Raw genomic sequence first — 69,085 nt, forward strand, 5'->3', positions numbered from 1 at the left:
TAAAGGTAAAGGCTAAAGCTAAGCCCTGGCTTCAAGAAGTGAAGGACATATGTGATGCTGTGTGCAGAGCGACTGCAATTGTGCTTGGTTTTGTCTCCTGGGATGGGGCAGACATGCCACTAAGGGGGGAAAGAAGACAATGGAAAACTATAAAACTTGTAACATCCTGAAGCCTAATGGTCATCACTGTACAGAATGATCCATTTCTGTGCTATTCATGTCACACCAGTGATGTTTGTGAAGATCAGGCAGAATGGTGTGGTTTGAGAATTCTAAATCAGACACTGATTGTTTTGCAGTGCTCATATTTGTATGTGTTTCATCCCGGTAGTGTTACAGCAGGTGGCAAGTATTATTTGGAATCAACAAATGACAGGAACCTTTTGGCTTACGAGTCTATACAAGAATATATGTGATTGTGAAATAACCATGTGTGAGGTGCTGGGCCTTGCAGAAGAAAAGCTTATGTTGAAAAGCTGGTTGACAAGACTGCAAATGAAGGACTGATGTTTGTGGACCTCCCTATGGGCTCTGGCTCGCATCATGTTTACAATTTTCTTATGATGAACTGGTAATATTCTAGTTAAGTGCAGAAATGATTTTCACACTCAATGGTATAGTTAATGTGAAAGTGGATAAAATTCTTTTATAGCATGGAGGCAAGAGATAACCTGTACTATCACTCCATGAGGTGAAGAGGGATTGACTGCAGTCAGGGGTAAACTGGGGCAGGACGGTTTGCTCCCGATGAGGCCTGGAATCTGTACAGAGAGTGCAAGCTTTCTGTGGGAGCGGTTGGTGAAATTAAGATGTTGTCTGGTGTTGCATCAAACTCCAGATATACATTGCCTGTGATGACTCCTAACAGGCCTATAAATGTGTGACTGGCAGTCAACCACTTCATACTATAAAAGATGAATCCAGACTATAAAATTCTGAAATGAGAAGTTCTGTTGTACTAGACTTTATATTTTGCAGAAATTCCTGAGCCCATATGATTGGACACACCTGTCCAAACTTGGAAACTAGGTCTGCCAACCAGGAAAAGATTATCTCAAGTACTGTTGACTCCAAGTATATGACCACTGTAATCCACTTAGATCTCCTCACTGGGGATGGACATGATTATATTATTGTCTGTATTTTCACTGTTACTCAGTTGTTATGCTGTTTACATTTTTAGAAATGACACTTCATCAATGTGCTGTTCGAGTCATTCACCAGTGTCATGGTCCAACCATGGACCACGCGGTGGGATGGAATCCAACAGCCCTCAAGAGCTAGTTTGTCCCCTGAGGGTGCAGAGCAGCAGGGCCTCTTTCAGACCCAACTGTACCTTCCAGAAAGATATCAGCTATACTTTGCTTCTTTGCTAACTTCTGTTTTAGATGTCAATGTGTGGACCACTTTGGCCAACGTGACGAAGACGGACGTGATATGTGTGTCCATGGCAACTCCCACGAGTCCTTTTTGCACCTGTCTGGTTGGAGTACCTATTGATAACTACCGGTGGGGAACTCTATATAATGAGACCGTGTTAGCAAACTGCACACATCCAGGAACTCAACAACCTCTTTGGTGGTGCCAGGCATCGTGGCGAGCTAAAAGTGGAAAGGACGCCACTTGGTATATTAAGTCTTTAGCATACATGCATAATTTTCCTGCTTTACCCATTCAACCACAAGAGTTGGACATTTTAGGGACATTAACTGCAACTCGATGCTTCTACCTAAACTATACGTCAGGTACCAAGGTTAATGAAGGAGGAGTTGACATCTTTCCTAGAGATATATACCAGAACGCATCAGCTTAGTGCAATGAGACTCTGCAAAAACGATTTATTCCTGGATCTGATGCGATAGGTCTCCCAAATGATCTGTTTCTCATTTGTGGACAAAGAGCATGGAAAAGTATTCCAAGAAAAGCTGTAGTAAGCCCTTGTACCTTTGGACAATTAACCTTTTTCCATCCTCGCAGTGTAACCTTGCCTAAACTAAGAAGATGCAGACGTGGCACACGGCGATTTACTCCGGACTGTAACTCTGATGTAGAGTTTTGGAATAAGGCTGAAAGAATAACTGCTAGTATAATATCTCAGATAGGGACTGCTCATGCTTTGGCTTCTTTAAATAAACTAGGATGCTGGTTGGCTAAAGAAGCTAATGCTACTTCTGCTGCTTTGAGTGCATTGCTCACAGATGTAGACTCTGTTAGACATGCAAGTTTACAAAATAGAGCTGCTATTGATTTTTTGTTGTTAGCCCAGGGACATGGCTGTCAAGATTTTGAGGGCATGTGCTGCATGAATTTAAGTGATCATTCTGAATCTGTTCATGCTAGCATTCAGAAATTAAAAGCCCTTACTCAACAATTACATGTTCATGATGAATGGAATCTCTTTGGTGATTGGAAATGGGGATGGCCCTGGTTACGAAAAACGTTAATAGGTTTGTCAATAGTTGGATGTATAATAGCATGCATATTGTGTATGATTCCCTGTATATTAACATGTGTACGTCGAATGATAGACACCAAGCTAAATGCATTGCAATCTCGAGTAGTTCGTTATCACCCTCTTGCTACCATTGATCACGCGGTGGTATGTAAGGGGGGTACTTCTGAATTAGATGATCAATGGAGCATAGAGGCGTGAGAACGAAATCATATTAGGATGTGAAACCAGCTAGAGTATGGTACAATGTAACTTATGGCAGAAGCTAATTGTAAGGTCCATTGTGCTTTTTAGCAAGTCAGCTTGATATCCCCTATTATCAGAGCTGAGTTCTTCCTTGGTTTTGCTACATATTGCAAGATAGATACATCTACCCTTGAAACACAATGGTAGAGGTCATACATAGGGGTGAGAAAGATGATGATGGGAGGAAGATTATGTGGGCAGGGGTCGCTCGCCCCTTGCCCTACAAGTAGGGCATGCGCAGACTGTTGCCATGAGGTCATGATTAGGCGGTGTTTGGCTGCCATTCAGGCATCACCTTATGCTACGTACTGGCCCTACGTAGTGTAATGTGGAACTGATAAAAATGGGGTGTCGGGACTGCTGAGTCGAGCGATACTCATCCTACCACTGAGACTGTGTTGCTCCGCGGGGACGCCCGCTAAGCATGGGTACCGACCAGCTGCTGCAGATCCTGACAGCCCTGGCCTGTCTGTGTGGGTAAGCACAGGTTATTGATAGGAAGCAACTGAGAGAACAAACTTAAGCACAGGTTATTGATAGGAAGCAACTGAGAGAACAAACTTTTTAATATCCTTTTAGTGTTCCTTTAATTCCCCTTTTATGTTTATAGTATTTTTCCTTTAGTCTCCCTTTTTACTAACCAATATCGTGTTATCCATAATATTGTGTTAAGATCCTTTTTTGGTATCCCTTTTTCACTAGTTAATATTGTATGAAATGCTGTTCGTAGTATTTGTTTTAATGCCACCCGATAACATAGTTAGTTTGTATCCTTTTTAGTTTTTAATTCCTCTTGCTAAGTTTATTGCTATTATTATTATTCTCACTGTAATAAAAGATATTTTGTGTGCTTGAGTATTTTTTGGCACTTGTCTTTATTCCGGACATGTATCCGAACGTACTGCTACATCCTGTCATGGGGACTTCTGCACCGGCCGGATGGATTTGGGGTCTGACGTTGCAGGCGGGAGCGGTTTCGCCTGCGGAATGTCCTTGAGTGTCTCTGCCTGGGCCTGCGCCTCCCAGGACTTGGTGCTGGCACATGGCTCCTGTCCTGGGGGCTTCCGGACCGAAGGTGTGGAATTTGGGCCCGACGTTGCCGGCGGGAGTGGTTTTGCTGTCGGTCAGGCCCCCGACTGCTGGAGCAGCTGCTGTCCTCAGTTTCTGGGAAGCTGCTGTGGGACGACCCCGATGTTACCTGACTGTCAGGGCTGGAGCTGCTCGTCTCCTGTGAGGGGGATTCCAGAGTCTCCTCTGATGTTGCCTGTTGGGTGCTATGGAGGTTGCTGGTCTGTGGTGCTGAAGATCCAGGAGATGGCAGCTGGGCGCTGGGGCTGGGGCTGACGGTCTCCAGTGCTGGAGAACCGGGAGACAGCCCTGATAGCGCCAGGCTGCCTGTGTTGGGGCTGATGGTCTCAGGTTCCCTGGAGCTGTCAGAAGGCTCCAGTCCTGACTGTCTGGCCACACTGACACCAGCAAGCCCTGAGTCATCTCGGGAGGGTGTGAGGGGAAACAGGAGGGACAAGATCGTTCCAGACCTGGGTCAAGATAGGCCAGAGCAGTGCGGCTCTGCCAAACCCACCCTGGGCACCCACTGCCAGGCCCAGGGTCACCAGAGCTTGTGGACACAGAGCCCATTTATCTGGAGTTTTTCCACACAAGATGTCCGGGTCAGCCTCTGATCGCTGACACAGCACGCATGCTGGAGGGAGAGAGACAGTGGCCCCGGGCATGGCACCTGTGCTGCCCACCCTGACAGCCCCTCTGCCAGGCTGCGGGAGGGGCACTTTGCTCTCACCTGGCTCCCTGTCTTCGGGGGCTTCCTGCCTGTCTTCGGGGGCTTGGTCCTCTCTCTGTTCAGGGGCTTCCTGTCTCTCTTCGGGGGCTTGCTCCCTTTCTTCGGGGGCTTGCTCGTGTCTGTCTGCCATGGTGATGTCAGCAGGGCGTCTGTCCTCGGAACACCGAGGTCGCTTCCAAGGTGCTCCTCCACTGGTTCCGAGGCAGGAAACACTGACACGACCCCGATGTTACCTGACTGTCAGGGCTGGAGCTGCTCCTCTCCTGTGAGGGGGATTCCAGAGTCTCCTCTGATGTTGCCTGTTGGGTGCTATGGAGGTTGCTGGTCTGTGGTGCTGAAGATCCAGGAGATGGCAGCTGGGCACTGGGGCTGGGGCTGACGGTCTCCAGTGCTGGAGAACCGGGAGACAGCCCTGATAGCGCCAGGCTGGCTGTGTTGGGGCTGATGGTCTCAAGTTCCCTGGAGCTGTCAGAAGGCTCCAGTCCTGACAGTCAGGCCATGCTGGGGCCAGCAAGCTCTGAGTCATCTCAGGAGGCTGTGAGGGGAAGCAGGAATGTCAAGGCCACCCCAGGCCCAGCCAGGATAGGCCAGAGCAGTGCGGCTCTGCCAAACCCACCCTGGGCACCCACTGCCAGGCCCAGGGGCACCAGGCCCAGGGTTACCAGGTGCTTTGCTTCTTACCTGGCTCCCTCCCTTTGGGGGCCTCCTCCTCTCTGTCTGATGTGGGACATGTCAGTGGTGGGTCCCTGTCTCAGGGACCACGTCTGAGCGGTGAGTGGGGCTCCCAGCACTGGGTGCTCTAACACGGCTTCTCTCATGGCGACTTCGGAATGTTCTGCATGAGTTCCGGGTCCGACGCTGCTGGCGGGAGTGGTGTTGCCTTTGGCAAGTCCTGGCTGCTGTTTCCCCTGGATTTCGCCTCCCAGCACTCGGCGCTGGCGTGCACTTCCTGTCATGGGGACTTCTGCACCGGCCGGATGGATTTGGGGTCTGACGTTGCAGGCGGGAGCGGTTTCGCCTGCGGAATGTCCTTGAGTGTCTCTGCCTGGGCCTGCGCCTCCCAGGACTTGGTGCTGGCACATGGCTCCTGTCCTGGGGGCTTCCGGACCGAAGGTGTGGAATTTGGGCCCGACGTTGCCGGCGGGAGTGGTTTTGCCGGCGGTCAGGCCCCTGACTGCTGGAGCAGCTGCTGTCCTCAGTTTCTGGGAAGCTGCTGTGGGACGACCCCGATGTTACCTGACTGTCAGGGCTGGAGCTGCTCGTCTCCTGTGAGGGGGATTCCAGAGTCTCCTCTGATGTTGCCTGTTGGGTGCTATGGAGGTTGCTGGTCTGTGGTGCTGAAGATCCAGGAGATGGCAGCTGGGCGCTGGGGCTGGGGCTGACGGTCTCCAGTGCTGGAGAACCGGGAGACAGCCCTGATAGCGCCAGGCTGCCTGTGTTGGGGCTGATGGTCTCAGGTTCCCTGGAGCTGTCAGAAGGCTCCAGTTCTGACTGTCTGGCCACACTGACACCAGCAAGCCCTGAGTCATCTCGGGAGGGTGTGAGGGGAAACAGGAGGGACAAGATCGTTCCAGACCTGGGTCAAGGTAGGCCAGAGCAGTGCGGCTCTGCCAAACCCACCCTGGGCACCCACTGCCAGGCCCAGGGGCACCAGGCCCAGGGTCACCAGGTTGTTTGCCTCTTACATGTGCCCAGACCAGCACAGCCATCACATTCCCAGCTAGTTACGCTGTTTCTCAGGCAGAGCAGGCTCTGTGGGTGCCCTCGGCAGCACAGGAGGAGCACAGGAGCAGTTCCCAGGGCCTGGGGAAGCAAATGGGTTCATGGAGGTGAGGACAAAGTGTCCAAAGCATGGGAGCTTTGAAGCTGAGCTCTTCTCCGGGGTCCTTCTGCTTCAAGCCCTGCAGAGGCTCGGGAGGCAGCTTTGGCAACTTACCCCCCCTCTTGTGCCTCCTGCCTGCCTCTTGGAAAAAGGCACTCATTGGCATCACAGTGCCTGTGTCTCTCTCCGAACTCGGCGAAAGCATTAATGTCCCCCGTGTCTGTCAGGTGCAGCTCTCCCTGACTCTGTCCCTAAGAGCACACGGCTGCTTGCTCTGCCCTGCTCTGCCAGGAAGGCCCAAGCCCCTCTCACCTCTAGTTGGATCATCTTATTTGTGATGCCAATCTTCTCAGCCTTGAAATTCAGCTTCACCTCAAAGTCTGTGCGAGGCCCAACGATGCCCCTGCCTTGCGATGCAGAGAAGTCATCTCCAAGGTCGTCCAGCCCACTGAGATGCCATGCCATGGGCAGTGGGCTGTCGTTTCTTAGGACCAGGGTCTGGGTGTCAGTCCTGCAGAGACAGGAAGACACTCAGCGTCAGTGCTGGGTGGTCACACCAGCCTGGCCACTGAATGCGGCTCAAAGCAGCTCCATCTGAGCCTCTGGAACCAGAGTCAAACCTCTTCTCTTTGTCACGAGCCTTGGAGTGCCCTCAGCCGTGGGATGACTGACCTGTGCAGAAGTATCTTGTTGAAATGCAGCTCCTGGGGGCTGACCCTCAGCTTCACTTGCACCCCTTCGCAGCACAGTTGGAAGACCACTGGCTCTGGGTTGTCCTTGATCCAGCAGACGAGACTGTCTTCCAGGAGGCCAGCAGAAGTCGGGTACGCCCAAACACTCAGCTTCTGAACCCGTCCCCACAAACAGAAATACAAAGAGCCCTCTGTGAGCAGGAGGAACGGCACTTCTGCGGTGCCTGCCCTACCTGCTCACCTCCTACCTTCTTCTCTTTGGGCTGCAGCCTCATGCTGGGAGGGTCCAAAAGGAACGTCTCTCCTTTGCTGTCATTCTCAAAGGAGAAATGCACCTCTGCCTCCATGGGGGAGTCGTTGAGGATGGTTAACTTTTCGCTGTTGCTGTCAGAAGGCTCCAGTCCTGACTGTCTGGCCACACTGACACCAGCAAGCCCTGAGTCATCTCGGGAGGGTGTGAGGGGAAACAGGAGGGACAAGATCGTTCCAGACCTGGGTCAAGATAGGCCAGAGCAGTGCGGCTCTGCCAAACCCACCCTGGGCACCCACTGCCAGGCCCAGGGTCACCAGAGCTTGTGGACACAGAGCCCATTTATCTGGAGTTTTTCCGCACAAGATGTCCGGGTCAGCCTCTGATCGCTGACACAGCACGCATGCTGGAGGGAGAGAGACAGTGGCCCCGGGCATGGCACCTGTGCTGCCCACCCTGATAGCCCCTCTGCCAGGCTGCGGGAGGGGCACTTTGCTCTCACCTGGCTCCCTGTCTTCGGGGGCTTCCTGCCTGTCTTCGGGGGCTTGGTCCTCTCTCTGTTCAGGGGCTTCCTGTCTCTCTTCGGGGGCTTGCTCCCTTTCTTCGGGGGCTTGCTCGTGTCTGTCTGCCATGGTGATGTCAGCAGGGCGTCTGTCCTCGGAACACCGAGGTCGCTTCCAAGGTGCTCCTCCACTGGTTCCGAGGCAGGAAACACTGACACGACCCCGATGTTACCTGACTGTCAGGGCTGGAGCTGCTCCTCTCCTGTGAGGGGGATTCCAGAGTCTCCTCTGATGTTGCCTGTTGGGTGCTATGGAGGTTGCTGGTCTGTGGTGCTGAAGATCCAGGAGATGGCAGCTGGGCACTGGGGCTGGGGCTGACGGTCTCCAGTGCTGGAGAACTGGGAGACAGCCCTGATAGCGCCAGGCTGGCTGTGTTGGGGCTGATGGTCTCAAGTTCCCTGGAGCTGTCAGAAGGCTCCAGTCCTGACAGTCAGGCCATGCTGGGGCCAGCAAGCTCTGAGTCATCTCAGGAGGCTGTGAGGGGAAGCAGGAATGTCAAGGCCACCCCAGGCCCAGCCAGGATAGGCCAGAGCAGTGCGGCTCTGCCAAACCCACCCTGGGCACCCACTGCCAGGCCCAGGGGCACCAGGCCCAGGGTTACCAGGTGCTTTGCTTCTTACCTGGCTCCCTCCCTTTGGGGGCCTCCTCCTCTCTGTCTGATGTGGGACATGTCAGTGGTGGGTCCCTGTCTCAGGGACCACGTCTGAGCGGTGAGTGGGGCTCCCAGCACTGGGTGCTCTAACACGGCTTCTCTCATGGCGACTTCGGAATGTTCTGCATGAGTTCCGGGTCCGACGCTGCTGGCGGGAGTGGTGTTGCCTTTGGCAAGTCCTGGCTGCTGTTTCCCCTGGATTTCGCCTCCCAGCACTCGGCGCTGGCGTGCACTTCCTGTCATGGGGACTTCTGCACCGGCCGGATGGATTTGGGGTCTGACGTTGCAGGCGGGAGCGGTTTCGCCTGCGGAATGTCCTTGAGTGTCTCTGCCTGGGCCTGCGCCTCCCAGGACTTGGTGCTGGCACATGGCTCCTGTCCTGGGGGCTTCCGGACCGAAGGTGTGGAATTTGGGCCCGACGTTGCCGGCGGGAGTGGTTTTGCCGGCGGTCAGGCCCCTGACTGCTGGAGCAGCTGCTGTCCTCAGTTTCTGGGAAGCTGCTGTGGGACGACCCCGATGTTACCTGACTGTCAGGGCTGGAGCTGCTCGTCTCCTGTGAGGGGGATTCCAGAGTCTCCTCTGATGTTGCCTGTTGGGTGCTATGGAGGTTGCTGGTCTGTGGTGCTGAAGATCCAGGAGATGGCAGCTGGGCGCTGGGGCTGGGGCTGACGGTCTCCAGTGCTGGAGAACCGGGAGACAGCCCTGATAGCGCCAGGCTGCCTGTGTTGGGGCTGATGGTCTCAGGTTCCCTGGAGCTGTCAGAAGGCTCCAGTTCTGACTGTCTGGCCACACTGACACCAGCAAGCCCTGAGTCATCTCGGGAGGGTGTGAGGGGAAACAGGAGGGACAAGATCGTTCCAGACCTGGGTCAAGGTAGGCCAGAGCAGTGCGGCTCTGCCAAACCCACCCTGGGCACCCACTGCCAGGCCCAGGGGCACCAGGCCCAGGGTCACCAGGTTGTTTGCCTCTTACATGTGCCCAGACCAGCACAGCCATCACATTCCCAGCTAGTTACGCTGTTTCTCAGGCAGAGCAGGCTCTCTGGGTGCCCTCGGCAGCACAGGAGGAGCACAGGAGCAGTTCCCAGGGCCTGGGGAAGCAAATGGGTTCATGGAGGTGAGGACAAAGTGTCCAAAGCATGGGAGCTTTGAAGCTGAGCTCTTCTCCGGGGTCCTTCTGCTTCAAGCCCTGCAGAGGCTCGGGAGGCAGCTTTGGCAACTTACCCCCCCCTCTTGTGCCTCCTGCCTGCCTCTTGGAAAAAGGCACTCATTGGCATCACAGTGCCTGTGTCTCTCTCCGAACTCGGCGAAAGCATTAATGTCCCCCGTGTCTGTCAGGTGCAGCTCTCCCTGACTCTGTCCCTAAGAGCACACGGCTGCTTGCTCTGCCCTGCTCTGCCAGGAAGGCCCAAGCCCCTCTCACCTCTAGTTGGATCATCTTATTTGTGATGCCAATCTTCTCAGCCTTGAAATTCAGCTTCACCTCAAAGTCTGTGCGAGGCCCAACGATGCCCCTGCCTTGCGATGCAGAGAACTCATCTCCAAGGTCGTCCAGCCCACTGAGATGCCATGCCATGGGCAGTGGGCTGTCGTTTCTTAGGACCAGGGTCTGGGTGTCAGTCCTGCAGAGACAGGAAGACACTCAGCGTCAGTGCTGGGTGGTCACACCAGCCTGGCCACTGAATGCGGCTCAAAGCAGCTCCATCTGAGCCTCTGGAACCAGAGTCAAACCTCTTCTCTTTGTCACGAGCCTTGGAGTGCCCTCAGCCGTGGGATGACTGACCTGTGCAGAAGTATCTTGTTGAAATGCAGCTCCTGGGGGCTGACCCTCAGCTTCACTTGCACCCCTTCGCAGCACAGTTGGAAGACCACTGGCTCTGGGTTGTCCTTGATCCAGCAGACGACACTGTCTTCCAGGAGGCCAGCAGAAGTCGGGTACGCCCAAACACTCAGCTTCTGAACCCGTCCCCACAAACAGAAATACAAAGAGCCCTCTGTGAGCAGGAGGAACGGCACTTCTGCGGTGCCTGCCCTACCTGCTCACCTCCTACCTTCTTCTCTTTGGGCTGCAGCCTCATGCTGGGAGGGTCCAAAAGGAACGTCTCTCCTTTGCTGTCATTCTCAAAGGAGAAATGCACCTCTGCCTCCATGGGGGAGTCGTTGAGGATGGTTAACTTTTCGCTGTTGCTGTCAGAAGGCTCCAGTCCTGACTGTCTGGCCACACTGACACCAGCAAGCCCTGAGTCATCTCGGGAGGGTGTGAGGGGAAACAGGAGGGACAAGATCGTTCCAGACCTGGGTCAAGATAGGCCAGAGCAGTGCGGCTCTGCCAAACCCACCCTGGGCACCCACTGCCAGGCCCAGGGTCACCAGAGCTTGTGGACACAGAGCCCATTTATCTGGAGTTTTTCCGCACAAGATGTCCGGGTCAGCCTCTGATCGCTGACACAGCACGCATGCTGGAGGGAGAGAGACAGTGGCCCCGGGCATGGCACCTGTGCTGCCCACCCTGATAGCCCCTCTGCCAGGCTGCGGGAGGGGCACTTTGCTCTCACCTGGCTCCCTGTCTTCGGGGGCTTCCTGCCTGTCTTCGGGGGCTTGGTCCTCTCTCTGTTCAGGGGCTTCCTGTCTCTCTTCGGGGGCTTGCTCCCTTTCTTCGGGGGCTTGCTCGTGTCTGTCTGCCATGGTGATGTCAGCAGGGCGTCTGTCCTCGGAACACCGAGGTCGCTTCCAAGTTGCTCCTCCACTGGTTCCGAGGCAGGAAACACTGACACGACCCCGATGTTACCTGACTGTCAGGGCTGGAGCTGCTCCTCTCCTGTGAGGGGGATTCCAGAGTCTCCTCTGATGTTGCCTGTTGGGTGCTATGGAGGTTGCTGGTCTGTGGTGCTGAAGATCCAGGAGATGGCAGCTGGGCACTGGGGCTGGGGCTGACGGTCTCCAGTGCTGGAGAACCGGGAGACAGCCCTGATAGCGCCAGGCTGGCTGTGTTGGGGCTGATGGTCTCAAGTTCCCTGGAGCTGTCAGAAGGCTCCAGTCCTGACAGTCAGGCCATGCTGGGGCCAGCAAGCTCTGAGTCATCTCAGGAGGCTGTGAGGGGAAGCAGGAATGTCAAGGCCACCCCAGGCCCAGCCAGGATAGGCCAGAGCAGTGCGGCTCTGCCAAACCCACCCTGGGCACCCACTGCCAGGCCCAGGGGCACCAGGCCCAGGGTTACCAGGTGCTTTGCTTCTTACCTGGCTCCCTCCCTTTGGGGGCCTCCTCCTCTCTGTCTGATGTGGGACATGTCAGTGGTGGGTCCCTGTCTCAGGGACCACGTCTGAGCGGTGAGTGGGGCTCCCAGCACTGGGTGCTCTAACACGGCTTCTCTCATGGCGACTTCGGAATGTTCTGCATGAGTTCCGGGTCCGACGCTGCTGGCGGGAGTGGTGTTGCCTTTGGCAAGTCCTGGCTGCTGTTTCCCCTGGATTTCGCCTCCCAGCACTCGGCGCTGGCGTGCACTTCCTGTCATGGGGACTTCTGCACCGGCCGGATGGATTTGGGGTCTGACGTTGCAGGCGGGAGCGGTTTCGCCTGCGGAATGTCCTTGAGTGTCTCTGCCTGGGCCTGCGCCTCCCAGGACTTGGTGCTGGCACATGGCTCCTGTCCTGGGGGCTTCCGGACCGAAGGTGTGGAATTTGGGCCCGACGTTGCCGGCGGGAGTGGTTTTGCCGGCGGTCAGGCCCCTGACTGCTGGAGCAGCTGCTGTCCTCAGTTTCTGGGAAGCTGCTGTGGGACGACCCCGATGTTACCTGACTGTCAGGGCTGGAGCTGCTCGTCTCCTGTGAGGGGGATTCCAGAGTCTCCTCTGATGTTGCCTGTTGGGTGCTATGGAGGTTGCTGGTCTGTGGTGCTGAAGATCCAGGAGATGGCAGCTGGGCGCTGGGGCTGGGGCTGACGGTCTCCAGTGCTGGAGAACCGGGAGACAGCCCTGATAGCGCCAGGCTGCCTGTGTTGGGGCTGATGGTCTCAGGTTCCCTGGAGCTGTCAGAAGGCTCCAGTTCTGACTGTCTGGCCACACTGACACCAGCAAGCCCTGAGTCATCTCGGGAGGGTGTGAGGGGAAACAGGAGGGACAAGATCGTTCCAGACCTGGGTCAAGGTAGGCCAGAGCAGTGCGGCTCTGCCAAACCCACCCTGGGCACCCACTGCCAGGCCCAGGGGCACCAGGCCCAGGGTCACCAGGTTGTTTGCCTCTTACATGTGCCCAGACCAGCACAGCCATCACATTCCCAGCTAGTTACGCTGTTTCTCAGGCAGAGCAGGCTCTGTGGGTGCCCTCGGCAGCACAGGAGGAGCACAGGAGCAGTTCCCAGGGCCTGGGGAAGCAAATGGGTTCATGGAGGTGAGGACAAAGTGTCCAAAGCATGGGAGCTTTGAAGCTGAGCTCTTCTCCGGGGTCCTTCTGCTTCAAGCCCTGCAGAGGCTCGGGAGGCAGCTTTGGCAACTTACCCCCCCTCTTGTGCCTCCTGCCTGCCTCTTGGAAAAAGGCACTCATTGGCATCACAGTGCCTGTGTCTCTCTCCGAACTCGGCGAAAGCATTAATGTCCCCCGTGTCTGTCAGGTGCAGCTCTCCCTGACTCTGTCCCTAAGAGCACACGGCTGCTTGCTCTGCCCTGCTCTGCCAGGAAGGCCCAAGCCCCTCTCACCTCTAGTTGGATCATCTTATTTGTGATGCCAATCTTCTCAGCCTTGAAATTCAGCTTCACCTCAAAGTCTGTGCGAGGCCCAACGATGCCCCTGCCTTGCGATGCAGAGAAGTCATCTCCAAGGTCGTCCAGCCCACTGAGATGCCATGCCATGGGCAGTGGGCTGTCGTTTCTTAGGACCAGGGTCTGGGTGTCAGTCCTGCAGAGACAGGAAGACACTCAGCGTCAGTGCTGGGTGGTCACACCAGCCTGGCCACTGAATGCGGCTCAAAGCAGCTCCATCTGAGCCTCTGGAACCAGAGTCAAACCTCTTCTCTTTGTCACGAGCCTTGGAGTGCCCTCAGCCGTGGGATGACTGACCTGTGCAGAAGTATCTTGTTGAAATGCAGCTCCTGGGGGCTGACCCTCAGCTTCACTTGCACCCCTTCGCAGCACAGTTGGAAGACCACTGGCTCTGGGTTGTCCTTGATCCAGCAGACGAGACTGTCTTCCAGGAGGCCAGCAGAAGTCGGGTACGCCCAAACACTCAGCTTCTGAACCCGTCCCCACAAACAGAAATACAAAGAGCCCTCTGTGAGCAGGAGGAACGGCACTTCTGCGGTGCCTGCCCTACCTGCTCACCTCCTACCTTCTTCTCTTTGGGCTGCAGCCTCATGCTGGGAGGGTCCAAAAGGAACGTCTCTCCTTTGCTGTCATTCTCAAAGGAGAAATGCACCTCTGCCTCCATGGGGGAGTCGTTGAGGATGGTTAACTTTTCGCTGTTGCTGTCAGAAGGCTCCAGTCCTGACTGTCTGGCCACACTGACACCAGCAAGCCCTGAGTCATCTCGGGAGGGTGTGAGGGGAAACAGGAGGGACAAGATCGTTCCAGACCTGGGTCAAGATAGGCCAGAGCAGTGCGGCTCTGCCAAACCCACCCTGGGCACCCACTGCCAGGCCCAGGGTCACCAGAGCTTGTGGACACAGAGCCCATTTATCTGGAGTTTTTCCGCACAAGATGTCCGGGTCAGCCTCTGATCGCTGACACAGCACGCATGCTGGAGGGAGAGAGACAGTGGCCCCGGGCATGGCACCTGTGCTGCCCACCCTGATAGCCCCTCTGCCAGGCTGCGGGAGGGGCACTTTGCTCTCACCTGGCTCCCTGTCTTCGGGGGCTTCCTGCCTGTCTTCGGGGGCTTGGTCCTCTCTCTGTTCAGGGGCTTCCTGTCTCTCTTCGGGGGCTTGCTCCCTTTCTTCGGGGGCTTGCTCGTGTCTGTCTGCCATGGTGATGTCAGCAGGGCGTCTGTCCTCGGAACACCGAGGTCGCTTCCAAGTTGCTCCTCCACTGGTTCCGAGGCAGGAAACACTGACACGACCCCGATGTTACCTGACTGTCAGGGCTGGAGCTGCTCGTCTCCTGTGAGGGGGATTCCAGAGTCTCCTCTGATGTTGCCTGTTGGGTGCTATGGAGGTTGCTGGTCTGTGGTGCTGAAGATCCAGGAGATGGCAGCTGGGCACTGGGGCTGGGGCTGACGGTCTCCAGTGCTGGAGAACCGGGAGACAGCCCTGATAGCGCCAGGCTGGCTGTGTTGGGGCTGATGGTCTCAAGTTCCCTGGAGCTGTCAGAAGGCTCCAGTCCTGACAGTCAGGCCATGCTGGGGCCAGCAAGCTCTGAGTCATCTCAGGAGGCTGTGAGGGGAAGCAGGAATGTCAAGGCCACCCCAGGCCCAGCCAGGATAGGCCAGAGCAGTGCGGCTCTGCCAAACCCACCCTGGGCACCCACTGCCAGGCCCAGGGGCACCAGGCCCAGGGTTACCAGGTGCTTTGCTTCTTACCTGGCTCCCTCCCTTTGGGGGCCTCCTCCTCTCTGTCTGATGTGGGACATGTCAGTGGTGGGTCCCTGTCTCAGGGACCACGTCTGAGCGGTGAGTGGGGCTCCCAGCACTGGGTGCTCTAACACGGCTTCTCTCATGGCGACTTCGGAATGTTCTGCATGAGTTCCGGGTCCGACGCTGCTGGCGGGAGTGGTGTTGCCTTTGGCAAGTCCTGGCTGCTGTTTCCCCTGGATTTCGCCTCCCAGCACTCGGCGCTGGCGTGCACTTCCTGTCATGGGGACTTCTGCACCGGCCGGATGGATTTGGGGTCTGACGTTGCAGGCGGGAGCGGTTTCGCCTGCGGAATGTCCTTGAGTGTCTCTGCCTGGGCCTGCGCCTCCCAGGACTTGGTGCTGGCACATGGCTCCTGTCCTGGGGGCTTCCGGACCGAAGGTGTGGAATTTGGGCCCGACGTTGCCGGCGGGAGTGGTTTTGCCGGCGGTCAGGCCCCTGACTGCTGGAGCAGCTGCTGTCCTCAGTTTCTGGGAAGCTGCTGTGGGACGACCCCGATGTTACCTGACTGTCAGGGCTGGAGCTGCTCGTCTCCTGTGAGGGGGATTCCAGAGTCTCCTCTGATGTTGCCTGTTGGGTGCTATGGAGGTTGCTGGTCTGTGGTGCTGAAGATCCAGGAGATGGCAGCTGGGCGCTGGGGCTGGGGCTGACGGTCTCCAGTGCTGGAGAACCGGGAGACAGCCCTGATAGCGCCAGGCTGCCTGTGTTGGGGCTGATGGTCTCAGGTTCCCTGGAGCTGTCAGAAGGCTCCAGTTCTGACTGTCTGGCCACACTGACACCAGCAAGCCCTGAGTCATCTCGGGAGGGTGTGAGGGGAAACAGGAGGGACAAGATCGTTCCAGACCTGGGTCAAGGTAGGCCAGAGCAGTGCGGCTCTGCCAAACCCACCCTGGGCACCCACTGCCAGGCCCAGGGGCACCAGGCCCAGGGTCACCAGGTTGTTTGCCTCTTACATGTGCCCAGACCAGCACAGCCATCACATTCCCAGCTAGTTACGCTGTTTCTCAGGCAGAGCAGGCTCTGTGGGTGCCCTCGGCAGCACAGGAGGAGCACAGGAGCAGTTCCCAGGGCCTGGGGAAGCAAATGGGTTCATGGAGGTGAGGACAAAGTGTCCAAAGCATGGGAGCTTTGAAGCTGAGCTCTTCTCCGGGGTCCTTCTGCTTCAAGCCCTGCAGAGGCTCGGGAGGCAGCTTTGGCAACTTACCCCCCCTCTTGTGCCTCCTGCCTGCCTCTTGGAAAAAGGCACTCATTGGCATCACAGTGCCTGTGTCTCTCTCCGAACTCGGCGAAAGCATTAATGTCCCCCGTGTCTGTCAGGTGCAGCTCTCCCTGACTCTGTCCCTAAGAGCACACGGCTGCTTGCTCTGCCCTGCTCTGCCAGGAAGGCCCAAGCCCCTCTCACCTCTAGTTGGATCATCTTATTTGTGATGCCAATCTTCTCAGCCTTGAAATTCAGCTTCACCTCAAAGTCTGTGCGAGGCCCAACGATGCCCCTGCCTTGCGATGCAGAGAACTCATCTCCAAGGTCGTCCAGCCCACTGAGATGCCATGCCATGGGCAGTGGGCTGTCGTTTCTTAGGACCAGGGTCTGGGTGTCAGTCCTGCAGAGACAGGAAGACACTCAGCGTCAGTGCTGGGTGGTCACACCAGCCTGGCCACTGAATGCGGCTCAAAGCAGCTCCATCTGAGCCTCTGGAACCAGAGTCAAACCTCTTCTCTTTGTCACGAGCCTTGGAGTGCCCTCAGCCGTGGGATGACTGACCTGTGCAGAAGTATCTTGTTGAAATGCAGCTCCTGGGGGCTGACCCTCAGCTTCACTTGCACCCCTTCGCAGCACAGTTGGAAGACCACTGGCTCTGGGTTGTCCTTGATCCAGCAGACGACACTGTCTTCCAGGAGGCCAGCAGAAGTCGGGTACGCCCAAACACTCAGCTTCTGAACCCGTCCCCACAAACAGAAATACAAAGAGCCCTCTGTGAGCAGGAGGAACGGCACTTCTGCGGTGCCTGCCCTACCTGCTCACCTCCTACCTTCTTCTCTTTGGGCTGCAGCCTCATGCTGGGAGGGTCCAAAAGGAACGTCTCTCCTTTGCTGTCATTCTCAAAGGAGAAATGCACCTCTGCCTCCATGGGGGAGTCGTTGAGGATGGTTAACTTTTCGCTGTTGCTGTCAGAAGGCTCCAGTCCTGACTGTCTGGCCACACTGACACCAGCAAGCCCTGAGTCATCTCGGGAGGGTGTGAGGGGAAACAGGAGGGACAAGATCGTTCCAGACCTGGGTCAAGATAGGCCAGAGCAGTGCGGCTCTGCCAAACCCACCCTGGGCACCCACTGCCAGGCCCAGGGTCACCAGAGCTTGTGGACACAGAGCCCATTTATCTGGAGTTTTTCCGCACAAGATGTCCGGGTCAGCCTCTGATCGCTGACACAGCACGCATGCTGGAGGGAGAGAGACAGTGGCCCCGGGCATGGCACCTGTGCTGCCCACCCTGACAGCCCCTCTGCCAGGCTGCGGGAGGGGCACTTTGCTCTCACCTGGCTCCCTGTCTTCGGGGGCTTCCTGCCTGTCTTCGGGGGCTTGGTCCTCTCTCTGTTCAGGGGCTTCCTGTCTCTCTTCGGGGGCTTGCTCCCTTTCTTCGGGGGCTTGCTCGTGTCTGTCTGCCATGGTGATGTCAGCAGGGCGTCTGTCCTCGGAACACCGAGGTCGCTTCCAAGGTGCTCCTCCACTGGTTCCGAGGCAGGAAACACTGACACGACCCCGATGTTACCTGACTGTCAGGGCTGGAGCTGCTCCTCTCCTGTGAGGGGGATTCCAGAGTCTCCTCTGATGTTGCCTGTTGGGTGCTATGGAGGTTGCTGCTCTGTGGTGCTGAAGATCCAGGAGATGGCAGCTGGGCACTGGGGCTGGGGCTGACGGTCTCCAGTGCTGGAGAACCGGGAGACAGCCCTGATAGCGCCAGGCTGGCTGTGTTGGGGCTGATGGTCTCAAGTTCCCTGGAGCTGTCAGAAGGCTCCAGTCCTGACAGTCAGGCCATGCTGGGGCCAGCAAGCTCTGAGTCATCTCAGGAGGCTGTGAGGGGAAGCAGGAATGTCAAGGCCACCCCAGGCCCAGCCAGGATAGGCCAGAGCAGTGCGGCTCTGCCAAACCCACCCTGGGCACCCACTGCCAGGCCCAGGGGCACCAGGCCCAGGGTTACCAGGTGCTTTGCTTCTTACCTGGCTCCCTCCCTTTGGGGGCCTCCTCCTCTCTGTCTGATGTGGGACATGTCAGTGGTGGGTCCCTGTCTCAGGGACCACGTCTGAGCGGTGAGTGGGGCTCCCAGCACTGGGTGCTCTAACACGGCTTCTCTCATGGCGACTTCGGAATGTTCTGCATGAGTTCCGGGTCCGACGCTGCTGGCGGGAGTGGTGTTGCCTTTGGCAAGTCCTGGCTGCTGTTTCCCCTGGATTTCGCCTCCCAGCACTCGGCGCTGGCGTGCACTTCCTGTCATGGGGACTTCTGCACCGGCCGGATGGATTTGGGGTCTGACGTTGCAGGCGGGAGCGGTTTCGCCTGCGGAATGTCCTTGAGTGTCTCTGCCTGGGCCTGCGCCTCCCAGGACTTGGTGCTGGCACATGGCTCCTGTCCTGGGGGCTTCCGGACCGAAGGTGTGGAATTTGGGCCCGACGTTGCCGGCGGGAGTGGTTTTGCCGGCGGTCAGGCCCCTGACTGCTGGAGCAGCTGCTGTCCTCAGTTTCTGGGAAGCTGCTGTGGGACGACCCCGATGTTACCTGACTGTCAGGGCTGGAGCTGCTCGTCTCCTGTGAGGGGGATTCCAGAGTCTCCTCTGATGTTGCCTGTTGGGTGCTATGGAGGTTGCTGGTCTGTGGTGCTGAAGATCCAGGAGATGGCAGCTGGGCGCTGGGGCTGGGGCTGACGGTCTCCAGTGCTGGAGAACCGGGAGACAGCCCTGATAGCGCCAGGCTGCCTGTGTTGGGGCTGATGGTCTCAGGTTCCCTGGAGCTGTCAGAAGGCTCCAGTTCTGACTGTCTGGCCACACTGACACCAGCAAGCCCTGAGTCATCTCGGGAGGGTGTGAGGGGAAACAGGAGGGACAAGATCGTTCCAGACCTGGGTCAAGGTAGGCCAGAGCAGTGCGGCTCTGCCAAACCCACCCTGGGCACCCACTGCCAGGCCCAGGGGCACCAGGCCCAGGGTCACCAGGTTGTTTGCCTCTTACATGTGCCCAGACCAGCACAGCCATCACATTCCCAGCTAGTTACGCTGTTTCTCAGGCAGAGCAGGCTCTGTGGGTGCCCTCGGCAGCACAGGAGGAGCACAGGAGCAGTTCCCAGGGCCTGGGGAAGCAAATGGGTTCATGGAGGTGAGGACAAAGTGTCCAAAGCATGGGAGCTTTGAAGCTGAGCTCTTCTCCGGGGTCCTTCTGCTTCAAGCCCTGCAGAGGCTCGGGAGGCAGCTTTGGCAACTTACCCCCCCTCTTGTGCCTCCTGCCTGCCTCTTGGAAAAAGGCACTCATTGGCATCACAGTGCCTGTGTCTCTCTCCGAACTCGGCGAAAGCATTAATGTCCCCCGTGTCTGTCAGGTGCAGCTCTCCCTGACTCTGTCCCTAAGAGCACACGGCTGCTTGCTCTGCCCTGCTCTGCCAGGAAGGCCCAAGCCCCTCTCACCTCTAGTTGGATCATCTTATTTGTGATGCCAATCTTCTCAGCCTTGAAATTCAGCTTCACCTCAAAGTCTGTGCGAGGCCCAACGATGCCCCTGCCTTGCGATGCAGAGAACTCATCTCCAAGGTCGTCCAGCCCACTGAGATGCCATGCCATGGGCAGTGGGCTGTCGTTTCTTAGGACCAGGGTCTGGGTGTCAGTCCTGCAGAGACAGGAAGACACTCAGCGTCAGTGCTGGGTGGTCACACCAGCCTGGCCACTGAATGCGGCTCAAAGCAGCTCCATCTGAGCCTCTGGAACCAGAGTCAAACCTCTTCTCTTTGTCACGAGCCTTGGAGTGCCCTCAGCCGTGGGATGACTGACCTGTGCAGAAGTATCTTGTTGAAATGCAGCTCCTGGGGGCTGACCCTCAGCTTCACTTGCACCCCTTCGCAGCACAGTTGGAAGACCACTGGCTCTGGGTTGTCCTTGATCCAGCAGACGAGACTGTCTTCCAGGAGGCCAGCAGAAGTCGGGTACGCCCAAACACTCAGCTTCTGAACCCGTCCCCACAAACAGAAATACAAAGAGCCCTCTGTGAGCAGGAGGAACGGCACTTCTGCGGTGCCTGCCCTACCTGCTCACCTCCTACCTTCTTCTCTTTGGGCTGCAGCCTCATGCTGGGAGGGTCCAAAAGGAACGTCTCTCCTTTGCTGTCATTCTCAAAGGAGAAATGCACCTCTGCCTCCATGGGGGAGTCGTTGAGGATGGTTAACTTTTCGCTGTTGCTGTCAGAAGGCTCCAGTCCTGACTGTCTGGCCACACTGACACCAGCAAGCCCTGAGTCATCTCGGGAGGGTGTGAGGGGAAACAGGAGGGACAAGATCGTTCCAGACCTGGGTCAAGATAGGCCAGAGCAGTGCGGCTCTGCCAAACCCACCCTGGGCACCCACTGCCAGGCCCAGGGTCACCAGAGCTTGTGGACACAGAGCCCATTTATCTGGAGTTTTTCCGCACAAGATGTCCGGGTCAGCCTCTGATCGCTGACACAGCACGCATGCTGGAGGGAGAGAGACAGTGGCCCCGGGCATGGCACCTGTGCTGCCCACCCTGACAGCCCCTCTGCCAGGCTGCGGGAGGGGCACTTTGCTCTCACCTGGCTCCCTGTCTTCGGGGGCTTCCTGCCTGTCTTCGGGGGCTTGGTCCTCTCTCTGTTCAGGGGCTTCCTGTCTCTCTTCGGGGGCTTGCTCCCTTTCTTCGGGGGCTTGCTCGTGTCTGTCTGCCATGGTGATGTCAGCAGGGCGTCTGTCCTCGGAACACCGAGGTCGCTTCCAAGGTGCTCCTCCACTGGTTCCGAGGCAGGAAACACTGACACGACCCCGATGTTACCTGACTGTCAGGGCTGGAGCTGCTCCTCTCCTGTGAGGGGGATTCCAGAGTCTCCTCTGATGTTGCCTGTTGGGTGCTATGGAGGTTGCTGCTCTGTGGTGCTGAAGATCCAGGAGATGGCAGCTGGGCACTGGGGCTGGGGCTGACGGTCTCCAGTGCTGGAGAACCGGGAGACAGCCCTGATAGCGCCAGGCTGGCTGTGTTGGGGCTGATGGTCTCAAGTTCCCTGGAGCTGTCAGAAGGCTCCAGTCCTGACAGTCAGGCCATGCTGGGGCCAGCAAGCTCTGAGTCATCTCAGGAGGCTGTGAGGGGAAGCAGGAATGTCAAGGCCACCCCAGGCCCAGCCAGGATAGGCCAGAGCAGTGCGGCTCTGCCAAACCCACCCTGGGCACCCACTGCCAGGCCCAGGGGCACCAGGCCCAGGGTTACCAGGTGCTTTGCTTCTTACCTGGCTCCCTCCCTTTGGGGGCCTCCTCCTCTCTGTCTGATGTGGGACATGTCAGTGGTGGGTCCCTGTCTCAGGGACCACGTCTGAGCGGTGAGTGGGGCTCCCAGCACTGGGTGCTCTAACACGGCTTCTCTCATGGCGACTTCGGAATGTTCTGCATGAGTTCCGGGTCCGACGCTGCTGGCGGGAGTGGTGTTGCCTTTGGCAAGTCCTGGCTGCTGTTTCCCCTGGATTTCGCCTCCCAGCACTCGGCGCTGGCGTGCACTTCCTGTCATGGGGACTTCTGCACCGGCCGGATGGATTTGGGGTCTGACGTTGCAGGCGGGAGCGGTTTCGCCTGCGGAATGTCCTTGAGTGTCTCTGCCTGGGCCTGCGCCTCCCAGGACTTGGTGCTGGCACATGGCTCCTGTCCTGGGGGCTTCCGGACCGAAGGTGTGGAATTTGGGCCCGACGTTGCCGGCGGGAGTGGTTTTGCCGGCGGTCAGGCCCCTGACTGCTGGAGCAGCTGCTGTCCTCAGTTTCTGGGAAGCTGCTGTGGGACGACCCCGATGTTACCTGACTGTCAGGGCTGGAGCTGCTCGTCTCCTGTGAGGGGGATTCCAGAGTCTCCTCTGATGTTGCCTGTTGGGTGCTATGGAGGTTGCTGGTCTGTGGTGCTGAAGATCCAGGAGATGGCAGCTGGGCGCTGGGGCTGGGGCTGACGGTCTCCAGTGCTGGAGAACCGGGAGACAGCCCTGATAGCGCCAGGCTGCCTGTGTTGGGGCTGATGGTCTCAGGTTCCCTGGAGCTGTCAGAAGGCTCCAGTTCTGACTGTCTGGCCACACTGACACCAGCAAGCCCTGAGTCATCTCGGGAGGGTGTGAGGGGAAACAGGAGGGACAAGATCGTTCCAGACCTGGGTCAAGGTAGGCCAGAGCAGTGCGGCTCTGCCAAACCCACCCTGGGCACCCACTGCCAGGCCCAGGGGCACCAGGCCCAGGGTCACCAGGTTGTTTGCCTCTTACATGTGCCCAGACCAGCACAGCCATCACATTCCCAGCTAGTTACGCTGTTTCTCAGGCAGAGCAGGCTCTGTGGGTGCCCTCGGCAGCACAGGAGGAGCACAGGAGCAGTTCCCAGGGCCTGGGGAAGCAAATGGGTTCATGGAGGTGAGGACAAAGTGTCCAAAGCATGGGAGCTTTGAAGCTGAGCTCTTCTCCGGGGTCCTTCTGCTTCAAGCCCTGCAGAGGCTCGGGAGGCAGCTTTGGCAACTTACCCCCCCTCTTGTGCCTCCTGCCTGCCTCTTGGAAAAAGGCACTCATTGGCATCACAGTGCCTGTGTCTCTCTCCGAACTCGGCGAAAGCATTAATGTCCCCCGTGTCTGTCAGGTGCAGCTCTCCCTGACTCTGTCCCTAAGAGCACACGGCTGCTTGCTCTGCCCTGCTCTGCCAGGAAGGCCCAAGCCCCTCTCACCTCTAGTTGGATCATCTTATTTGTGATGCCAATCTTCTCAGCCTTGAAATTCAGCTTCACCTCAAAGTCTGTGCGAGGCCCAACGATGCCCCTGCCTTGCGATGCAGAGAACTCATCTCCAAGGTCGTCCAGCCCACTGAGATGCCATGCCATGGGCAGTGGGCTGTCGTTTCTTAGGACCAGGGTCTGGGTGTCAGTCCTGCAGAGACAGGAAGACACTCAGCGTCAGTGCTGGGTGGTCACACCAGCCTGGCCACTGAATGCGGCTCAAAGCAGCTCCATCTGAGCCTCTGGAACCAGAGTCAAACCTCTTCTCTTTGTCACGAGCCTTGGAGTGCCCTCAGCCGTGGGATGACTGACCTGTGCAGAAGTATCTTGTTGAAATGCAGCTCCTGGGGGCTGACCCTCAGCTTCACTTGCACCCCTTCGCAGCACAGTTGGAAGACCACTGGCTCTGGGTTGTCCTTGATCCAGCAGACGAGACTGTCTTCCAGGAGGCCAGCAGAAGTCGGGTACGCCCAAACACTCAGCTTCTGAACCCGTCCCCACAAACAGAAATACAAAGAGCCCTCTGTGAGCAGGAGGAACGGCACTTCTGCGGTGCCTGCCCTACCTGCTCACCTCCTACCTTCTTCTCTTTGGGCTGCAGCCTCATGCTGGGAGGGTCCAAAAGGAACGTCTCTCCTTTGCTGTCATTCTCAAAGGAGAAATGCACCTCTGCCTCCATGGGGGAGTCGTTGAGGATGGTTAACTTTTCGCTGTTGCTGTCAGAAGGCTCCAGTCCTGACTGTCTGGCCACACTGACACCAGCAAGCCCTGAGTCATCTCGGGAGGGTGTGAGGGGAAACAGGAGGGACAAGATCGTTCCAGACCTGGGTCAAGATAGGCCAGAGCAGTGCGGCTCTGCCAAACCCACCCTGGGCACCCACTGCCAGGCCCAGGGTCACCAGAGCTTGTGGACACAGAGCCCATTTATCTGGAGTTTTTCCGCACAAGATGTCCGGGTCAGCCTCTGATCGCTGACACAGCACGCATGCTGGAGGGAGAGAGACAGTGGCCCCGGGCATGGCACCTGTGCTGCCCACCCTGACAGCCCCTCTGCCAGGCTGCGGGAGGGGCACTTTGCTCTCACCTGGCTCCCTGTCTTCGGGGGCTTCCTGCCTGTCTTCGGGGGCTTGGTCCTCTCTCTGTTCAGGGGCTTCCTGTCTCTCTTCGGGGGCTTGCTCCCTTTCTTCGGGGGCTTGCTCGTGTCTGTCTGCCATGGTGATGTCAGCAGGGCGTCTGTCCTCGGAACACCGAGGTCGCTTCCAAGGTGCTCCTCCACTGGTTCCGAGGCAGGAAACACTGACACGACCCCGATGTTACCTGACTGTCAGGGCTGGAGCTGCTCCTCTCCTGTGAGGGGGATTCCAGAGTCTCCTCTGATGTTGCCTGTTGGGTGCTATGGAGGTTGCTGGTCTGTGGTGCTGAAGATCCAGGAGATGGCAGCTGGGCACTGGGGCTGGGGCTGACGGTCTCCAGTGCTGGAGAACCGGGAGACAGCCCTGATAGCGCCAGGCTGGCTGTGTTGGGGCTGATGGTCTCAAGTTCCCTGGAGCTGTCAGAAGGCTCCAGTCCTGACAGTCAGGCCATGCTGGGGCCAGCAAGCTCTGAGTCATCTCAGGAGGCTGTGAGGGGAAGCAGGAATGTCAAGGCCACCCCAGGCCCAGCCAGGATAGGCCAGAGCAGTGCGGCTCTGCCAAACCCACCCTGGGCACCCACTGCCAGGCCCAGGGGCACCAGGCCCAGGGTTACCAGGTGCTTTGCTTCTTACCTGGCTCCCTCCCTTTGGGGGCCTCCTCCTCTCTGTCTGATGTGGGACATGTCAGTGGTGGGTCCCTGTCTCAGGGACCACGTCTGAGCGGTGAGTGGGGCTCCCAGCACTGGGTGCTCTAACACGGCTTCTCTCATGGCGACTTCGGAATGTTCTGCATGAGTTCCGGGTCCGACGCTGCTGGCGGGAGTGGTGTTGCCTTTGGCAAGTCCTGGCTGCTGTTTCCCCTGGATTTCGCCTCCCAGCACTCGGCGCTGGCGTGCACTTCCTGTCATGGGGACTTCTGCACCGGCCGGATGGATTTGGGGTCTGACGTTGCAGGCGGGAGCGGTTTCGCCTGCGGAATGTCCTTGAGTGTCTCTGCCTGGGCCTGCGCCTCCCAGGACTTGGTGCTGGCACATGGCTCCTGTCCTGGGGGCTTCCGGACCGAAGGTGTGGAATTTGGGCCCGACGTTGCCGGCGGGAGTGGTTTTGCCGGCGGTCAGGCCCCTGACTGCTGGAGCAGCTGCTGTCCTCAGTTTCTGGGAAGCTGCTGTGGGACGACCCCGATGTTACCTGACTGTCAGGGCTGGAGCTGCTCGTCTCCTGTGAGGGGGATTCCAGAGTCTCCTCTGATGTTGCCTGTTGGGTGCTATGGAGGTTGCTGGTCTGTGGTGCTGAAGATCCAGGAGATGGCAGCTGGGCGCTGGGGCTGGGGCTGACGGTCTCCAGTGCTGGAGAACCGGGAGACAGCCCTGATAGCGCCAGGCTGCCTGTGTTGGGGCTGATGGTCTCAGGTTCCCTGGAGCTGTCAGAAGGCTCCAGTTCTGACTGTCTGGCCACACTGACACCAGCAAGCCCTGAGTCATCTCGGGAGGGTGTGAGGGGAAACAGGAGGGACAAGATCGTTCCAGACCTGGGTCAAGGTAGGCCAGAGCAGTGCGGCTCTGCCAAACCCACCCTGGGCACCCACTGCCAGGCCCAGGGGCACCAGGCCCAGGGTCACCAGGTTGTTTGCCTCTTACATGTGCCCAGACCAGCACAGCCATCACATTCCCAGCTAGTTACGCTGTTTCTCAGGCAGAGCAGGCTCTGTGGGTGCCCTCGGCAGCACAGGAGGAGCACAGGAGCAGTTCCCAGGGCCTGGGGAAGCAAATGGGTTCATGGAGGTGAGGACAAAGTGTCCAAAGCATGGGAGCTTTGAAGCTGAGCTCTTCTCCGGGGTCCTTCTGCTTCAAGCCCTGCAGAGGCTCGGGAGGCAGCTTTGGCAACTTACCCCCCCTCTTGTGCCTCCTGCCTGCCTCTTGGAAAAAGGCACTCATTGGCATCACAGTGCCTGTGTCTCTCTCCGAACTCGGCGAAAGCATTAATGTCCCCCGTGTCTGTCAGGTGCAGCTCTCCCTGACTCTGTCCCTAAGAGCACACGGCTGCTTGCTCTGCCCTGCTCTGCCAGGAAGGCCCAAGCCCCTCTCACCTCTAGTTGGATCATCTTATTTGTGATGCCAATCTTCTCAGCCTTGAAATTCAGCTTCACCTCAAAGTCTGTGCGAGGCCCAACGATGCCCCTGCCTTGCGATGCAGAGAAGTCATCTCCAAGGTCGTCCAGCCCACTGAGATGCCATGCCATGGGCAGTGGGCTGTCGTTTCTTAGGACCAGGGTCTGGGTGTCAGTCCTGCAGAGACAGGAAGACACTCAGCGTCAGTGCTGGGTGGTCACACCAGCCTGGCCACTGAATGCGGCTCAAAGCAGCTCCATCTGAGCCTCTGGAACCAGAGTCAAACCTCTTCTCTTTGTCACGAGCCTTGGAGTGCCCTCAGCCGTGGGATGACTGACCTGTGCAGAAGTATCTTGTTGAAATGCAGCTCCTGGGGGCTGACCCTCAGCTTCACTTGCACCCCTTCGCAGCACAGTTGGAAGACCACTGGCTCTGGGTTGTCCTTGATCCAGCAGACGAGACTGTCTTCCAGGAGGCCAGCAGAAGTCGGGTACGCCCAAACACTCAGCTTCTGAACCCGTCCCCACAAACAGAAATACAAAGAGCCCTCTGTGAGCAGGAGGAACGGCACTTCTGCGGTGCCTGCCCTACCTGCTCACCTCCTACCTTCTTCTCTTTGGGCTGCAGCCTCATGCTGGGAGGGTCCAAAAGGAACGTCTCTCCTTTGCTGTCATTCTCAAAGGAGAAATGCACCTCTGCCTCCATGGGGGAGTCGTTGAGGATGGTTAACTTTTCGCTGTTGCCGGGGCAGTTCTGTGCCTTGTACCTGTCCAGAGAAGGGGAAAAGGCTGCAGAGGAGACTGTTGCCCTCACCACACACTGAGGAAAGCACCATGTGCTGGCAGCAGGAGGTGGCACTGGAAGACCATGGTCTAACAAGCAGGGGAAGAAAAAGGATCCCTGTCAGGGGCACGAGGCACAGTCTGTGTGCTCATCCTGCTGGGTGACTCAGGCAGCACCATCTGGCCCAGCCAGAAGGTCACAAGGGGCAGCCCTGGCTCTGAGGTCGGGGGTGCAGTGTGGGATGCTCCTGTGGCCCAGTCTGAGGCTGGAACAGAAGCCTCTGAACACTTCAGCTTTTTGACCCAGTGTTGCTTTCATGTGTTGAGGGGTTGTTTTGCAGAAAGCATCCCAGCTGATCTCCAAGGGCGGTTGTCAGAAAGCAGGAACTGGGGCTTCATGAACAACAGACAACACCATTCAGACCCCAGAAAAGGATCCAGATTCTGTGAAACCCCCCAGATTTGACTAGTATGTCAAATATTCCCTGCTCACAACTGCCCAAGTTGCCAGAAATTCCACAGGTCCACCAGGCTCTCCTCTGCCCCAGGAGCCATCAGGATCCACCCCAGCCCCTGCTGCTCACCTCGTAGCTGTAGGCTTCTCCAACCAAAACTTTCCCCATGTCCAGTTCCTCAGAGCTGAGTTGGAGGCAGGGCTCGAGGCCTTCCCTTGTGAGTCGCAGGGGCAGCCTGGTCTCACGGCCTGGGGAGAGATTTCCATTTCAGTAGAGTAATTCTTACTCTCTTATCCTGTTTTTTCCAGGCTGCCTCAGTGCCAGTCCCTGACTCTGAGATGGGTGAGACCAGCTCCTTCCAATTTCTAACCCACCCCTCGGGCTTGTTTCCCGTTTAGCCACCAGTTTGCACCCTGAAAAAGCGATGCCAAGTTTAAAACATGATTTCTGCAGTGATAGGTTAGATATACAAAAGAAATTCTTCCCTGGGAGGGTGGTGAGAACCTAGCACAGGTTGCCCAGGGAGGTTGTGGTTGCCCTGTCCCTGGCAGTGTTCAAGGTCAGGTTGGACGGGGCTCTGAGCAACCTGGGCTAGTGGAAGGTGTCCCTGCCCATGGCAGGGGGGTTGGGGATTAGGTGATCTTTAAGGGCCATTCCAACCCCTTATCATTCTATGATTCTGTGATTTCCTTCTTACACACTTGGAGGAGTTTTGAAACCCATTCAGTGAAGGGACAAAGCTTGCAAAGAGTTGGACATTGCTGCCTGGCTTCCAACTAAATTGGGGGGCGGTGGCCCAACAGCACAGGGCTTTGTTGCCAAAGCCTTCAGCTTCTGCTGCTTTCTGACACTCAGCATCTTGTTGACAGAATGTCCCCGTGTTCGGTGACTGGCTTGGAACACGATTCTCATCTGACCATGTCAACAAACAGAGATGCACAATTTCACACATCACAAGGAATGCCTTGGGAGCAACTTTTTAAATCCATGCTTTCCTTCCACAGCTCTAACGACAGCAGTTGGTGGGCAAGAAGAGAGTTTGTTAGCATGAGCCCTGAGTAATTACTGTAGATGGCATTTGTTGAGTTATCCCTGCACAATTACTGTCTAAATAAAAAGCTGTTTCATGACATTTGTATCTATCAGCTTGGAGCAGGAAGGAAAGCAACAGGGTGGCTGGGTTAGGGGATTGCAGCACCCTCCAGAACAGGAGCCTGGCTGCTGGAGGACCATGGGCCTCCCACCTCTTTCTCGTAGATGGGCAAACCCAGAGTATTCCCTGGATGGAAACCTGGCAGCCATCTCCCACTTTAAGGTGAAAAACACTAAGCAGCACCATGCAGAGACAGAGAGGAAGGACAGGGGAACCTGAACCACACTGTGCTCTGTGAGTGTTCCCTCCCCTGTGCGGGCACAGCAAAGCCACCACCTCGGGGTGGGGGGTAATGATAACTGCTCCCAGAAGAGGACTTGACAGCACTCCTGGAAGCTGAGCACAGCAAGCCCAGTGGCCACCACCTGGACACACTTCAGCCTGAGAGCCAGAAGGTGACAATTCCCACACAGGGAGAGAAGCAGGTGCTGGCCAGGGGTGGTCCTTCTGCAGACAGCCTGGGCTCAGCAGGGCTCAGCCACCTCTGGTCTGCTGTTGTCTGGGCAGTGGGAGGTGATCCGGGCTCAGGGAGCACATTTCTACCTCAGCTCCTACTGCCTGATGATGGATCCATGAGGAGCCATCCTGGAGGTCAGTGCTCTAGAGGGGCTTAGTGCCTGTTCCCTAAAGCTGTTCTGCTGTGTAGCTCTTTGGCCTTTGAGGAAATACTGGCAAACCCGTGGCATGAAAGCTTATCCATGCACTGCTTGGACTGTTCTGGGATCAGTGTCCTGAGCCCTGGCCTTGCATGGGAGACCACCAGGAAGCTGCAGGGACAGTGGACATGAGCCAGCACTGCCCTGATGACCTTGGACCCTTCCCAGCACTTCCACAGGAGCTCAGTGGGCTGGAAGAGTATTTGCACCTCCCCCTCACTGTGTGTGGGTAAGAGAAAGAGGAGAAGGAGCCGTACCTGAGATGGAACAGTAGGCCACTTTTCTGTAGACTTGGGCTTCTCGGGGTTTAAAGAACACCTTGATTTCAGCTGAACAATGTGGCCCAACCTCTCCCTCCTAAAGCAGAAAGAGACAGCAAACCATTTACCTTCCAGTATCACATTTCTTCTTTTCAATCTGTAAGCCTTTACTTAGAGCAAGGAGTGAACACTCCCAAACCAGCTCAACACAACCGCAGGATGCTCTTAATGCTCAGCTGATCAGCCCCCACGCTACAATATTCCTACTCTGACACAAGCGCTTGGTCACATCGTGCTGCTGTCAGCTACAGTGGTGTGAAACTGCTGTTGTGCTGACACTGGTGGCTCTTGGCCTTAGATGGGCTATAGGAGTCACCAAGAAGAGAACATGATGCCCTTCCTTGGAAAGAAAAAACTTAGTTTCACTTTTTTTAAAAGAAAGCAGAGGCTGGGATTCTTGTAGGGTTTACTCCAAGACGAGGAGGGATTTTGCACTGCGCAGGCAGCAGGGATTCCTCATCTCACGCTGTGTCAATACTCATACTCAGGGCTCTGGTTGATGGAAGGACATGGGGGTTTGCTTGCAGAAACAGAAAAAGATTTTCTGTCCCTGTGTGCAAAAGAACTCAAAAAGTCCATTTCCAAGTCTTGTGTCCAGGCTCCCAGATGACACTGGAAGGGAGACTCAGACATGCTGTAAGTCCTGGTTCCAGGGAGGGCTTGGCATTTCCATGACCTTGGGCTGAATTTGGCCTCCTTTTCGCTTCAGGTCAGTCTGTGAACTGACAGTTCTCCAATGCCCTCTGGGAAGCCCCACACATCACGTGTAAGCTGTGCCCCTTCCTACAGTAACCGACCCCTCTGGACACTGCAAGGACACGCACCAAGCTCCCTTGATGTTGAGCCCTTGCAGCAGAGCTCAGCTTTAGGCAGGTTCCTGCTGCCTGCCAGGAGCCCACAGGGTAGCAATGCTTTTTGCAACAAGCTCTCCAGCCTGGCCAGAAACCCCATGTCTTCTCTCGGGGCACATCGAGACAGCTGAGGTGGGGATCTGCCGAGCGACCTCATTCAGGGAGGGGGAGGAGGAGGAGGTTCTCAGCTATCACTTACCAAGGGCTCAATGGTGAAAACGTCATCTGAGAAGAGCATGGAGTCTGCTTCAATCTTTGCTGTCTCCTTCTCCAACTCGCGGTCGTAAAGGTCCAGCTCCTCATAGCGCTTCATCACAAGAGCCTTTGCTATCTCCTGGGGTGGCCGAGACAGATTGTGACACAGCCTGCAGCCACAGGGAGAAACAAAGGCAGCACGTCATTTAATAAGCCGCTGATTTGCAGAGCTGAGTGTAAGTGCAGAAGCAGCAAATAACTCGGGGAGGAGCAGCAGCAGCTCCCCAGCAAGGGGCTGAGCCTGAGCCACGGGCTCCCAAAGGGCTCAGAGGATCACTGGTTGGTCGCTCGCAGGGCAGGTGCTTTTACTCCACACTTACAAGCTCAGGAGAGGTTTTAAAAGCCAGCAGCCCTCAAGAGAACCTCCTGGCTCAGAGCCACTGCCAAAACTGAGGGAGAACCCACCGGTGACCTCAACTGACTCTTCCTACCACAGAGCTGCTTGGGGGAGGCAGATAAAGATCAAGGAGTCCCCCCACTGCCTGCAGGGCTTCCCTGGCAAGGGGAGAAGAAGCTGGCTCTCAGCTGCAGCTTACCAGCATCACTCTTGGCTTCTTCCCTTCTGGACCTGCAGGGATAAGCTAACCCTGTGTGCCCTGTTCTCTACACTGCCTTCCACCAGAGCATCCCAGAGCACTTTCAAAGCCAACTGATGAATTCAGGCATGGCACCTCTTCAGTGACATTAAAGGTTTTGTAGGCATGAAAACAGAGGCCCTGAGAGGGGGACATCTAGCCTTGAACCACCTTCTTGTTTTCCTCCTTTTGGCCTTCTCTGCAGACCTTTGGCACAGTTAATCGCTCCGTTACTTGGTAGCTGCAGCAGAAATCATTCCAGTGTTTTAAGATCACAACCAAGAGATGAGAAAGGAACAGCTGCTTTTCCCAGCTGGCAGATCACTGTTCCCCCCTCAGACTCCAGTCCCCTGGCCGTGAAGAACCTGCAGGTGGCAACTGGGGGGACAAGTAGAAGGTTCCATAGGGAGCAAATTGAGGCAGTGGAGTATAAACAGGACAGCACCCTCACCCAGCCAAATTCAAACACAGTTGTAAAGGAAGTACAGTCATGGATATTACCAGCTGCACACAGACAGAGCCTTGGACAAACACTGTCACCGGCACCAAAACTACTGGCTATGGCTGGCTCTCTGCACCAAAAATACTGGCTATGGCTGGCTCCCTGCCCCAAAAATACTGGCTATGGCTGGCTCCCTGCCCCAAAAATACTGGCTATGGCTGGCTCCCTGCACCAAAACTACTGGCTATGGCTGGCTCCCTGCACCAAAACTACTGGCTATGGCTGGCTCCCTGCACCAAAACTACTGGCTATGGCTGGCTCCCTGCCCCAAAAATACTGGCTATGGCTGGCTCCCTGCCCCAAAAATACTGGCTATGGCTGGCTCCCTGCCCCAAAAATACTGGCTATGGCTGGCTCCCTGCCCCAAAAATACTGGCTATGGCTGGCTCCCTGCCCCAAAAATACTGGCTACGGCTGGCTCCCTTGCCCCAAAAATATTGGCTATGGCTGGCTCCTTGCCCCAAAAATACTGGCTATGGCTGGCTCCCTGCCCCAAAAATACTGGCTATGGCTGGCTCCTTGTGCAGCGCATTCGGAAATGTTTCTCCAGGGCTGACCTGCAGCGCTGGGCATGAGGAGGGCATCCAGCCACTGAGATGGCAACCCTCTGCTCAACCTCCATCAACAGACAGTAATTTCCCCATGACGTGCCAGAAGGCCCTGATACTCTGCACCCCCACCTTCCACTGCCTTGTGTTATATAACAAGGGAATACCTGCCCGAGTGCAAGAAGCGGGGTCACAAATAGGACGACTGATTTAGGGGGCACTCGCCTCGGAGGACCCCCAGAGTGGATCCCTGACAACCACTGAACCAAGACCTGAGTATGTGGAATGGCAAAACCACTGCCACTCTCACCTCCCATGCTGATGAGAGACTGTACAGAAGTAACTCACATAAATGGCCAGGAGACAGAGGAGCTAACTGAAAAAATAAACCTTTACTCTAATAAAAGAGAGAGTTCACTGAACAGACCTCAGGGAGGTCTCTCAACTCAGTGGAGGTTGCAGCTTCTTTTATCCCCTTTGCCCGGAGCACAGGTCCCTCCCCATTTCTCCATTTGCTGGGATACTCTGGAGTTACAGGCTTCCCAGCAGGCCTACTGTGTGTCCCCCATTATGTGCTGATTCGGTGGCTCTGGAGGTCGCTGACATTGTTCAAGGTGGAGGCCACAGCACTTCAAAAGGGAGGACAGGGCCACATGATCCTCCCGTGCTGCTGGTTGGTCCCCCTGTCTCTGGGCAAACTGCTCCTCTCCAGAGCTGAGACCTGAACAACTTTGTCGCTTCTTACTGCGAGCTGTGACTGCCCTGCAAACTCTGCAGGAACACCTACTTGTTCCTAACACCCTAAAGCACTCAAAAGCACAAGCACCCCCTGAGGCCATAGCTTAGTTTTACCCTTGGGCAGTGCATGTCACTGCATCTTTCAGACCAACCTGATCTTCTGTGGATACTCCTCTGCCTCAGTAGCAAAAGCCTCGCACTGGAATTGGGCTGTGATGTTACTTCTGCTGTGGATGGCTTGACATGTTGTGGATGGTTCTGTGGCTTGACAAGTTCCAAAGAGTACTTGTCCAGCCCGATGTTGAAGTCCTTAGCTTTTCCAAGAAGTCTGGTGTGGGTATCTTCACCTGGAACAAAGCAAAGAGGAGTCTTTGCTCAGCTCACTCGCTAATGGAATTACAAGGAGCAGAGCAAACCACAGGTAACAGAAGAAAGTGTCCAGCTTTTAGCTGGATAAGTAATTCCATGGATCAGTACATTTATCAAATCCCAACAGCTCCGTGGGTACAGTGTGAGGATGTCCTGGACACCACCTTAAGCACCTGATTTCTGGGTGGGTTTGTAGAGATTTGTCCCCAGGTGACAGTATTTACAGTGAGATTTGTCAGGTGTGCTCAGGTGACCCACTCAGATCCCAGGCAATTCTGCATCAAATTCATTCGGGTGACTCTAAGGAGCCCCACTCAGTCACAGCCCAGGGGCTCCTGAAGGCACCCCACGGGGCTCCTGCCTCTCCCAATCCCTTGTTGCTGACAAGCAAAGATTCCTGGGGGCAGGTGTGAAGAAAGGGAGGTCCAGGGGAGCAAGGGAAGTGAAGCCCACGGCAGAAGGGAACAAAGGTGAGGAAACAAGACACAATGCTCTACAACATTCAATATGACAAAGCACTAGAAAATCAACACCATGAAAGCCATCATCCCCTCCCTGTCCAAACCCACGGCCACATCAGTCTAGAAATATTTGATATCATTCTGATCTCAAACACCAAGCTGAAACATTTGAAATGAAAGAAAGAAGGGCAGAGAGACAGACTAAATGTACAGAGCAGCTTTTACACGAAGACTGAATGGGGTTCTTCGACCTAGAAATCAAATGGGAGACAGATGGGAGAGGTTTGGAGAGCATGAATGGCCTGGGAAATGGGAATAAGGGACAATTTGTCACGGTTTGTCATCCAACAGGAACCTGAGGGCCTGAAAATGTTTTTAGACAGAAATGACATGTATGTGTAAAGGACAACATAGAAAAGGGGTCTGTGGCAAGACAACAGAGAAGCAGCTTAGGGGACAGAGGTGAGCAAAAGACACATGACATTGGAGAGAGTTGGATGGAAAGCTCCCACGTCACAGACAGCACTGTCCAGGAACACAACTTCAGCCCTGCACATCCACACTGCAGTGGAGAATCAAGGTTCCTCCTTCCTCCACTCAGCAACTCCCAGCAAAACAGGATTCCAAAAATCTCGTCCCTGTTTGAGGGCTTTATCCTCTTTATCAAACCCCTAAACACTAACTAGTCTGCACTTTTCGTTGCGGTGAAGCTGGGACGGGGCGGTGCTGCTGGAGGGGAATTCAGGTGGCTGGGACAGTGGGGAGTGCTGGTAGAGGACTGGGGTGGGGGTGCAGGATGGAGGACACCATGCTGGCACCAGGGTCCCCCCAGGGATGGACCAACACACAGCAACACAGCACATCCAGGACAGGGGCAGACTCAGCCTTGGCCCCTTCTCTGCTCACTTCTGAGCACTGAAACACATGGAGGCTTTGAAAGGAACAGTTCTACAAGTAGTTTGCAGAGCAAGTCTAACGTTATTCTGCTTAGAAAGGGCTCTGCTGTTCGGAAGGACGCGGGGTGAGTGCACTGTGCAGTGCCCAGCACTCACCTCTGTCGCAGTGCACTGCCAGGGATGTGGAATGGTGCCCGGTCTGCAGCGGGTGATATTCCACTGTCACTTGCTTGGCTTCACCAACATCGAGGGTTCCCGTGGCTGGGCTGACAGTGAAAGGGCTGCAAGACCAAGAGAGAGATCAGGACTCTTGGGGGAGGTTTGGGGACAATATTTGCAGTCTAGTTCACTTCAGCTGACTTGTGCAAGCGAGGAGCAAAGCAACCACAGTCAGCAGAAGACAGACAGAACACACAGCATCAGAAACAGCTACTGACTCTCTTTGGAGGAGATGCAGCCCTCAGAAAATCCTGTTGGATGAAATGAACTCATCTCCCCCATACTCTGCATGGAGGCTCAAGGGTCCCACTGCCAGCAATCCCAGCAGAGAATGGTTTGGGAAGAGCACAGAGGGGGTTAAGAGCTATTTGCATGCACAACTTGACACTGACTGCCTCAGGAATCTCTTTTCCAGTCCCTTATAAACCTCATTCAAGAGATGCAAATGGCATCTCACCTGTCCTGTGAGATTACAGCCTAGGAATCAAGAAGGAGAATAAAGTCTTCCTTGAAGACCAGAGAATAATGAGTTTAATTTGCAGTGTGGTTGTTTGGGGTTGTTTTTCCCCTTGTAAACATCCTGGTTTAGCCTAAGAAAGGGCACCTTTTATCACATTTCAAGGAAAGCTGCTGGAAGAAAAGGAGCAATGAAAACTCTGAAGGAGTGCAACTGCAAATTGGAGCAATACAGTGACCTGGACACAATACCCAAAAGGAGGGTCCTGTTTACAGCCTGAAGGATTCAATCCCAGCTAAATGAAGTGCCATTAAGAGCAGCACATCAAGGGAGCTGAACAGGAGGTTTCTGTGTATTCCCCAGCGATGCAGTCTGGGATTCTGGAGTGTCATCCAGGCTGGTAACTATTTGCTTGGCCCACCAGAGAAACAAGGGAAATCATTAGGCAAATGTGTTGGTGCAGCTTGGATTTAACAGGAGCAATTTGGCTTTGTCACCAGGTAAACAGCTCTTGCCTGACAGACACAAAAATCAGAGCTTTAGTGCTTCAGGATAGCTCAGGTGAGAGGTGCTTCTGCCCAGTGGGTTTATTGGCTGACAGTGGGAGGCAGCCATTTCAGAAGGTGGTGGTGCTCAGGAGGGTGCAGACCAACCACTAACGTGTTCCAGCAGTCCCCAGGAAATCTGGGAGAGACAAAGCTCAGGGCTTGCATCCTGCTTAAAACACTAGAAGCAACAGCAGGCCCCACACGTCCTGCCCCTTTCCAGCTGTGGCTGCAGTGCAGCAGCTCGGATGCTCTGGTTCCTTTGGGATACTCTTTCCCAACTCTGCCATCACCCAAAGGTGTTTTGCACTAAGACAGATGAGCTGCTTTACCTCTCAGTGCTGAGGCTGTAACAGGCTTCCAGGTTCCCGGTGTTGTGAACCAGCAGAGTCTTCTGGGTGCTGTGGTTGACTGGACACGACGAGAAGTCCAGCTGGTCAGGGAAGTCCAAGACTGGGCGGGCACCAATGGCTTGGATTGGCACAGAGACCTTTTCCCTTTCACTGCTGCAGACAAGCTGGTGGAAATGATCCTGCAGGAAAAGTAACTGGCACAGCATTGAGGACATTGAGTGCCATCCTCATGGCAGAAGAAATAGTGCTGTTTTCTATGACCCTTTGTGGGCATGAATTGACCTCTCCCACCCCAAAAACGACCATTAATTCATACTAATAAAGGCTGGAGAACAGAGCATGTGAAAAAGCATCATTTTTGCTCCATTCCAATGGGAAAGAATAAAGCTCTGTGGATCATCTTTTTGTTCCTCTGGTATTTTCCATATTTAAATCCCTTCCACTGAACCCAGAGGTGGCTAAACATCAACACCCCTCCCTGTCATTTCCCTGCTGTTCCATCTGCCTCTTCCCCCGTGAACGTTCAAGAACAGGCACGGAGGGAAAGCACAGCCCTCTAGGCCCAGCTGCAGGGCCTGGCAGCACCACGCCGTGCCAAGGTGTGACCAGCTCCAGGCTGCCTGCCCCCAGCCCAGAGCCGACCTCACAGCACGGGCTGGGCTATAACCAGTGTGCAACAAAGGCCCTGGCTTTAGAGAGAACGTTCCTCCAAACTCACCTTGCTCCCCTCAGGGGTGAAAAGGATGTTTATAGTGCAAAATGAGCCCGGTGGGATCTGATGGCACACACCATTGGGGCCGACCAACTTGAAATAAGGTGAGCTGTCCATGGTGACCTTCACCAGCTGAGTAACCTGCAGGAAAGACACAAAATGGTGATTTTGCCACTAATGGAAACAGGAGGAGGCCTGGGTGTGCCCTGGTGACAGCCTTCCTTGACCATTTTCCCAAAAGACTTTTAGCTCTGGAGGTACAAGCACAGGCTACACAAGGGTGAACTTGGATCCCTCTGCCTGGGCAAAGCAGCTCGGCCAGAGGCAGTAGGGCAGTGCCTGCTGGGAAGGAAGGTCAGGCACCAGCAGTATGGAGATAGAACACCTGAACCAAGTCATCCTCATTTCAACAAGCCCAGAGAATCTGCCTGCTTCTGCCTGCACACAGCCACGCAGCCCTGTTCCAGAGGGAGAATGTGCTACCTGAAGGCAAACCAGCACATTGTCCTGGGGGAAGGAAGAAATTCCCTTCTAACAGACTGAGGTGGAGTGGGGAAGTCCAGCTGTGGGGAGACAGTCCTATGGGCACACCAGCAGAGGAGACCAGACCCTTGGCCTTCCTGGGAAACTGAAGAGAAAAGGAGGAACACAGCAAGACAAAGAGACAAGCCCCGACACAACAAGATGGCAAAGAGAATTGAAATGGGCTGTAAAGAAGCAAGGGAGAAGCACAAGACACTGCCAGGAAAGGCTGGTGCAGAAGATGGGAGCAGTCAGCTTGCCAGAGTGAGGGAAAGCCAGACGGCCCTGCAGGCTGGGCCTGTCAACTCTGGGCTTGAAAGGTTATTTTTTGCCTGGAGAAACATGAGCAGCACCGACTGACAGTGTGGTTTCATTATTAAAAGCCAGTCTCAGCTCTCCAGGAGCTCTTGCTGCCTGGTGATTGTGGCCAGGCAGCTGCCAGTGCAGGCAAGCCAGACTGCTGGGCATTCCTGCAGCCACCCTGCTGCCAGTTTCTGCCCTCAGGAGAACACAGGCACAGGGACAGCAAACAGGCATTTGCTAGCACAGGGTATCAACCCCTGAGCACCAAATCCCATCTCACAACCTCTAAACCAGGTGATTTGGACTCCCTGCTGTCTATTCCCACCAGCTTGCTCTTGGCACAAGAGTCATTTGAGAAACTGTTTCCTTGACTGAAATTCAAAAGGTCTCAGTTTTCCTCTTTACAGGGCAACACAATTGCTGACATTTTTCAACTTCTTCCTTCTCAGCTTTCGTGGGCAATTGCAAAACAATCACACTTGGTTCAAGTGAAGGTGGAAACCCTCAAGAGCCCATTGCTCTGGATGTCAGATACCACCAAGGCACGGCCAAAATCAGGGGAGAATCCTCAGCACGGGAAAATTCCCACCATCTTGCAAATCCAAGGTGGTGAATCTGGATGGGCCACAGCTGATACTCTGCTGTACACCATGGGGGTTACACCACTCTCCTCTTCTTCTAGCACAGTGTTAAAGCTCCACATCCCAGCACTTACCTTGTCTCTATTCCTCAGAAGCAGGGCCGTTTCACAGACCTTGCCAAGGACATAGTTCTGAAACACCAGCTCGGATGGGACAGGCTCAAGCAAGGTCTTGTTCCGGTCAGGGGATGAGAACTGGAGAGGCGAGAGAGAGCAGGGAGAGGTTCAGCTGCTGGGAGGAAGGCTCGTGAATGACTCTCCTCTCTTGATCCCCGGTGAAGGACAGGCTCTTGGTGACTAGGTCTGCCCAGCTGCCACTGGGGGAACAGTAGTTCACCCACCTCTGCTCTGAGCTGATCAAAAGCTGCTGGACCACACCAAGCAGGCTCAAGCTGAGCAGCTCTTTTGGCAGGAGTTTCTCCAGCTTTCCTTCTCCAAAATGCCAGGCAGCGCTTACCTCCAGCACAGCCCTGTGCTAATGGGGTCCCAGAGCTCTGGGCACTAACTGAGCACTCAAGCAGTAAGTGAAACTCAAGAATTTACATCAGACTCCATAGGAAACAATTTTTGGGTGACCTTTACTCTGAGGCAGGGAGACTGAGGCCCACACAACTCCAGACTCTAGAGCTTAGACACCAGTAAGAAGAGAACAGCACAGAGAAGGTTAAGGGCAAAAAGAAAGTACCACAGTAGATAGGAATAGGACAAATAAGGTGAGTGCTGCATGAGGATAAGGTTCAGCTCTTTTCTCAGCAGTGCTGGAGTTGTGTTAGACTGGGAGTAATTCCCTCAGGCCCTCAGCCTTCAAAGGCCAGCACTGCCACTGTGCAGGGAATCCTATGACCCCCAGCATTTGCCAGTGACAACACCAAAGCAAGAGGTGGCTCTTTCAGTGGGACAATGGAAAATGGCAAGCTCGTGCCCTTGTGTCCTGCCCCAGCCTTCCCCCGCTATTGTGCCTTCGCCATGGTAGCTAAACTCCAGCAAACTCCACCAGCTTCAGCAGAAATTATTTGTGTTGGCTTAGCACAGATCAGGACTCCAGCATCTCACTAGGAGAACACGTTTTGCCTTTGCCCCAGCAGAAGGAACTCCACCACCACCAGCAGTTTGCAACAACAACAGGACCCGGACACTGAGGGGTTTCAATGAGCTGGAGGCAAGGCACGCAGCCTCTTCAAGTGTCACATCAAACAGCAAGGAAAAGGGCAGGAAAAGGCTACCTTGGAACTGGAGTTCTCACTCGTGCCTGGGGGCCGGACAGTCTTGGGCAGCTTTGTCTCCTGAGGGCTGTCCGGCTTCTTCCTGAGCCTGAGACCAACCTCCCTGAAGTCAAAGATGGTCAGCTGGAAGGCAAAAAAACCAGCAAGAGCCTCAGAAATGCCCTTGTTTAGAAAGGCTTTTCTTGTTCAAGTGGCTCTGATGAATCCTTTGTGATCACAGCCACCAGGACAGTCCTGGAAGTCCTGGACCTGCTGAAGTATTAAACATCACAAAATTAATGGTATAGAGCAGAACACACTTGCTCAGCCATGCTGTCATCCTGATTATCCTCTCTATGCCCTTGGGGGCATTTTTGGAGCCAATTTACACCTCTAATATTTTTTTCTCTCCTGGAGAGAGAACTGATTCTGCTTGCACATTGTAATCCTTTCAGAAGAACTTTTCCCCCTAGTTTTCCTCACTTGTTGTTATTAATTTTTTCCTCTTAAGTTTAAAAATTAAAACCTTTGCTCTGAAAGAGAGCGAAGGAAGAATGAAGAAGCTTCAAACCAAGGAGAAAAACCTTAAAATCCGAATTTCTGTGAACAGCAGAACAAGTCTCCTCCCGCTGCATTAATGCCACCTCACGAAACGGCGATGGCCTCTGCAGGCAGCTGCCTAAAAACACCCACGGCTCCTCGGGAACACAGACATGCAATTGTTATCTTTTTTTTTCCCCTAAAGCTTTCATTTTTCTCTTTACATTCAGCCCCTCGGTGACTCCCGAGAGCCCTCTGCAAAGCCAGAAACTGACTTTTGGAGGAGCTTTTGGACACCTCTGGCAATGGAGCGGCGCTACGCAAATTGCGTAAGGGGGCCAGCAATCCTGCGGCGCTACGCAAACAGCGTAAGGAGGGCGCCGGTAATGGCAATGGGGGAGTTACGTCAGTTGCGTAAAGCTACGCAAGTGGCACAAGGGCCCTGCCCTCAGCGCTACGCAAGTGGCGGGAGGGCCATGGTGGCTTCCTAAGGGCTCGCGGACCTTTCCCACTTCATCCCAGTCCTCTCCAAAGGGCTCCCACTTTGTCCCAGTCCCTCCCAGTCCATCCCAGTCCCCTCCTAACGCCGCTGCCCTCAGCGCTACGCAAACGGCGTAATGGGCGCTGCCGTTGCCCACAGCCCTACGCAAACGGCCTAAGGGGGCGCCGGTAACGGCAAGAGAGGGGCGCTACGTAAACTGCGTTAAGCTACGCAAATGGCGTAAGCGCCCTGCCCTCAGCGCTACGCAAATGGCGGGGAGCCCCGGTTCCTTCCTCGGGGCTCCCAGTTTATCCCAGTACCTCCCAGTCCTTTCCTAAGGGCTCCCAGTTCATCCCAGCTATCGCCGCCTTCTCGCGCTTCCAGAATTTTCTCCCTCCGCTTCCCAACTATAAAAGGGACTTTCTGTGCTGAACACCGAGCCGGGAGCACTGACGGGCTCGGCACAGGGGCCCTGTGGTATTTGGTTTCTCTACAGTTCATGTTTTTATAATGAAGGGGGAAGGGTTAATAATCTGTCACAAAGGACTGGAGCTCTCAGAGCCAATTAGTCCTCCAGTGAACCATTTAGCTGCTGCAATAAATCCAGTCTCAGGCACGCAATGAGCAGGATTCGAGACAGAAAAGCCTGTGTGGGTACGCGGGGCATTGAGCTCCTGCAGATTTGTCCACAGGTGCAACTTGGTACATTTTAGTACTGAGTGCTTTTGATACACGAACTGGCCACCGAAACTCTCTTGGGTCATAACGTGCAAAGGTGGGACAGCTTTATCCAGAACATGTAGACCACACAATTTCTCAAAGCTGGATCAGAATCTGTGCCAGCCTGTGGTGGAACCATGAAAGCCACCCCCAGGAGTTGCATTTCCCATTCGGATATCAGGTGGGGACAAGTCCTTGCCACAGGAATGGAAAATCCATGGTGGGCTGGGAAGGGCCAAGATGCTGCCCTGGCAGAGAAGGGGGGATGTGCCACTGCAACATCTCCCAGCAATGCTGCTGTGGGTGGAAAAACACCATTAAGGTGGGACAAAGTCTAGGAAAGCAATGGCAGAGTCTGTCTCCCTCTAAATGTGATGTCTCCATCATCCAGACCCAAAGCCATGCTTTGGACCTCCCTGCACCAGTCTTGGTTTTCCAGCTCCTTAACTGCATCAGAACAAGACCAAAAAAATTACTTCTTTTTATATTCTTGTAGTGGTTTGACCCTGGCCAGACACCAGGTACCCAATAAAGCCACTCTCACTCTGCTTCTGCAACTGGACAGAGGACAGAGAAAAAAAACAGCTAAGAATTCCTGAGTAGAGATAAGAGCTGGGAGAGGTCAGTGACTGATCACCTTCACGGGCAAAACAAGACTCCAAGTGGGGATAGTACTTATATTTATTACTAACAGGATAAGAGCCAAAGAGTGAGAAATAAAACAGTCTTAAAAACACCTTCCCCCACTTTCCTTCCATGTTCTCCCTCCTCCCCCCCAGCAGGGAGATGGGAGGGGATGGGAATGGGGGTCACGGTCAGTTGTTGTTTCTGCCGCTGCTCAGGGAGAGGAGTTGGAGTCCTTCCCCTGCTCCCGTGGGGTCCCTCCCAGAGCAGTACCCCCAGCCCTCCTGGAGCAGACAAGCTCAGCCAAGCCCACCCTGGACACCCATTGCCAGGCCCAGGGGCACCAGCTGCCAGGATCACCAGGGTGCTTTGCCTTTTACCTGTGCCCGGGAGTGCACAGCCATCACATTCCCATCTGGTTCTGCTGTCTCCAGGCCAGAGCAGTGTCTGTGGGTGCCCTCGGCAGCACAGGAGGAGCACAGGAGCAGTTCCCAGGGCCTGAGGGAAGCAAAGGAGTTCATGGAGGTGCTGAGCTCTTCTCCTGGGTCCTTCTGCTTCAAGCCCTGCAGAGCCCTGGGGTGCAGCTTTGGCAACTTACCCCTCCTTTTCTGCCTCCTGCCTGCCTCCTGGACAAAGGAGGCAGTGCCTGTGTGTCTCTTCTAGCTCGGCCAATGCATTAAAGCCCTCCCATGATGGTGGTCTGATGGGAAAAGAAAACTGATGAGCTCCCTCTGTCCTGGAATCGGGCAGGTGCAGGGTGTCCCTGCCTTCCCACTGTGCCATCACAGCAGGGGATGGTGGCCCCGCTCTGGCCACAGATGCAGCAGCTCTGGAAAGAGCAGAGCAGCCCCATCAGCAGCAGCCTCAGGGCCTCCTCCTTGTCCCAGAACTGGTTGGAAGGGCTGGGCTTTCTTGCTTGGGGTCTGGGCTGAGCTCCAGCATACCTTGCCTGGCCCAAATCTCCCTGCTCGTCAGGCTCTCACCTGCTGAGCCGCCTGGGAGACTATATCTGGGATCTCCCTTGTGCCAATATTCCAGTCTTCTAGTCGCTGAACCGGGATGTCAGGAGAGTTGCTGACAAAAAACTGCAGGAAAAGGACACTCACTGATGAGGAGAGAGTGGCAGGGACTGCCTGTCAAAAAGTGGAGGGAGCCTGCAGAGCAACTCACCAGGCAGAGCTTGTGGACACAGAGCCCATTTATCAGGAGTTTTTCCGCACAAGATGTCCGGGTCAGCCTCTGATCGCTGACACAGCAGGCATGCTGGAGGGAGAGAGACAATGGCCCCGGGCATGGCACCTGTGCTGCCCACCCTGACAGCCCCTCTGCCAGGCTGCGGGAGGGGCACTTTGCTCTCACCTGGCTCTATCCCTTTGGGGGCCTCCTCCTCTCTGTCCGACATGGGACATGTCAGTGGTGGGTCCCTGTCTCACCGTCTGAGCGGTGAGTGGAGCTCCCAGCACTGGGTGCTCTAACACGGCTCCTGTCACGGCGACTTCTGAATGTTCTGCATGAGTTCCGGGTCCGACGCTGCTGGCGGGAGTGGTGTTGCCTTTGGCAAGTCCTGGCTGCTGTTTCCCTTGGGTTTCGCCTCCCAGCACTCGGCGCTGGCGTGCACTTCCTGTCATGGGGACTTCTGGACCGGCCTGATGGATTTGGGGTCTGACGTTGCAGGCGGGAGCGGTTTCGCCTGCGGAATGTCCTTGAGTGTCTCTGCCTGGGCCTGCGCCTCCCAGGACTTGGTGCTGGCACATGGCTCCTGTCCTGGGGACTTCTGGACCAAAGGTGTGGAATTTGGGCCCGACGTTGCCGGCGGGAGTGGTTTTGCTGTTGGTCAGGCCCCCGACTGCTGGAGCAGCTGCTGTCCTCAGTTTCTGGGAAGCTGCTGTGGGATGACCCCGATGTTACCTGACTGTCAGGGCTGGAGCTGCTCGTCTCCTGTGAGGGGGATTCCAGAGTCTCCTCCGATGTTGCCTGTTGGTTGCTATGGAGTTTGCTCGTACTGGGGGTGATGGTCTCGTATTCTGTCGAGTCGTCAGAAGATTCCCTCATGAGCGCAACATGCTCTGGGTCTTAACTGGAGGCTGTAAGGGGAAGCAGGAGGGACAAGATTTTTCCAGACCCAGGACAAGATAGGTCAGAGAGGTGCCCCCAGCCCTCCTGGAGCAGACAAGCTCAGCCAAGCCAACCCTGGACACCCATTGCCAGGCCCATGGGCACCAGCTGCCAGGATCACCAGGGTGCTTTGCCTTTTACCTGTGCCTGGGACTGCACAGCCATCACATTCCCATCTGGTTCTGCTGTCCCCAGGCCAGAGCAGTGTCTGTGGGTGCCCTCGGCAGCACAGGAGGAGCACAGGAGCAGTTCCCAGGGCCTGGGGAAGCAAATGGGTTCATGGAGGTGCTGAGCTCTTCTCCTGGGTCCTTCTGCTTCAAGCCCTGCAGAGCCCTGGGGTGCAGCTTTGGCAACTTACCCCTCCTCCTCTGCCTCCTGCCTGCCTCCTGGACAAAGGCACTCACTGGCATCCCAGTGCCTGTGTCTCTCTTCTAGCTCGGCCAATGCATTAAAGCCCTCCCATGATGGTGGCCTGATGGGAAAAGAAAACTGATGAGCTCCCTCTGTCCTGGAATCGGGCAGGTGCAGGGTGTCCCTGCCTTCCCCCTGTGCTGCAGCCACAGCCACCTCGCTGTCCCTCCTCTTCCTTCTCCTCTCGTGGTCAGCAAACACTGGCACTTCTGCGGTGCCTCCCTACCTGCTCACCTCCTACCTTCTTCTCTTTGGGTTGCAGCCTCATGCTGGGAGGGTCCAAAAGGAACGTCTCTCTTTGTCAAGGTCTCCCGCTTCCCCCCAGCAAATGCGTGCCGGGCAGCATTTGTTCTTAGTGTCCTCACGTGTCTAGGCGGGAGGGGGATGACGGCGGAAGCGGCTGCTGCTTTGAGGCTTGTGGTCTAAGTGTCCCCGTGTGTCTCGGCGGGGTGGCAGTGGAAGCGGCCACCAGTTGGAGGTTTTTGTTCTAAGTGTCCTCGCATGTCTCAGCGGGAGCGGGGTGACGGCGGAAGTGGCCGCCACTTTAAGGCTTTGGTTCTAAGTTTTCTCGCGTCTCGGTGGGAAGGGATGACGGCAGAAACGGCTGCCGCTTTAAGGCTTTTGGTCTAAGTGTCCTCGCGTGTCCAGACAGGAGGGGGATGACGGCGGAAGCGGCTGCTGCTTTAAGGCTTGTGGTCTGAGTGTCCCCGTGTGTCTCGGCGGGGCGGGGTGGCGGTGGAAGCGGCCACGAGTTGGAGGTTTTGGTTCTAAGTGTCCTCACGTGTCTAGACGGGAGCGGGGTGACGGCGGAAGTGGCCGCTGCTCTAAGGCTTTGGCTCTAAGTGTAACCCCGTGCTCCAGAACTGCTGCACTCAGCTGCTTTCCTGCTCCCTCAGGGGTCCATGGCAGCACAGACAGGCAGTTACAGCAAACTCCCTGGTGACCTAAGAACTTCCTGCACTTCTGAAAACAGAATCCATTTTCAAACACGCAACTGGAGAGGCCAATGGTACTCTATTTGAACAATAATATAAAGAATAATTTGCTTACTGTCTAACAAGATTACAACTTAGAAATTAAGAAACTTCAGGTGGAAGTGTGGAAAAGGAAAAGAAACAACTTTTTATTAACAAAATCTAAATAAGCAACAAATGGTGCAATCAAAAACTTTCAGAACAAACACAAAGACCCAATTCCCCAGGTGTGCTGGGAGAAACTTGTGGCAATCCAGGGAGGGGGGAGAGAAGGCAGGACTGTCCTGGCAGTTCAACAGCTGCTCACAGCCAGCAAAGAAGTCCCTTTTTCCCCATAGGCAGTCTTGGAAGCAGAATGCCTCGCTCTGAGATGGGTCGGTCTCTCTCTCTCAGTCGTTCTCCGCAAGGTGTCCTGTGAGGAGAAAAACTTCCCCTCAGGAAAAGGGAAAGAGGTGGCCAAAAACCAGGTCCCCGACCAAACCCAAAAGGACTCCCCCAGCTCTCCCTGCGGCCACAAACTGCCCCGGGAGATCTCCCTCTCTCCCCGCTCCTGCATGTGCGGCCCCGCTGTGCCCCCACCCCGTCCCCAACAACAGGGGCAAGTGCCGGATTCTGCCCTGGGATGGGGCAACCCCGCATGGACGGACAGACTGGGAAGGAGAGGCTGGAAAGCAGCGCTGGGAAAGGGCCCTGGGGGTGCTGGTGGGTGGCCAGTTGGTCCTGAGTCAGCAGTGCCCTGGCAGCCAGGAGGGCCAAGCCTGTCCTGGTGGCATCAGGCCCAGCATGGCCGGCCGGGCCAGGGAGGGGATTGTCCCGCTCTGCTCTGCCCTGGGGCGACCTCACCTGCACCACTGGGGCAGTCTGGGGGGGCACAATGGAAGGGAGAGATTGAGCCATTAGAGAGTGTCCAAAGGAGGGCAGCGAGGATGGGGAAGGGCCCTGGGGGGAAGGCGTGTGAGGACACTGAGGGCACTTGGTGTGTTCAGCTGGAGAAGAGGAGACTGAGGGGAGACCTCACTGCAGGTCCAGCTTTCTGGGGAGGGGCAGAGGAGGGGCAGGCCCTGAGCTCTGCTCTGTGTGGACCAGGGACAGGTCTGAGGGAATGGCCTGGAGTTGTGTCAGGGGAGGTTTAGGTTGGATCTTAGAAAAGGATTCTTCCCCCAGAGGGTGGTTGGGCACTGAACAGGCTCCCCAGGGCAGCGGGCACAGCACCAAGGCTGGCAGAGCTCAAGAAGTGTTTGCATGATCCTCTCAGGCTCATGGTGTGACCCTTGGGGATGGGCCTGTGCAGGGGAAGAAATTTAACTGGACTCCCCCTGAAACTAGCAAACCCTTTAGGGGCTCTCACAGAAACATCCCACAGTCCATTTGCCACCTGGAACCAGTGACTCTGAGTTCCTGCTTCCCCAGCCCCAGGGATGGTCTCCTTGTCTGCTCATTCCTCCACACTCTCTTCTCAGTGATGGCATCTTAACCAGACAAGCCCCTGGGAATAATTTACTTCTAAGTCTTCAATTCTTTTGTGGTTAATTAGATAGATCTCAGAAGTGCATTCAAAGTGAATATCTTATATTAATAAAACCATTAAAAAAGATGGTTTTTTTGTGTCCTGTTTACTTTTTTCCTGTTTTAACATTGATATCAGCAATCCCCAGTCGATATTGATCCCAAGCACCTCCTAATTCAGTCTGAATACATCAGAAAATCAGGACCCTTTTATGTCTGACAATCCATCAGACTTTATCCCTATCCCCACCCCACCATTCCCTCATCAAACCCCTGGCACTCAAAGCAGCCTTGGGCAAATCTGAGCTCCCTCCACTCAAGGCTGGACCTGCAGGTTTCAGCTCCTTGGCACCAACTCCCACCTGCTTGGCTTGGAGAAAGAGCTGCCTGAGACACAGAGGGATGTTCATTTATTGCCAGCAAACAAAACCAGAGGAAGGCACAGCTCAATAAAACCCAGAAGTCCTTCCCCTGCTGTATATTAGGTCCACATTGCCTCCAATGAAGTCCACTTTGCACAGTAGATAGTCTTAGACCAATGGCAAACCCCTTCTGTGTCAAGCACAGAGCCCAAGGTCCCCCCAACACTCCCTGCCCCGCATTCTGTCCATATTTGCCCTTTGCACATAGGGAGTCACACACTGAAGTCACAAGATCCCTCAGTCCACAGAGGGAGGAAAAGAGACAGTGAAAGAATTTCTGTGTTGTGCAGAGCTAAATCTGCACTCATCCCAATATTCTGGGCTTACAGGACCTGTATCAAACACATTCTGCAGCATCTCTTCACTGGGCAAACATCTGTGGGGATGGCCAGGCCCAAGGAGTGGTGGGCAATGGAGTTCCAGCCAGGGGTGTTCCCAGGGCTCAGCACTGGGCTCAGGGCACTTCAATCTCTTTCTCAATGATCTGCACAAGGGCATCGAGTGCAGCCTCAGGCAGTTCCCAGGGGACACCAAGCTGGGGGGAGTGTTGATGTGCTGGAGGGCAGGAAGGCTCTGCACAGGGATCTGGACAGGCTGGATCCATGGGCCCAGGCCACTTGGAGGAGGTTCAACAAGGCCAAGTGCCGGGTCCTGCCCTGGGGTCACAACCACCCCAAAGCCCTGACCATGCCCTGCAACTGCTCCCCACAGCCTGTCCTGTGTCCTTAATCCCTCCATTTCCAAGGACTCCGTGGGACAAGGGAGCTCTGTGCTCTGGGTACGGAGGGAGCTCCAAGTGCCACTGGAGTGGGAACCACAACTCCTCAGGTTTGTGTTCTTTGGGAGGTCTGGAACTGGTGAGACTTAGAGACACAGAAAGTTTCTCTTCATTGCCCACAAACAAAATTTAAACACGATACAATTTATAAACATCCCAGCTCTTTCCTCAGTTTTCCTCAGCCGCAGTGACCTGGAGGATGCCCGTCCTTGATGTGCTGGTCCCACAGCCCAGGGTGCTCCTGGCCTCCCCTGGTGCCAGGGCACACGGCTGCCTCCTGCCCAGCTCCCTGCCCACCCACAGCTTCTGACAGGGCTGCTCCCAGCCAGGCAGCTCCAGCTGTGCCATGGCCAGGCTGAGTCCCCTGCAGGGGCAGACACTGCCATTTGTCCCTTGGGGATTTCAGCAGGTTCCTGCCCAGACGTGTTCTCCTCCTCCCTGAAGCCCTTCCCCGAGCACAGAGGCCTGAGAGACCCTTCCAGGAAAGACTCAGGCAGAGAAGCCAGGGAGTCCCTGAGCACCACATCAGTGTCTGCTGGAATTCAACCCCCCTCCCCATTGCACAGCAGCCCTGCCTTTCCCTCCTGCAGCCTTGGTGTCCAACACAGCCCTTGAGGCTCTTTGGGCTCTGGACTTTTCCTGCAGCCCCCAACTGCAGGGGAGCTTTGCCTTCCCCACAGTCCCCCTGCCCAGCCCAGACCATGCCCAGCAATCCCTTGTCTGTCCCTGCCTTGCTGTCCCCCCCTGGCAGTGGCTCCGTGGCCCCTTTGTGCCCCGCTGCCTCCCAGCTGGTCCCACAGCCCCCTGGGCAGGCCCAGCCCAGCACAGGAGCACTCAGGGTGGGGAAGGGCCCCTCTGTCGGGATGCCCAGGGCAGTCCTTGGCCTTGGGCACCCGGGGCCTTCCTGTTCAGCCCCTCTCCAAGCTCCTGGACAGGCCGTGTCCCCTGTGGGGCCTCACAGCCAGCCCTGCTCCAGGCTCTGCCGGGCTCTGGGCCAGCAGAGAGGCCGGGCAGGGCTGGCCATGGCCCTGGCACAGGCCCTGAGCCCAGCAGGAGGATGGAGGGGGGCACAGCAAAACTCACCCCTAACCCTGGGCTGAGCAGCCACTGCTGGGAATGGCTGGGGAGAGAGGCTGGGGGGGACAACTGTCCTGGGCCACCTTCCTGCTCTGTTCCTGCCACCAAGGGCACAGAGCAGCCTCCTCTCGCTGGCACTTGCATGTTTTCCATCCCTTCCACAGGCCCTGGCTCTGCACCACAACCCCCCTGGGCTGAGTCCTCCCCCTGCACGCTCACACAGTGTCACAGACACACCCAGGGCTTTCTCTCCCAGCTCCTTTCCAGCCCAGCCCAGCTCCCTCCAAGCTCTCCCACCTGCCCTGAGCTCTCTCCACCCCCAAGGGCCTCTCCCCAGCACAGACCAGGTGGCTCTGGCCCCACAGCCTTGCCCAGGGCAGGCTGCTCTGGGCAGTGGCACCACAGCCCCAGCCCCTCTGGGCACAGCAGAGCTGGAGCTCCGAGAGGACTCAGCCCCAGCCGGGGGGGAACGTGCTTGGCAAAAGGGAAAGGAGGCTCCCGGTGTGCCCTGCTCTGCTCTGCAGGAGATCCTGAGAGCTCTGCAGCCCCTCCCTGCCATCCCATCACCCCAGGCCAGCACAAAAGCCCCGGCCCCTGTGGTCCTCCAGAGCTCTTCCAGCTCCAGGCACAGGGCCCATCCCAAAGCTGGGGCAGCCAGAAAGCTGTTCTCATTTCCTGATCAGTCCTGCTCTGCTCAGGAAAGGAATCTCAGACAAAACCTTATTGCAGGTTCATTTATGTCACTCAAATGCAATATGAGACTCCCCAGGTAGACTAATTCTCTGGGACACACAAGATGGGGGCTACTGAAGAAGGAGGGAATGAAAACATGACTTTTTTTAAAAAGAAAACATCAAAACTATAGAAAATAAAAAAAAATGGACATAAGGAAAGATCTCATTGTTCATGGAAGTTCTGGCACACAGTGGGAGTGTCATTCAGCAAACAATATTCTACAATTCAACATCACGGACTGTTCTGACCCAAAAATCAAATCCCCTTGAGGTACACAGAGTGTTTCCCCTCCCTCTGCATCATCCACCAAGTGCACCCAAGTCCTTGAGCAGAAACAATCCCATGGGTGAGTTTGCCTTTGCTTAAGGCAGGACTAATGCAAACTGTCCTCCCTAACATATTCCTCACATGGACCACAGGGATTTTATCCCCTTCAATGGTACGGAGAGGTTCTTTTTGGGCAGGGCCAGTTCAACTGGTAGAGTTAACTAACTCGGTTTGTGTGATGCCTTAAAGCTTTCTGGATATTTTTTTTTTTAATTTAAAAGTAGTTGTGCAGTAAATGTAGATGTTAATGTAGCTGTATTAGATGCAACCCTTTAGCACAGTAGTTTACAGAGACCCAATCTTATTACCCCATTTGATATCAAACTTTCTAAATTCCTTTAGCGTGTTTAGACTTCTTTTCAAGGTAGAATTGTAGAAAAACACCTCTATTGAACACCATCACACCCTAGGCCTGGACAACAAGATCCCACAAGAGACAAAGCAACCTTCAAGCCCAGAACTTTGGAGGCGCTCCAAGGACTGTACGTGCTGTGAAGAAGAGAAAGATGAGGAAGAAGGGGTCCCAAAGCCCCCAAACCCAATTCCCCAAGGGGCGTGTCGGGGGCAGAACTGGGCAGAACTGGGGGGTGGAGAGTTCTGGCATTGGACAGACCATCTTCTAAAACTGTAGAACCATTGCCTGGGAGGGTGCGTCGTGTGTGTTCCCCTGGGCCTGTGGGCCTGATTAAAGGACCTGCTCTTTTGAGCTGATCTTACACACTGAATTGGCCTGGAGTTTTCTCTCTTGAGCTTACAGGATTAACTAACTAGGTGGCTTTTGCTAAATTCACGTCCCAAGGTTTGAAGGTCCCACTGCCCATTGCTTTCCAGGTGGTTTGGAACAGTCCACTCTACCATTCCACTTTCCCAGAGGCTGGTGCAGGACAGGGAATATGACCCATCCACTCCATGCTGAGCTCTCTGGTCCAGGTGTGCACAAGGTTGTTTTGGAAAAGAGTCCTGCTGTCCAACTCCAGTGTTTCTGGAGGGCCATGTCTCCACAGGACTTGCTTTTCCAGGCCCAGGATGGTGCTCTGGGCAGTGGTGGGAGGCACAGGTGGGTGTCTCCTGCCATCCAGGGCTTGTGTCCACCATTGTCAGCACGTAGAGCTTGCCTTGGTGGGTTTGGGGAGTGTGCTGGGATCAATCTGCCAGGCCTGCCCACATCTCTATTTCAGCCATCATCCCCTTCTTGGCCTCTTTGATGGCAGCACACATTTCCCAGTTCTGGAGAACCTGGCAGTTGGTGTCCATGGTTAAATGCAGCCCTGGATCACAAGCCCAGCTGGATGTTGCACCTCTTCCCTGAGGCCCTGAGGTGTCCTGGGCCCAGGGAGCCAGGAATAATTCCCCCTTGTGTTGCCAGTCCAGCTCTGCCTGAGACACTTTCATCTGGTCAGTCCCATCCCCCTGTCCACTGTTGGATGTCACTCAGGAGCCCAACTCTTGGCTTCCTGTGCATCTCCAGGATGGACTTTCACAGCCAACCTCTCTGCCCAGGTGGCAGGAGGGCCTACCCTGATAAGGCCTAAAATCCCATCAGACAATGCCAACAGTGCCAGCTCTCCTGCAAGCTGTCTGTGAGATCTGAGAGTTACTGGTGCCACCATGGGAATGGTTTTGGTGTTGGATGATGCTCAAACCAGCCTGGTTCACCCAACTCCAAACACACATCCTGCTTTTGGAAGTTGGATGGGACAGAGAAGCTGGTAACTGGCCTGTCCATTTGTGAGGAGCAGTCAATCCCTTCCTACTAGAGAAGTCCAGTCCCTTTCATCCAGGCAGGTTCTTCTGACACAGCCCTTCTTGGGGTAGATGTGTGGAGATTCCTGCCTTGGCTGGGGACGCCCTCCAAGGACACTCCTCAAGGCTGAGCAAAAGAAATCTCCCCACGACCGTTGGTCTGGGTGAGTTCCATCAGATCTCTACATAATAATTATTTCTTTTGGCTAACTTTAATATAATTGTTCCAATAATTGCTTCAATATAGTGCACTATCCTATCTTATACTGTACTACTAGTAGTTTTAACCTTCATACTGTGTAGTAAATAACTCTGATTAAGATCTTTTGTCTGATCATTTGTAAGAATAAATGATTCACTTTATATAAATATTCTCATTTGGCCAATCATTGAAACTTGTGGGACAAAAATGTTCCAATCCCACTTCTGTAATTCCTTAAATTTAATTTGTTGACAAAATCTGAGGCAAAGATTGGATCCCTTATTCCTTGAGGCTCTGCGGTGCAACAATGGCTCCTTGATTCCATGAAGTTGCACTGTTTCCCACCGTTCTTGGGCTCCATAAGGCCCTGCAGTGTGACAACAGCCCACTGATTCCATCATTTTCCCCAGTGTCACAATGGACCCTTGATTCCATGAGATTCCTCAGTGTCCCGTTGGTTCCCTTTGGTTCCAAAAGGTTCTGGGATGTCACACTGGCCCCTTGATTCCCTGACATTCCACAGAGTCCTGGGGTCCTTTTGATTCCATGAGGTTCCACAGTGTCCCATGTTCCCTTTGGTTCCAGGAGGCCCCAGTGTATTCCAATGGCCCCTGGATTCCAGGAGATTCCACAGTGTCCCAGGGTCCCTTTGTTCCCAGGAGGTTCCTTTGTTTCCATCAGACCCTGCCACGTCCCAGACTCCCTTTGGTTCCATGAGGTGCTGCAGGGTCACAATGTCCCCTTTATTCCATGAGGTTCTGCCATGTCCCAGGGTTCCTTCGGTTCCATGGGGTTCCACAGGGCCAAAACTCCCTGGTTCTTATCCTTCCAAAACTTGTGGGCCCATTCTCTCCCTGCCTGGGATGGAGCCCCATTGTGTTTGTGCAGGAATGGATCCATGGCCATCCTGCCACTGCCCCAATTGAATGCTGCACAAACGTCACTGCAGGCCTGACCCTGGATGCAGGAACAGTCTGGGAACTCCAGGCCTGCTGACATTCAGCAGAGCCAGTCGGGGTCCCAAAGAGCACAAGTGATTGACTGCAACCCCTGCAGGTCTCTGGCATTGCTGGGGACAAATGCATGAACTGCCAGGAGCTCTGCAGAGCCCTGACAGTGCCACTGCAATCCCAAGCTGCATTGCCCGGGGCAACCCTCAGCACAGCCAAGGCCACAACCCTTCCTGAAAGGTGTCCCTTCTGGGCAGGGCCAGGGGGACAAACCCCTCCATCTGTCCCTGCACATGTTGTGTCCAATTCTCAGCCCCCACTTAGGGACAAAGTCAGGCTACATTGGGTGTTTAGCTTTGCATTTGCTTCACTCTTTTGTGCTTCCAACACACACAGAACTCTGGGCAGAGTCTGCCCCCCCAAAGAACACCAGACCTGACTAGTTGTGGCTTAGAAGGGTTTCTCTAAAAACATGGCAATTCATGTCCTAGATATGGCAATTCTTTGGAGAAGGAGTTTGGGACTGAAAGAACCACAGAATGATTTGGGTTGGAAGGGAGTTAAAAGGTCATCTGGTCTAAGTCCCTGGACATGGACATCTTTTACTAATTGAGATTACTCACATTCCCTGACCTTGGACAAATACAGAGATGGGGCATCCACTTCTCTGGGAACCTGTTCCAGTTCTTGCCACCCTCAATGTTAAATATTTCTTCTGATTATAAATAAAATACTCCAGTCTTTCAGTTTAAAGCAATTGCTCCGTGTTCTGCCACTACAGGCCTTGGTAAAACATATCCCTGTGTTTTCCTTAGACTATGAGCACCAGGTGTTCATCTACAAACACCTTGGAGAGTACCCAGGGATCTCCCAAGAAAAGATTTGGAGGCCTCAAGCCCATGACCACTCTGTAGGGACTAAGGAGCTGTGGGCTCCATGGTGTGGAGACTGAGGACAGTGCAGGAGTAGCCAGAGAAGGCTTGAAGGGGGGTTTCAGAGATGAAGGATCCTTTTGTCATAGCAGGAAACAGCATGAAAAATAAAGAAATACTGCCAAGTTCAGCTGGAGAGGTCCAGAATGGAAACAAAGAGAAAGGAATTTCACTCTGAGGGCAATGGTGTGGTGCAACACATCCCCCAGGAGGAGTGTGGATGAGCCCAAGGCTTTGTGTGTGCAGGAAGAGCCAGGGAGGACGCAGAGATGTCAGTGCAGGAAGGTGCCAGCCAGGTGGGGCAGCCGGGGGGATGACGACAGCCTGCAGGGAAAGGGGCAGGGCATGGACACCGTAGGACAGCCTGGGCTGGAGAGGAGACAGGGAGGGGGAGAAGCTGAAAGGCCCTGCCAGAGCCACCTTCTGCAGGCCTTTGGCCAGGGCTGCTGTCTGTGTCCCCTGATGCCAGGGGGAGGGGAGTGCCCCTTGCAGCCCTGGGGCCTCATGGCCTCCTTGTCCCTGCTCAGCAGCCTGGCAGGTGCCACCCCATGGGCCTGCCCTTGGCATTGCCCATCTCACATCCCAGTGCCCCAGGAAGAGCCCTGAGGAATGAGGCAGGGACAGGATGTGCCTTCATAGGGGCTGGGGGTCAGGGCTTGGTCCTTTGGACTAATAAAACACATCCAGGTTTCCTTATCATCAGAGCCACCTTTCCATTGCTTGTCCATACTTGTCATCACTGGAATTTTCTGTTCCAATTGGAACCTGGGGACACTTTCACAGTCGTGTCCCTCAGTGGGACCCATTAACACTACAAGAAACGTCAGTATTTCAAACTCATTTTGACTTGTTGAAAAGTTGTTTGAACTTCCTCTCAGGGACTGAGTCTCATGCAAACAACGCCAAACCCCCCGAGGGTCATGAAATACCTGGGGCTGTCTGTGCTGCTGAGCTGGGCCGGACTCCTGGTACACAGGGAGCTCCTGGCAAGCAAGAAGAGCTTCCAAGAGACAGCTCTGCCCAGGAGCAGCTCCTCTGCACAGCCCAGCAGGGCTGAGGGCACTGCCTGCAGCACCCAGGGCACAGGAGAGAAGGCAGAGAGATGAGAGGCAGCCTGGGCTGGGAGGTGACTGAGCCCTCACTAGGCTAGAAGCCTTCCCAGGATTTGAAGGAAGATTTCTCTGGCTGTAGGAAAGTTCAGCTTCCCTTCCTGGAGGCATCTCCTCAAGCTGGCACATCCCACAGCTTCTAGGATCTTTCAGCAGGACTCTCCCAGTTGCTGCAGTGCAGGGGAAGTGGCCACATGGCAGAGCAGGGCAGGAGCTGCAGGCAGCAAGGGCAGAGAGAAGTGAGCAGGAGGTTCAAGGGATCCTGGGGTGGGAGGACAGGGCAGAGCTGCTCAGGGCAGGAACCTTGCCAGCCCTTTGCCAGGGTCAGGCTGTGGCTGCAGAGCAGTGCAGGGGAGTTCCTGCAAGTGCCTCTGCCAGCTGCCAAATGCCAACAGTGGCAGGAGCTGTCAGGATGGCTCTGCTGGATTTGCTGGGGTGCAGCAGGAGAAGCTGCTGCAGAGCAGAACTTGCTGCTGCCCCCTCAGAGGCCCAGGGCAAGAAGGTTCCCTGTGCCAGGGCTGGCTGTGGGGTGGGAAGGTGGGGGTGCAGCCAGGGGTGCCCAGGGCTGTGGTGCAGAGCAGGGTCCTGCCCCCAGGGCTCTGTGTGCTGGGGCAGGGACTCTGCTGCCTGCCAGGGGCAGCTCTCAGCCCGGCCAAGGAGCTGCCACGGCCCTGCAGGGAGAGGGGGGGGTGGAAGGAGTGACCCCTCAGGGCAGGGCAGGGCAGGGCAGGGCTGGGTAGGGCCCTTCAGCTGCAGGGTCAGGGCTCCTCACAGCTTCAGCTCCACCTCCTCCATTTCCAGGGGCCCTTCTCAGGAAGCACATCCCCCCAGAACACCCCCCCTTCCCAGCCACCGCAGGGGGTCTGGGATCTGCTCTGCAGCCCCTGCCCAGGCAGAGCTGCCCCTGGGCACTGGGCTGGGGATGGCTCTGGCAGCACTGGCAGGGAGCTGAGCTGGGCACAGGCAGGGGCTGCTGGCAGGAACAGCTCCTCACCCGGAGACAGGCAGGCAGGGAGAGGCAGCTGCTGCCACAAGGGCTGGGCAGGGGGATGTGGGCCCCTCCCTGCTGTCCCTGTGGCACAGACCCCTTCCCTGAGCAGCTCCTGCCTGGGCTCCTTTCCCAGCCTAAGCAGAGCCTGTGCCCTCAGGCCCACGGGGGCTGGGCTGTGCATTGCCCTGCAGCAGCCAGAGCCCAGGCAAGGACAGGGCCCTGATTTCCAGCTGTCTCTGGGTGTCCCTCCTCCCTTGGCAGCAGCACTGTGGCATTTCACTGCCATCCCCTGCTGCCTGGGCTCTCCTGGTTCTCACCATTGGCTTTTCTGAGCCACTTTGGGGTTTGAGGGTGGGACAGATTCCTGTGGTGGACAGATTCCTGTGGTGGACAGATTCCTGAGGGTGCTGCTGTGGGGATGTGTCTGGGGGAGCCAAGTGCCCAAGTGCCCTCCAGGCACCTTCAGGGGATTCAGCTGCTTGCCTGGGTGTCCTGCAGGGCTGCAGGTGCCCTCCAGAAGGGCACAGCTCTGCCATAGTATCTCTGTGCTGCACAGGATCCCCATGGAGAAAACTCCTCAGTGCGAAATCCATGGAAATGCTCTGGGCAGCTGCAATCAGCAGTTTGTGTCTCACTCTGGGAGGGGAGAGATGAAAAGGTGAGCAGTGTGTCAATCTGTTCCTCAGACAGCACGAGGGAAAGCACAGGGCAGATGGGAACAGACGGAGGGACACTGCAGCTCTCCTGGCTCTGCACTGAGCTACAGAGAGCTGTGCTGTTTGTCCTCTCTTGTTTAAAGTCTCGTTACATTTTGCATCATAAAAATGAGGATTTGTACTCTAACAAGAACAGGTATCAGGTGCAACCATAGAAAATAATAACCACAGACAACATTATTTTAAGGACATGCTAAGCCTTTCCCCTGAAGCACACACTGTTCCATGTCTTGAGAGTGGAGACTGAACAGGGTGGATGATGCCTGACATCCCTTGGGAGGGTTTGATGCTGTCACAGACCAGCTCCACGTCCCCACTGGAGCAGAGGAAAACTGAGCCCTTGGCAGCACATGGGCAGAGCTCCTGTTCCTCACAGCACCCTCAGCCACCACAAGAAAGGGAAAGGAAAAGCCTTTCAGTTCTGGGGATTTCTATGAGAAATAAAGTGGCTTTGCTTAGAGGAGTCTGTTTAACTTCTCCCTGTCCTTTTGTGTTTCTGAGCAGTGTCCCTGTGCTGGGAAGCAGCAAATGCCCAAGAGCAGCTCCCTCACCCAGTTCCTCCTCCTGGCATTGGCAGACAGGCGGGAGCTGCAGCTCCTGCACTTCTGGCTCTTCCTGGGCATCTCCCTGGCTGCCCTCCTGGCCAACGGCCTCATCCTCAGCGCGGTAGCTGCGACCACCACCTGCACACCCCATGGGCTCCTTCCTGCTCCACCTCTCCCTCACAGACCTGGGCTGCACCTGCACCACTGTCCCCAAAGCCATGCACAATTCCCTCTGGGGCACCACAACCATCTCCTATGCAGGATGTGCTGCTCAGCTGTTTCTCTTTGCCTTTTTCATCTCAGCAGAGTTTTCCCTCCTCACCATCATGTGCTACGACCGCTATGTTCCCATCTGCAAACCCCTGCACTACGGGACCCTCCTGGGCAGCAGAGCTTGTGCCCACATGGCAGCAGCTGCCTGGGCCACTGGTTTCTCTATTCTCTGCTGCACGCAGCCAATACATTTTCCCTGCCCCTGGACCAGGGCAATGCCCTGGGCCAGTTCTTCTGTGAAATCTCACAGTTCCTCAAACTCTCCTGCTCACACTCCTACATCAGGGAACTGGGCCTTATTGGGGTTAGTGCTTGTTTTTGTTTTGGTGGGTTTGTTTTCATTATTTTCTCTTATGTGCAGATCTTCAGGGCTGTGCTGAGGATCCCCTCTCAGCAGGGACAGCACAAAGCCTTTTCCACCTGCCTCCCTCACCTGGCCGTGGTCTCCCTCTTTGTCAGCACTGGCCCATTTGCCTACCTGAAGCCTCCCTCCATCTCCTCCCCATCCCTGGATCTGGCACTATCAGTTCTGTACTCGGTGGTGCCTCCAGCACTGAACCCCTTCATCTACAGTCTGAGGAACAAAGAGCTCAAGGACACCCTGAGAAAAATGAGGACTGGATGCTTTTCAGGAGCAATAAAGTGCCTGTTTTCTGGTGCATAGCATTCAGAATGGGACTCCTTCATGGCCCAGCCTTCCTGCTCAGGTTTTCGTGAAGGTCATCAGATTGTTCTTACAATAATCTTCTGTGCAATGAAATATTATTTTGCATCTGCCTTCTAATTTAGTGTCTACCCATTGAATTGGACCCAGAGATGTATAAATGGTGAATTGTGCTCTCTGACTATTTAAACAAAATAAAGGACACTGCAGTGTCTTCTTTATCCAAGACCCTTCTTCTTAGCTGTTCCCAAAGGACAGCACACTGCAGGACAGGGTGTATTTGCAAACGGGACGAGGACAATAATCCCAGCCCAGCAGCACTGCCAGGGAGCAGCAGTGCTTGGTCTTTGCAGAGCTGCTCTCTTGCCACTCCCACACTGTCCTCCTGAGCCCCTTTCTCGCTGTAAGGCCTGAGTGCTCTCTGAGTGCAGTCCTGTGGGCTGGAAGCCCTTGGAGCACAGGCAGGGACAGGCCCTGGGAACTTGTGAAGCAGAGCTGGGCTCCCTTCCAGCATCTCCAGGATGCTGTGGGATCTTCTGAGGCCACTGCATGGACTGGGTCACTTCTTCTGTCACCTTGCTCCAGGGCTGGAACTCTCCTGCAGTGTCACCATGACACTGCTGCTCTCTGCTTTCCAGGTTCCATTTTCAGATCCAGTCTTCCCCTCCTGTTCACAGGGACATCCTGTGAGTGCTTCAGAGCTGCCATCCTGGGGCAGCTCCTGCCCAGCGTGGGCAGGCACAAGGTCTCTCCAGCTGCTCCTCTCCCCTCCCCAGTGCCACTGTTTTCTGCAGCCTCCTCATCCTTGCCCAGCACAGCCCTCCTGGCACAGTTGGACACAGCCCTTGTTCTACCCCCTCCTCAGGCACCTGCCCAACCCCCTCAGCTCCAGCCTGATGGCCACAAACCTTCAGGGCAGGGAGGCACCGGGCAAAATGCTGAGGAAACCTTTCAGCTGCACTCAAATCCAGTTGGAGGGGTTGGCCTCGAGGAAGAAATCAATTCTCATTTTCCAGAACCACCAGGACAACCTGTGTTGTGTCCTGGGCACTCCTCTGGAAGTGTGGGATATGGAAAAGGTTTTGGTGTCAGGGCTATTGAGAAGGCTGAGCAGTGTCACTGGGAGACCTCTCCCAAACCCTTGGAAAGGCCAGAGCCATCCCAGAGCTTCCTGGGGCCTTGGCAAAGGCAGACATGGAAGCAGTCTGCAAACAGGGCAGCAAGGAGGGTTGGCAGAGTTCCACACTGCTCAGGCTCAGCAGGGAAGGGGATAGGGCAAGTCCTGCTGCAGCCATTGCCAGGCATGGGAAGGACAAGGCAGGGATTGCAGAACGCCTGTGGGAGGGAATAGAAGGGGATGTTTTGTGCCCAGACTTTATCAAGGCCCTTGACATGGTTTCCTGTGGTCTCCTTATGGCCAGACTGGTGAGAGCTGGACTGAAGAAGTGGAAGATGTGGTGGGTGGGAAGTTGGCTGAATGAAGAGTGTCAAATAAAATCCATGGTACAAAGTCCTCTTGGCAGCAACTTCCTGGTGAAATCCCTCAGTGACCATCTCTTGAACACCACTAGAGAACATCTTTATTATCTCTCTGTACAATGGGACAAAATGTGTTTTCAAGTCCTTTGTGAATGATGCCAAATTTCAGGGAGCCCTTGAGCAACCTGTCCTGGTTTAAAGACATTTATTGAGGTGGGAACTCCAATCAAATTACTCCCCTTTTATTCCCCACCAGTACAAGGAGACAAAATACAAAGAGGTATAAGTGAAAAAAATAACAGTTTACTGTTGGGGAAGAAGAAAACGACTGGCAGAAATACCAGGCTTGGAGACAGATCTATAACCCCTGAGATGACTAATCTACACCGGAATGGACACTAATACACTGGAAAAGACGTTTATTTACCCGATGTGACTACCATTGCACTGACAGTTTTTCCCCAGTTTTCCCCAGTTTGTTGTTGTACTGTTCTAGTGCTGTATGTACCCCAGCTTCTTGTTTTAAAAATCATATCCTCCATATTGTCTCCTTCTTCCCTCACAGTTTTCCCGCCAAACCCTGTTGTTCTGCCCTGTTTTCCCGCTCCTCTGCCTGCTATTGGCTGCTGTTTGGTGCAGTGCAGAGGTAGCTCCTATTGGCCCATTCTCCTGGTGACACCCAGACTCCGCCCATCTCTACCCTGTTGCCCTATCCCAAGAGTCCCTGAGTTGTCAATCCTTTACTCCTCCCCTATCCTGAGTCCAGCCCCTGTTCCAACCCTCTGTAAGTCCCTGCTTGTCCTAATAAAGTTGGCATTGCTTCACGAGACCTCAGCTGTGTCAGGACCCTGATTTGCAGTGCCCGGTCCCATTTTCCTTTCCCCCGCGGGCCGTGGCAATTTACTGATGAGAAATAGAGCAGCAAAACCAGCAATAGCAACAGAACAGTTCAAAGAACAGCAGAGAGAGAAATTGCTTCCTCTCTGCCCCCCTGCCCCAACTCCCTTTTGTAAACAGATCAAAACAGGGATCAACACGTGCCTGCCTTCCCCCTTTTCCCCCTGAATGAACAAAGAACAAAAAAGAAACCAAGGAAAGAGGGGGCAAAGCCAAATCTGGGCAAATCTCTGGTCTGAGATCAGTTGTGCTGCCCAAGAACACGCTGACTCCAGAGGTGTCCAAGCGGGGCAGAGCCGGCGACACCGGTCCCTGCGGCGGCGGGGGGGAGGCAGGGGCTCTGCTTGATTCCATGGAGTTCTGGGGAGGCACAGGGGGTGCCATGAGACTCTTTTCCTCCTAAAGATTTAATTTTTCTCTCTTTACATTCAGCCCCTCGGTGACTCCCGAGAGCCCTCTGCAAAGCCATAAACTGACTTTTGGAGGAGCTTTTGGACACCCCCGGCAATGGAGCGGCGCTACGCAAATTGCGTAAGGGGGCCAGCAATCCTGCGGCGCTACGCAAACAGCGTAAGGAGGGCGCCGGTAATGGTAATGGAGGTGTTACGTCAGTTGCGTAAAGCTACGCAAGTGGCGCAAGGGTCCTGCCCTCAGCGCTACGCAAATGACGGGAGGGCCGCGGTGGCTTCCTGAGGGCTCGCGGACCTTTCCCACTTCATCGCAGTCCTCTCCAAAGACTCCCAGTTTGTCCCAGTCCCTTCCTAAGGGCTCTCAGTTCCGTCTTAAGAGCTCCCAGTCCCTCCCAGTCCATCCCAGTCCCCTCCTAACGCCGCTGTCCTCAGCGCTACGCAAACGGCGTAAACGGCGCTGCCGCTGCCCTCAGCCCTACGCAAACGGCGTAAGGGGGCGCCGGTAACGGCAAGAGAGGGGCGCTACGTAAACTGCGTTAAGCTACGCAAATGGCGTAAGCGCCCTGCCCTCAGCGCTACGCAAATGGCGGGAGAGCCCCGGTTCCTTCCTCGGGGCTCCCAGTTTATCCCAGTACCTCCCAGTCCTTTCCTAAGGGCTACCAGTTCATCCCAGCTATTGCCGCGTTCTCGCGCTTTCAGAATTTTCTCCCTCCGCTTCCCAACTATAAAAGGGACTTTCTGTGCTGAACACCGAGCCGGGAGCACTGACGGGCTCGGTGCAGGGGCCCTGTGGTATTTGGTTTCTCTACAGTTCATGTTTTTATAATGAAGGGAGAAGGGTTAATAATCTGTCGCAAAGGACTGGAGCTCTCAGAGCCAATTAGTCCTCCAGTGAACCATTTAGCTGCTGAAATAAATCCAGTCTCAGGCACGCAATGAGCAGGATTCGAGACAGAAAAGCCTGTGTGGGTACGCAGGGCATTGAGCTCCTGCAGATTTGTCCACAGGTGCAACTTGGTACATTTTAGTACTGAGTGCTTTTGATACACGAACTGGCCACCGAAACTCTCTTGGGTCATAACGTGCAAAGGTGGGACAGCTTTATCCAGAACACGTAGACCACACAATTTCTCAAAGCTGGATCAGAATCTGTGCCAGCCTGTGGTGGAACCATGAAAGCCACCCCCAGGAGTTGCATTTCCCATTCGGATATCAGGTGGGGACAAGTCCTTGCCACAGGAATAGAAAATCCATGGTGGGGTGGGAAGGGCCAAGATGCTGCCCTGGCAGAGAAGGAGGGATGTGCCACTGCAACATCTCCCAGCAATGCTGCTGTGGGTGGAAAAACACCATTAAGCTGGGACAAAGTCTAGGAAAGCAATGGCAGAGTCTATCTCCCTCTAAATGTGATGTCTCCATCATCCAGACCCAAAGCCATGCTTTGGACCTCCCTGCACCAGTCTTGGTTTTCCAGCTCCTTAACTGCATCAGAACAAGACCAAAAAAATTACTTCTTTTTATATTCTTGTAGTGGGTTGACCCTGGCCAGACACCAGGTACCCACTAAAGCCACTCTCACTCTCCTTCTGCAACTGGACAGAGGACAGAGAAAAAAAACAGCTAAGAATTCCTGAGTAGAGATAAGAGCTGGGAGAGGTCAGTGACTGATCACCTTCACGGGCAAAACAAGACTCCAAGTGGGGATAGTACTTATATTTATTACTAACAGGATAAGAGCCAAAGAGTGAGAAATAAAACAGTCTTAAAAACACCTTCCGCCACCTTTCCTTCCTTGTTCTCCCTCCTCCCCCCCAGCAGGGAGATGGGAGGGGATGGGAATGGGGGTCACGGTCAGTTGTTGTTTCTGCCGCTGCTCAGGGAGAGGAGTTGGAGTCCTTCCCCTGTTCCCGTGGGGTCCCTCCCACAGCAGTACCTCCAGCCCTCCTGGAGCAGACAAGCTCAGCCAAGCCCACCCTGGACACCCATTGCCAGGCCCAGGGGCACCAGCTGCCAGGATCACCAGGGTGCTTTGCCTTTTACCTGTGCCCGGGAGTGCACAGCCATCACATTCCCATCTGGTTCTGCTGTCTCCAGGCCAGAGCAGTGTCGGTGGGTGCCCTCGGCAGCACAGGAGGAGCACAGGAGCAGTTCCCAGGGCCTGGGGAAGCAAAGTAGTTCATGGAGGTGCTGAGCTCTTCTCCTGGGTCCTTCTGCTTCAAGCCCTGCAGAGCCCTGGGGTGCAGCTTTGGCAACTTACCCCTCCTTTTCTGCCTCCTGCCTGCCTCCTGGACAAAGGAGGCAGTGTCTGTGTGTCTCTTCTAGCTCGGCCAATGCATTAAAGCCCTCCCATGATGGTGGTCTGATGGGAAAAGAAAACTGATGAGCTCCCTCTGTCCTGGTATTGGGCAGGTGCAGGGTGTCCCTGCCTTCCCACTGTGCCATCACAGCAGGGGATGTTGGCCCCACTCTGGCCACAGATGCAGCAGCTCTGGAAAGAGCAGAGCAGCCCCATCAGCAGCAGCCTCAGGGCCTCCTCCTTGTGCCAGAGCTGGTTGGAAGGGCTGGGCTTTCTTGCTTGGGGTCTGGGCTGAGCTCCAGCAAACCTTGCCTTGCCCAAATCTCCCTGCTCTTGTCAGGCTCTCACCTGCTGAGCCGCCTGGGAGACTATATCTGGGATCTCCCTTGCGCCAATATTCCAGTCTTCTAGTCGCTGAACCGGGATGTCAGGAGAGTTGCTGACAAAAAACTGCAGGAAAAGGACACTCACTGATGAGGAAAGACTGGCAGGGACTGCCTGTCAAAAAGTGGAGGGAGCCTGCAGGGCAACTAACCAGGCAGAGCTTGTGGACACAGAGCCCATTTATCAGGAGTTTTTCCGCACAAGATGTCCGGGTCAGCCTCTGATCGCTGACACAGCACGCATGCTGGAGGGAGAGAGACAGTGGCCCCGGGCATGGCACCTGTGCTGCCCACCCTGACAGCCCCTCTGCCAGGCTGCGGGAGGGGCACTTTGCTCTCACCTGGCTCCCTGTCTTCGGGGGCTTCCTGCCTGTCTTCGGGGGCTTGGTCCTCTCTCTGTTCAGGGGCTTCCTGTCTCTCTTCGGGGGCTTGCTCCCTTTCTTCGGGGGCTTGCTCGTGTCTGTCTGCCATGGTGATGTCAGCAGGGCGTCTGTCCTCGGAACACCGAGGTCGCTTCCAAGGTGCTCCTCCACTGGTTCCGAGGCAGGAAACACTGACACGACCCCGATGTTACCTGACTGTCAGGGCTGGAGCTGCTCGTCTCCTGGGAGGGGGATTCCAGAGTCTCCTCCGATGTTGCCTGTTGGGTGGTGTGGAGGTTGCTGGTCTGTGGTGCTGAAGATCCAGGAGATGGCAGCTGGGCGCTGGGGCTGGGGCTGACGGTCTCCAGTGCTGGAGAACCGGGAGACAGCCCTGGTAGCGCCAGGCTGCCTGTGTTGGGGCTGATGGTCTCACGTTCCCTGGAGCTGTCAGAAGGTTCCAGTCCTGACAGTCAGGCCATGCTGGGGCCAGCAAGCTCTGAGTCATCTCAGGAGGCTGTGAGGGGAAGCAGGAATGTCAAGGCCACCCCAGGCCCAGCCAGGATAGGCCAGAGCAGTGCGGCTCTGCCAAACCCACCCTGGGCACCCACTGCCAGGCCCAGGGGCACCAGGCCCAGGGTTACCAGGTTCTTTGCTTCTTACCTGGCTCCCTCCCTTTGGGGGCCTCCTCCTCTCTGTCTGATGTGGGACATGTCAGTGGTGGGTCCCTGTCTCACCGTCTGAGCGGTGAGTGGGGCTCCCAGCACTGGGTGCTCTAACACGGCTTCTCTCATGGCGACTTCGGAATGTTCTGCATGAGTTCCGGGTCCGACGCTGCTGGCAGGAGTGGTGTTGCCTTTGGCAAGTCCTGGCCGCTGTTTCCCTTGGGTTTCGCCTCCCAGCACTCGGTGCTGGCGTGCACTTCCTGTCATGGGGACTTCTGCACCGGCCGGATGGATTTGGGGTCTGACGTTGCAGGCGGGAGCGGTTTCGCCTGCGGAATGTCCTTGAGTGTCTCTGCCTGGGCCTGCGCCTCCCAGGACTTGGTGCTGGCACATGGGTCCTGTCCTGGGGACTTCTGGACCAAAGGTGTGGAATTTGGGCCCGACGTTGCCGGCGGGAGTGGTTTTGCTGTCGGTCAGGCCCCCGACTGCTGGAGCAGCTGCTGTCCTCAGTTTCTGGGAAGCTGCTGTGGGACGACCCCGATGTTACCTGACTGTCAGGGCTGGAGCTGCTCGTCTCCTGTGAGGGGGATTCCAGAGTCTCCTCTGATGTTGCCTGTTGGGTGCTATGGAGGTTGCTGGTCTGTGGTGCTGAAGATCCAGGAGATGGCAGCTGGGCGCTGGGGCTGGGGCTGACGGTCTCCAGTGCTGGAGAACCGGGAGACAGCCCTGATAGCGCCAGGCTGCCTGTGTTGGGGCTGATGGTCTCAGGTTCCCTGGAGCTGTCAGAAGGCTCCAGTCCTGACTGTCTGGCCACGCTGACACCAGCAAGCCCTGAGTCATCTCGGGAGGGTGTGAGGGGAAACAGGAGGGACAAGATCGTTCCAGACCTGGGTCAAGATAGGCCAGAGCAGTGCGGCTCTGCCAAACCCACCCTGGGCACCCACTGCCAGGCCCAGGGTCACCAGAGCTTGTGGACACAGAGCCCATTTATCTGGAGTTTTTCCACACAAGATGTCCGGGTCAGCCTCTGATCGCTGACACAGCACGCATGCTGGAGGGAGAGAGACAGTGGCCCCGGGCATGGCACCTGTGCTGCCCACCCTGACAGCCCCTCTGCCAGGCTGCGGGAGGGGCACTTTGCTCTCACCTGGCTCCCTGTCTTCGGGGGCTTCCTGCCTGTCTTCCGGGGCTTGGTCCTCTCTCTGTTCAGGGGCTTCCTGTCTCTCTTCGGGGGCTTGCTCCCTTTCTTCGGGGGCTTGCTCGTGTCTGTCTGCCATGGTGATGTCAGCAGGGCGTCTGTCCTCGGAACACCAAGGTCGCTTCCAAGGTGCTCCTCCACTGGTTCCGAGGCAGGAAACACTGACACGACCCCGATGTTACCTGACTGTCAGGGCTGGAGCTGCTCCTCTCCTGTGAGGGGGATTCCAGAGTCTCCTCTGATGTTGCCTGTTGGGTGCTATGGAGGTTGCTGGTCTGTGGTACTGAAGATCCAGGAGATGGCAGCTGGGCACTGGGGCTGGGGCTGACGGTCTCCAGTGCTGGAGAACCGGGAGACAGCCCTGATAGCGCCAGGCTGGCTGTGTTGGGGCTGATGGTCTCAAGTTCCCTGGAGCTGTCAGAAGGCTCCAGTCCTGACAGTCAGGCCATGCTGGGGCCAGCAAGCTCTGAGTCATCTCAGGAGGCTGTGAGGGGAAGCAGGAATGTCAAGGCCACCCCAGGCCCAGCCAGGATAGGCCAGAGCAGTGCGGCTCTGCCAAACCCACCCTGGGCACCCACTGCCAGGCCCAGGGGCACCAGGCCCAGGGTTACCAGGTGCTTTGCTTCTTACCTGGCTCCCTCCCTTTGGGGGCCTCCTCCTCTCTGTCTGATGTGGGACATGTCAGTGGTGGGTCCCTGTCTCAGGGACCACGTCTGAGCGGTGAGTGGGGCTCCCAGCACTGGGTGCTCTAACACGGCTTCTCTCATGGCGACTTCGGAATGTTCTGCATGAGTTCCGGGTCCGACGCTGCTGGCGGGAGTGGTGTTGCCTTTGGCAAGTCCTGGCTGCTGTTTCCCCTGGATTTCGCCTCCCAGCACTCGGCGCTGGCGTGCACTTCCTGTCATGGGGACTTCTGCACCGGCCGGATGGATTTGGGGTCTGACGTTGCAGGCGGGAGCGGTTTCGCCTGCGGAATGTCCTTGAGTGTCTCTGCCTGGGCCTGCGCCTCCCAGGACTTGGTGCTGGCACATGGCTCCTGTCCTGGGGGCTTCCGGACCGAAGGTGTGGAATTTGGGCCCGACGTTGCCGGCGGGAGTGGTTTTGCCGGCGGTCAGGCCCCTGACTGCTGGAGCAGCTGCTGTCCTCAGTTTCTGGGAAGCTGCTGTGGGACGACCCCGATGTTACCTGACTGTCAGGGCTGGAGCTGCTCGTCTCCTGTGAGGGGGATTCCAGAGTCTCCTCTGATGTTGCCTGTTGGGTGCTATGGAGGTTGCTGGTCTGTGGTGCTGAAGATCCAGGAGATGGCAGCTGGGCGCTGGGGCTGGGGCTGACGGTCTCCAGTGCTGGAGAACCGGGAGACAGCCCTGATAGCGCCAGGCTGCCTGTGTTGGGGCTGATGGTCTCAGGTTCCCTGGAGCTGTCAGAAGGCTCCAGTTCTGACTGTCTGGCCACACTGACACCAGCAAGCCCTGAGTCATCTCGGGAGGGTGTGAGGGGAAACAGGAGGGACAAGATCGTTCCAGACCTGGGTCAAGGTAGGCCAGAGCAGTGCGGCTCTGCCAAACCCACCCTGGGCACCCACTGCCAGGCCCAGGGGCACCAGGCCCAGGGTCACCAGGTTGTTTGCCTCTTACATGTGCCCAGACCAGCACAGCCATCACATTCCCAGCTAGTTACGCTGTTTCTCAGGCAGAGCAGGCTCTGTGGGTGCCCTCGGCAGCACAGGAGGAGCACAGGAGCAGTTCCCAGGGCCTGGGGAAGCAAATGGGTTCATGGAGGTGAGGACAAAGTGTCCAAAGCATGGGAGCTTTGAAGCTGAGCTCTTCTCCGGGGTCCTTCTGCTTCAAGCCCTGCAGAGGCTCGGGAGGCAGCTTTGGCAACTTACCCCCCCTCTTGTGCCTCCTGCCTGCCTCTTGGAAAAAGGCACTCATTGGCATCACAGTGCCTGTGTCTCTCTCCGAACTCGGCGAAAGCATTAATGTCCCCCGTGTCTGTCAGGTGCAGCTCTCCCTGACTCTGTCCCTAAGAGCACACGGCTGCTTGCTCTGCCCTGCTCTGCCAGGAAGGCCCAAGCCCCTCTCACCTCTAGTTGGATCATCTTATTTGTGATGCCAATCTTCTCAGCCTTGAAATTCAGCTTCACCTCAAAGTCTGTGCGAGGCCCAACGATGCCCCTGCCTTGCGATGCAGAGAAGTCATCTCCAAGGTCGTCCAGCCCACTGAGATGCCATGCCATGGGCAGTGGGCTGTCGTTTCTTAGGACCAGGGTCTGGGTGTCAGTCCTGCAGAGACAGGAAGACACTCAGCGTCAGTGCTGGGTGGTCACACCAGCCTGGCCACTGAATGCGGCTCAAAGCAGCTCCATCTGAGCCTCTGGAACCAGAGTCAAACCTCTTCTCTTTGTCACGAGCCTTGGAGTGCCCTCAGCCGTGGGATGACTGACCTGTGCAGAAGTATCTTGTTGAAATGCAGCTCCTGGGGGCTGACCCTCAGCTTCACTTGCACCCCTTCGCAGCACAGTTGGAAGACCACTGGCTCTGGGTTGTCCTTGATCCAGCAGACGAGACTGTCTTCCAGGAGGCCAGCAGAAGTCGGGTACGCCCAAACACTCAGCTTCTGAACCCGTCCCCACAAACAGAAATACAAAGAGCCCTCTGTGAGCAGGAGGAACGGCACTTCTGCGGTGCCTGCCCTACCTGCTCACCTCCTACCTTCTTCTCTTTGGGCTGCAGCCTCATGCTGGGAGGGTCCAAAAGGAACGTCTCTCCTTTGCTGTCATTCTCAAAGGAGAAATGCACCT

At 55.8% G+C, this 69,085-nt stretch overlaps 1 protein-coding gene and 2 long non-coding RNA genes across 3 annotated transcripts; 1 reads left to right on the forward strand and 2 right to left on the reverse strand.

Annotated features, from left to right (window-relative positions):
* The first annotated feature begins 1,018 nt into the window (after positions 1-1,018).
* Positions 1,019-3,334, forward strand: LOC135406136 (uncharacterized). The gene is made up of 3 exons (XR_010426143.1): positions 1,019-1,074; positions 1,184-3,185; positions 3,228-3,334. It is a non-coding gene; the product is annotated as an uncharacterized LOC135406136 (long non-coding RNA).
* A 23,724-nt stretch (positions 3,335-27,058) lies between these two features.
* On the reverse strand, positions 27,059-39,980 carry LOC135406312 (hydrocephalus-inducing protein-like). The gene is made up of 11 exons (XM_064640726.1): positions 39,785-39,980; positions 38,637-38,756; positions 37,103-37,237; positions 36,364-36,578; positions 34,967-35,091; positions 33,328-33,431; positions 33,237-33,283; positions 30,666-30,831; positions 29,553-29,652; positions 27,616-27,734; positions 27,059-27,121 (listed from the first exon to the last, which is right to left on the reverse strand). Exons 3-11 carry the CDS (start codon positions 37,211-37,213, stop codon positions 27,059-27,061), a joined length of 1,050 nt encoding a protein of 349 aa, XP_064496796.1. The 5' UTR covers positions 37,214-37,237; positions 38,637-38,756; positions 39,785-39,980.
* A 4,211-nt stretch (positions 39,981-44,191) lies between these two features.
* Positions 44,192-44,782, reverse strand: LOC135406202 (uncharacterized). The gene is made up of 3 exons (XR_010426219.1): positions 44,602-44,782; positions 44,365-44,502; positions 44,192-44,212 (listed from the first exon to the last, which is right to left on the reverse strand). It is a non-coding gene; the product is annotated as an uncharacterized LOC135406202 (long non-coding RNA).
* Between the last annotated feature and the right edge of the window lie 24,303 nt (positions 44,783-69,085).

This window comes from Pseudopipra pipra, chromosome W (genome assembly GCF_036250125.1).
Source record: "Pseudopipra pipra isolate bDixPip1 chromosome W, bDixPip1.hap1, whole genome shotgun sequence".
In the NCBI taxonomy this organism is placed as follows: domain Eukaryota; kingdom Metazoa; phylum Chordata; class Aves; order Passeriformes; family Pipridae; genus Pseudopipra; species Pseudopipra pipra.

Excerpts from the sequence above, each read along its gene's own strand:
- LOC135406312 (XM_064640726.1), bottom strand. The coding sequence starts at position 37,213 with ATGGACAGCTCACCTTATTTCAAGTTGGTCGGCCCCAATGGTGTGTGC. Across the intron at positions 36,579-37,102 it reads TCACCCCTGAGGGGAGCAAG|TTACTTTTCCTGCAGGATCA; the intron begins GTGAGTTTGGAG and ends ATGCTGTGCCAG. Across the intron at positions 33,284-33,327 it reads CACAGAACCATCCACAACAT|TGCGAGGCTTTTGCTACTGA; the intron begins GTCAAGCCATCC and ends GCCCAATTCCAG.